The following is a 72,089-nucleotide window of genomic DNA, read 5'->3' as shown; positions in this document are numbered from 1 at the left end:
GAGTCCAGGTTTTCGAGGATAAGCAACGTTTTACTTGTCTAAGAACAAGCGCACATGAGCTGAAATGTACATATAAAAGTTCAGTACGAGTATATATGGTAAGTATAAGAATAAGCACACAAAAATCATGACACGTACACCAATGAGAAGAGAAGTAATACGAACTGGGTTGGAAACATTTTAGCACCTAAGCAAAGGCTTGTCTGTGGGAAGCACCGATCATTTCTCATCCACTCCCTGACGTACACCAATCAAATGAGAAGTAATACGAACTGGGTTGGAAACATTTTAGCACCTAAGCAAAGGCTTGTCTGTGGGAAGCACCGATCATTTCTCATGTGATCCACTCCCTGGAGAAGCCTTCGCCCAGTACCTATCCGGTAACTCCACAGACTGACTCCTCAACTATCAAATATTTGGCAACGAACCTGTCAGACTAATCCAGCCCCGCTCGAGTTTGAATAGACTCGATCCGTTTTCCTACAACAGAATTGTGTAACTTGCCCCTATATACCACCTCTCGCCAGATCAACCTCTTTAAGGTATCTTTCGGTTCTTTGGAGCATCTAGAAATATCTAACTATCAGAATGTATGCTTGTCGATCTTGGGCCCACCGGGTACAGGGACGCTTGTTATGACGTCAGTTTGTGAAACCTTGTGGCTTTATTGTGGTACACCGATTAGCATTTGTGTGTAGTCCAACTCTGGTGAAAGATCTTCGAATGGTATGATACTTTACTTCTCATTTCAGATTTTTATCATTTTTGCACATCCGTAATCGACCAGTCCAGATCAAGAAATCACGGCAGTAGATCCACTTCAGGACGGGCGGGTGGTGGAAATCTTGACCATGTCTGATTGGCACTCACTTCTCCCTCCTGCCAATACCCGATATGGCCTATTGTGCATGTCCCTCTCGATTGCCTTCTTCAAAAGCCTTGACCAAGCTCTCCAGGGCTACTCTCCTCCGCCGGAAGTCGCCCGTAAAGGTCCAGATAGTGTGTGGAAATGGCGTAATATGATGGTTTCTTGGGTCCACGCGCTCCTCGTTGGTACATGGGATATTTTATGGTAACCCTGTGAAATCACGTGACCATCTGTTGCAGCTTTTACTACTATCCTTCTTTGATGAACGATTTGGTGGAGCACGTAGTTCCATTCACCTATTACATGGTAGCAATTTCCACTGGTAAGCTGGTGTTCGTCTCCCACTGATACGAATCTCACAGGTTATTTCCTGTTCGATTTTTGGGATATGTATAAACAACGGAAGGTTTTCAAGCTCTTGGAGTTATCGTTACATCATTTTGCGGTAAGTCGTTTTCCCGTTTCAGTTCATAAATACTGTCAGGGGGTTTGCTCGAGATGATAGCCCAGTGGTTAAGGCGCGAACCCACTAACTGGAAGATATGTCGTTCAAAATTAACCCCTGTCTGGGCTTGGGCAGCGTGGAAGTATCTCAGCCCTCGTACTTCCTTTGAGGGTTCTGCAGCTGAATGATTTCATTTACTATGTAATCAAAACACCGTTCTGCCTATTCTGTTCGATAGACGAGAACTGTACTCCGACTGGGTCCGACTCGTTTGCGTTGTTTGCCTTCCGGAATGCGAAATCTGTGCACGGCACCAATTAATTTTGAGCCATTTATCATCTACTACCTTTTTGTTGACCCGACTCGCTTGGCTTTCTGAATTCATGACAGATAATGAGTAAAGATCGATGTTCCTGTAATGAGAGCTAAAAATATGATTGGAGCACCTTGTTCCGATCTTCTGGAGGGAAGCAACTGTTTCTTGCCTTACTAACGCCTACTTTGTGCGAATATAGGATACTTGTGGGGATTCCCATCCAAGTTCGATTCCGCTGGTCGATTGCTGTTGGGCTAGGCCCCACACATTCGAATACAAACTCTCAGACTGTTCATTTGTGTTTCAAGAATCGGTCAGCTCCGGCTGACTCAGGTAGAATTCCGGCATCTAGCTATCCGTTGGTGGTTGGAATTTGGGTGTCCAGTCCTTTTCAACGATTCGCTGATCCCGGCTAACTGCGATCGTCTTTCTTGTGGCTGAAATTATGCGTTCAAACGCCCTCGACATATTTTCTCTACCCTACGAGATTACCTGGAAAACTTCTAGTGTTCGGATTCTGTGGTATTTTACTCAAACTCTCGCACTGTTGTGAGCTGCCCGTGGTTGCGTGTTTATCCACGCGCACTCTCTGTGCAATGTTTCACAGACCGTTGGGTATGGACAACATATTGCTACAAACTCTGGCATACCGATGCTAACCACGTAAAGAAGGTTATTGGCGTAACTTGTCCAAGTAACGGTGAAATGAAATATTGTGAAATCGCATCGACGGACAACCTGCGCTTAAAAACTGTTTTACGAGCATTGTTTCCCCATTGTATTCCCTTCCAATGCTTTTGGATTATTTTCACCGGGTAAAGAGAGTCCCGGATCCCGGTTAGCCTAAAGTTACGACCTGTTTGTCACATTCCTATTGTGGCAACTGGTCAGCAAATTACCAATGGGAGTGCGCCCGAGAGCTCTTAATTCTAGCTTGTTTTTTTCGCAAGACACGTGAATTTATTCCCTTCCAATGCTTTTGGATTATTTTCACCGGGTAAAGAGAGTCCCGGATCCCGGTTAGCCTAAAGTTACGACCTGTTTGTCACATTCCTATTGTGGCAACTGGTCAGCAAATTACCAATGGGAGTGCGCCCGAGAGCTCTTAATTCTAGCTTGTTTTTTTCGCAAGATCACGTGAATTGACCGCAGGCTTTGAGGTGCTGCACATCTGGGACAGTGGTCACTTCTTTTCGCCAACCGTGCCAGTAACCTTAAACTACACCAACCTTGTTTGCGGAACAGAAGAATCCAGTGGTTGTCACGTTGACAAATTGAGCCCACTACACCTTTTACATTGGTTAAGTCATGTGCTTCGCTTGTTCTCACCCTTTGTAAAGTAGCATCTCTCTCCTCTGAACTTTCGTCCTCCCAAATGACGAGGGGTTCAGGATCACACCGATCATCAGCAAAGTAGTTCTTGTCGGAACCGAGATTTATCCCTTTTAACCTTGGCGTTCTTTTTTGGAGCGGGAAGCTAACTGTGAGATTGTTCAGGGCCTCGTGTGTTTTTTTAACAGTGAACATTATTTTGGGAGAGCAGTCTTCGCAACACATGTATGTGGTGTTATACTGGCGACTGTTGAAGTTGCAATCGTGAATTTTACTCTGAAAACTCCAACTCACGGAACATCCGTTTCACCATTAAATCGTTCAGCTGCAGCGCCCTTTCGGTGCCTAGCTGCCATGCCACACGAAGGAGGCCCGAGGGCTGGGATACTGCCAGGTCGCCCAGTCCTAGACAAGGGAAGTCGAGAGGCAGATGGTTTCACCATTGCGGTAATCCACATCTCATACGTCCTGAAACCCGGCTGTTTAGAGCCGGTTGCGATGTGTGGTTGGTAAGCGAGATGACTCAATTTTTAGAGCGCGAATTTACTGACCGCAAGGTTCTTGGTTCGAACCCGGCCTATGCATCTTGACTTCTGTTTAGGCTTGAATAACCTGGCAATATCGGGTGGCATGGCAACTAGCCACCGAAAGGGCGTCGCGGCTGAATGATTTTTTCCCAGCAGTTAATTTCTACCGGGGCCTATCCGATGAACCCCAAGGGGGACAAACTCGGTCGTGGGCTGTCCCGGGATTTTCAGCAACTTGATGAGTAGTATATTATGTCTGTACAAAGTATTGCGATATATTGAATATCGTACCAACTGAAACCTGATGCGGCTTTTGTGCGGCACCTTCAGATCGAGAATATCACAAGCAAGATTCAGCTGATATTCAGTTGAGTTTCCGTTAAAACTAACTTGGTGTGCGAATTTCGTACAACTTGGGTTCAAATAGAACATAAGGTTGACAGTAACTTGAGGATTGCACCTAACTGATGGTCTCCAAGGTGGACGAAAGCGGTCGAAGAGCTTTCAGTTAGTGGAAAACATTGGAGATGATTGGCGTGATTTGTCCGATTCACGACTTTGGAACTTCCATATCCCCGTCCATTCCATTCCAAACAACAATACCTCGATACAAAGCACACGGACAGATGCAGTCCACTTTCTCACGTCACAGGACCATTCATCGGTGCACAAGTCCTCGTGTAACCCGTCCAGAAGATGTCTTTGCTGTGCATTTTGTAAAATCTGAACACAGCCTCGTTTAATTCGGGTTGGTAAAAAAGTCATCACTAGTGAACCAACCAAAGGATGGTTCGAGACGCTCAGTGGCTAGGGCGCCAACTTACTGACCGGAAGGTCCATGGTTCGAATCCAACTTTGACACCTTCTTTGCAGGTTTGGGCAACTTGGAAGTACCTTAGTCCTCATGCTTTCTTCGGATGGCATGGCAGCATGGTGTTTTAGCTAAACAATTATTTTCTCAACCAAAGGATGAGAATGAATAGTCGGTGGGTTAGCGCTTGTCCAGAAACAGCAATTAGGGAGAATGGAACTGAAGAAAACAGCACATCCCGTCCAGCCTGTGAAAAAATAAACGTTTCGGAAATGCGATGGATCTTATCCAGTCCCGAGTTAGTTTGCTTTTCGCTGGAATTATTGCGTATAGGTCTGGCGAACAAACGTTTCTCATGTCTGGTTCTGGGTTCGAACTTCAGGCTCGTTCACTTTCGATGACGGGGAGGATGAATGTTATCGTTTTTTATCGCTATATTTGATCCCCAGAACCAACCAGCCCGTAGTAATTGAATCCTTCAACCCTTCCTAATGCAGGTTCTCAGTGCCTTCATCTACAACCTCCTCACGGTGAGGTTCATCGGTTACACCGTGGTTGCCCTGCTGGCCGAGGTGAACAGCATATTCCTACACACTCGAAAACTGATGCAAATGCACCGAGTTTCGTTCACCAACCCTATGTACCGACTTAACGCCGTGCTAAACCTGATCACATTCGCGGGCTGTCGTGGTTACTGTCTGTTCCGAATCACCTACGGGATGTACATGGAGCCACATCGCATGTCTCCGTTCTACCTGGTTCTCTTGTGTTTCAGTATGGGCATCATGAATATACTCAACCCGATCCTGTTCTGGATTCTGTTCCGCAACGATTTCCTACGACCTCCGCCACCGCCCGCCGAGCGCCATGCTGACAAAACCAGCTCAAATGGGAAGCCAGCTCTTGTGAACAGTTGCCCTCCTTTGTGTTTTGGTCCACTAAGTTCAAAAATCAATGACAACGAGCTCATTCTGTCATGACCCGATCTGATCACCTATCTGTTTTTCTTCAACTTCACAGGACTCTGCAGTAACCAGTTGCTCCATGGCATAACTATGGATTCTCTCTCTCTCTGGTGACGATGATCGATGACCTCTTTATCCTTATTTTTCTCCTTTTTCCTGCCTATGATGTACAGATGCTGGTGACGAATTTCCCGATGACTGTCTCTCACTCACTCCATCGTGTTTTAAAAGTGCTTTCTTCCTCTATGCGCAGATTTTCTTCTGGTATCAACAACGCCTTATTTATACACACACCGATTTGATTTTGACGATAACGGTCTTGTGATAAACACACTGCGTCCTACTCTTTCTCTTCCCGTCGTGTAATGTGCCAGTACTCGTTTCTTTTGGTCTTCCTGGCTCGGTTTCTAGGCACAACACAGTATAGCTTGACCTCACGGTTTCACTTTCCAACCGCTAACCAGTTCCCCTATAGTCCTCCGCATTTCCCCCTGTATTGATCATGTATCAACTATGCTTCATCATGACATGTGTGCTTTTTCTCATGTTTCACAAATATGCCAGCAATCTCCCTCCTTTATCCCCCTAACCATAGGGCGTATCTTCTCTTTGTCTATCCACTCGCTGCGGTTTTGGTGCTTTCGTGATGCTTTACTTGCCACGGTCGTTATTTTTCTTGTTCTCGCCACTTTTTTGTACAGCTTGATGGATAAACAAGACGGTCCAGTAACTCACAGCTGATTTCTTTTTCGTCTGCGTTTAACTTCAAGTATAGTGGTCTTTGGAGGGGGTAGATGACTTAAGTGGTTAGAACTCGAACTTATTGACCGGAAGGTGCGTGATTCGAACCCGACCCTGCCTCTCGACTTCCCCTGTCTAGGCTTGGGCGGTATCCCAGCCCTCATGCTTCCTTTGGGTGGCATGTCAACTAGCAACGGAAAGGGTGTTACAGCTGAACGATTTGTTTTATTTATTTATAGCGGTCTTGGGTAATTTGCTAGACCAGCATTGTGTCCTGCAAATGGGTATCTGGACAATTTGGACGTTCGACCCAAGTCATACTGACAGGCGTTAACTTTGAAGTCATTAGGCAGTGTGAAATTCAAGTGCATACATACAACGTTAGACTGTGTCCACAGCTGTTCGGTTGGTGGGAGACGAGAGGTTGCGAGCTCGCTCAGGCTGTTTATCTTTTCGTGCGCAACCTTTTCGCTTTAGTTGTAAGATCTCATCTCACGGCTTCCCGGGAATGTCACGTTGACTGTAACAATGAGGTTTTGATATGGAATAGTCTTTTTTGAGTTCATTAACAGCAACACCAGGTTAGGACACAACCATGTCAGTCTATCTGAATAGGCAGGAAGAAATGGGACAGTGAGGTGGAACTAGGGCTTGTTTACCTCAAAACCCGAGTTGCCTGCACCTTGAACACAGCCAGATAGAAACTTCCAGCATGAGCGCCACTGGCGTAGATTATCTGCCATGTCATTCAGTGTCTCCAATCAAGCACAGGGAAGGTCACGTGGACCCTATCCTCAACAGGTCTTTGAGTGATTCCAAACGGCTCCACGTTGTTATGACTTTTCTGACCAGTACTATGTGTTCCCCCGATCTGTTGACCGCATTCTTTCCCAATCAAGACGAGTCAGTGGACCGTCTGATGAGCTACCCGTTATCATTGGAAGTGTACCAGTCCAATACTGCTGTGTTCACTGAACTGCATGACTGGATTGAAATTTGATACCAACCGAAGGGAGTATACATTTCATTCGGTGACGAAACGTTTGCAATCAAGCTGCCCAGTTTAGGGAACAGAACGACAGTTTGGGGGATTAGGAGTCTTCTTTGCCGGCGACAGTCATGGTGAAAACTCCAGACTTGGTGAAATTAGCCTGAACTTCTGGTGTCGCAGTTTCCACATTTGCATTGTCAAACTGTCCGAGTTACACGTCTGGTTAGGTATGAATCGACATTATGACCCATTTGGAAGTGGACTCATTAAAATGTGCCACAACGCAATCATGCAGTATTCGCCCGCAGTCACTCCTTACAATGCTTGCGTGATGTCTTGGACCTACCAGTTACATTCGTCGGCAGATTGATCCATCCACGCTTATCAATGGTGTGGAATTGCCTAACCGAACCTATGCAGCGGTCGTTTCCCTCTCTCAGTCATCCTAGCCTTTGGTGACGAGAGTCTGCTCTGGGACAGGTTTCTCAAGCAACGCCCCTAACCGCCACGAAATACCTGGTGAAGATAGTCTTTCGTTACGTTGAATAACATGATCTTGACCCTTTCATCATATCGACTCAGACTGCTTATCCAACTCCAATTGGATTCTGCGTAACACACACCTTCAAGGTACCACACTTGTTTGTGCTTCCCGGACATTGATCACTATGAAAGAATTTAAGCAACCAACCTTTTCTTGTGTCAGATTTGCGTAGCGAAACTTGAAGATGGTCTCCAGTGGCTATTTACGACCTTAGATGAACATGATCTACACACATACCTTCAAAAAATTCGTGAAACATCAGAACGAGAGATTCAGCTGGGTGTCAGGTGAGTCTCTCGCAAAACCAAATTTGTTTGCAAATGAGCCTATTTCGCTTTCTACGTACAATTTGGGTTCAAGTAGGACATAAGTTTGACGGAATCTCGGGGACCGCACCTACCTGATGAGCCCAAGGAAGGGCGAAACCGGTCGTGGGCTGTCGAAGAATTATCAACAAACTTATGACTAGTGTATTGCGTCTATCTTGTGACTTCATTATTTTCCAACGATACCATAATCTTTTCATCGGTTACCTTTGTCATGCTCCATCAGGTGAGCAGATTCGCGTAACGTTGTTTTTAACGGCGTGTTTCTGTAGGAAGCTGCTCTTTTACAGTTGGATTTTCAGCCACACAATTGGGCTATCCTCGATCGATTCAGCTCTAAACTGCTTTGAGGTGTCCTCATCGATTAACGCAACAACTCGACCACGCTCCAGGTCCGAGAGATCCAGCTGGTGTTCAGGTTATTGTCCCTTAAAGACTAAATTGATATGCCAATGAATGTATTTAGCTGATTTCGTGTAATTTGGTTTGAGGGAGAACATGAGGTTGAGCGACCGAGCCTACCTGATCAGCCCCAAGAAGCAGGAAACCGTTCGTGGGCTCTCGAATGGTCTTCAGCAACCTTCTGAGTAGTGTGCTGCGTTCAGAGGTTGTTTCTGTTACTGGGCAGTAGGATAGGGATTTTCCAATCCTTTTGAGGCTTATTATTTAGCCCACCATTGTGTGTGGGGGGAGGCTTACTTCCCGTATCGGGATCACTGTTCTTGTAATTTTTTGCATAGTTTAGTGCAAGGAAACATTGCGACCATAGACGGTTTCACTAAACGGTAAAGTCGGATTACCAGTCTGAGATGTAATGTCCATGTGTGTTACGATTGCGTACAACTGGATCGGTTTGGATCAAGCCACATTTCCAAGTTAGGTCGAGAATGACTCTGTTCACGGACGATCGTTTGCCGGCTGTTACCTTTATGTGTCCACGCACAACAGTGGCGCCCTCAGTGACGCTCGTGCATCCAAGCTATTGCCTTCAAAGCATAACTCCCCTCCCAATCTTCTGTATTTACGCATCAATTCTACTAGCTACAGCTTCCAACGCGCAGCCATCTACCACATCTCCCCAAATCATGGGTGAACAAAACTGTGGCAGCTATGACCACTGTACCACAAGCACCCGGTTCTAACAGCTGATAATGATGATGATGATGATGGCAGCAGTAAACATTCTCCCCTTAACATGACTTTTGTCAGAAAGTGGAGGGTAGCATTAGGGATCCCTGTTGAGGTTCCCTATACGAATATTTGAACCACACTTAGGTTTGGCGATCTCGGATGTTGAAAGGAAGAATCGGGTCCAAATGTCCACGGAAATTACGACAGAACAAGTCAGGGTAAACCCCACAGACGGGGCACGAACACGCATGGGTGTCTTGCTGGATGGTAATGCAACTCTGTATCGGTTCCTTGGCTTTCTGCTCCGCCCACTATGGTATATTAAAAGGCACGGTAGCTCCACATAGCTCCTTATGGAAACGAAGGAAAATTATTACAACCGTTTATAGGGTAATCACAGTGTTCCACAAGGTCGTGCTAGAATCTCCGTGATGGGACGAGAAGCGTCGCGTTGATCCGGATTGGTTGGCATTCTGACCAATCAGGGCATGCCTTCGTTTGGTCCGTGTCCTGCACGTGTCCTGCAGCTGGCCCCCGGACAGCTGCGCGCATACTAGTAATGTCAAACTAGGTAGCCTCTGCGGTAAGGTGAACTTCGGGTATGGATGGGCAAAGAAAGTGGCGATCAAAAGTGCCTGGACGGAGTATGCAAATAAGTGAGAGAATCATCGTTACCTTTACTGGTCATCCACCTCCCATAGGGGTTTACTAAGGCCCAAAGCGTTTCAACCCTTTGTTACGTTTTAAGATCATTGAAAATGGAAAATTTGCCGTGTTTTCCTTAATTTCACATTGGTTTCCTCGTTAAATTGGTCTACCTCTTTGCAATTGGCTAAGTAAGTCTATCAATAAAGGAGTGAGCTTCGAGTCGGACGTACTGCTTACCTTACCTAGGGGCGGCCTTTGTTCAACGGATTCGGTTCAACCGTGTCACAAACGATATATTAGGTAACTTTCAGTTGCCTCTCCAGTCAAAATCAACTTAGTTTGCAAGTTAGTATGTGCCACGGGATCCTTTCGATACTGGATGTGACGCATTCGGTCTCTCCGGTTCACCCTTCTGACGCTCAATATTGGCGATTCCATGAGCGAAACTTGTGCGTACAAGTTGACGTTTTCCTCTTTGGAAATCCGTCAGGAAGTTTAAAACATTCGTTTCGCTTCATTGAAATATTCGCTTTGGTTTCATCTTTCCCCTCCAATGCTCTGGAAACATACAACAGGCGATCATATGTAGTCCGCGTGGTTAAAAGCAGGTTTTAGGTTCGTTTGTGCATGTGGGTACTTGGTGTGCAAACACGTCAGCTCAGCTTTTCACGTGGCCCGCGAGACTGTGTCATAAAGCATCCTGCAGCTGGAAAGCTGCGTCACCACTAACCTAAATTTCTGTTAGATCGAACGCAAATTTGCTGCGCGGATCCTGACGAAATGCCTCCTTTTTCCTATGTGGGAATTCTTTGGACTGTCCCCAAGTGAGAGGTGTCCGTTCATAGGAAGTATAAATGGATCAGCTCTGACAACTAAATTGCTTATGCCCTACGATCAAGTAGAGCTCGCCCCGGTGCCTAGCTCCCATGCCACCCGAAGGAAGCATGACGGTTGAGATACTGCCAGGTTGCCCAAGCCTAGACACGAGCACTCGAGAAATCGGGGTTTGGATTCGAACCACGATTCTTCCCGTTAGTTACTGACCGGATGGCCCATGGTTCGAACCCGACCTCTGCCTCTCGACTTCCCCTGTCTAGGCTTGGGCAACCTGGCAGTATCGTAGCCCTCGTGCTACCTTCGGATAGCTTCCTTCCTGTTAATGAAGTCACGCCCCAAAGACGAGCTAACTCGAGTCCGCCTAAAATGAAATGGCAACTGGTCATCTGCTCTATACTACTTTGATAGATTTGAACTATTTCACTCAGACGGTTCGAGTGTGATATGAGGGTTTTCTCGTCAAACTACCCGTGTACAGCATGAATCCTTTCTTGATCATGTGGGTTTGCGAAAGGTTAACCCACAATGGGCAATGTTTACGAATTGCTGCGTTTCGTAGTTTTTTTGTAGACGCTGCCTTATTCCAAAACGTCCAAATTTTCCGCTTGACATATCATACAGTTTAGCAGTTTGCCTAAATTTTGTCTGCGTTTCTCGAATCCGATTTCGATTTGATACTGCACTACTGTTCCTGCACGGATGCCCAAAATTGTTTACGCGAAATACAACAAGACCGACCCCACCTCAGAAATTATTCAGGCAATGATTCTTTTCTAATCTTAATTACGAGACTGTCCGTCTACTCACCACCCATTATATACGTCACGTGGTCCCGTATTCTGGAGCAATCCCCTTTTACGCAAATGAAAGTTACGAAAATATTACTCGAAGTGAGACGTCCGTAGTATGAATGAATGAAAAACCACAACTAAGTACGGACTCGACACCCCAACTGCTGTTTTTGGAAAGATTGTCTGCCGACTGACTAACCGAGGACACTCGCTTGCCGCCAGTTTCATAGACATCTGACATTTACTCAACCATGAGCCTAACAAAATGGCCAATCTGCAGTACGGAAACCAACTGTAATATCTGATATTTTCATTTAAAATTTTGGTCTGTCAGTGAAGATAATAATGCTGAAAGGCCAGTAAGCATTGTTTCATCCTTGGTGGGAATCGTCAGCAGTTCGCGAGTTAATCACACTGTTGATCATCCTTTCTCTCTCTCTCACCACTTGCCGAAAACCTCTGAGTTTCGCCAGATTAGCACTGTTGCCGATTTCCAGTAAGTGCTTCTCGGTTTTTCAGCATAGATTGGCTTCGCTGGAGAGATAGCTAGAGCGTGAATTTACTGACCGCAAGGTCCGACCTCTGCCTCTCGACTTTCCTTGTCTTGGCTTGGGCAACCTGGCAGTATCCCAGCCCTCGTGTTTCCTTCGGGTGGCATGTCAGCTAGGTACCGGAAGGGTTTTGCAGCCGAGCGATACTGGCAGGATCGCGTCTGCATGGAAAATGACCAAAGCTCCTCACACAATCATCTGATACGTACGATCTTCACTTTTTAGTTTGAACACGAGGCCACCTGTTCTCACAAACTCTCCGCCATCCCATTTTATAATTTACATAGTTCGGTGAGAATCCTCAACATCCCTATGCAGATGAATCATTTCGTGCCATTTCAGACAAACATCCCCTCTCTCCCAAAGACCCACCATCATCTCTCATGGAAATGGAAGCATGAATGACCCTAATTTTGTATATCTTTGTAATGTACTACTCATAAGGTTGCTGAAAATCCGTCGACAGCCCACGACCGGTTTCGCCTGAGAACATCACAAACAAGGGATTGAGCTGGGTTCCAGGCGAGTCTTTCGAAAAAACCAAATTAGTTTGCAAATGAGTGTATATTCGCTGACCCTAATTTTGGTTTTTTCAAGATCTTTTGAACTTTGCTAGTGTCATCATAACCCTCAAGCAAGACTTCCCAATACTGATCAGAACAATAGTTCATCCTCAAAATGATTAGTTAGTAGGCTGTCGTTTTCGACAGTTGAGAAGCTACTCACCCCACCATCCGGTGGCCCGGATTCTCGTTTTTGGTCTCAAGGTTTCAATGCAGTGATGCGAAAAGGTTAGAACACTGCTGCCATTAGTCGAGGTAGACAACCGATTCTGTATATCGCATGGTGCGATATGACAAAAATGGATTTGATCGCCGCCTCATTTCGTGATGGACTTAAACGGCACGAAAACAGCTATTTTTAGTAACCCCTGTAAAGAGATGCACGAGTGTACAACGACGCTGGTGATTGGCCTAATAGATCAACCCAGAGGGTTGATAAAACTGTCTTTCTGTAGACAATACAAGACCAAAACCACCGTAGATCAGCTGAGAATATTTTGTTTACAATTGGTTTGCTTTTCGAGAAATACACTCATTTGCAAATCAATTTGGTTTTCACGAGAGACTCAACTGAATCTCTCGTTCATGATATTCTACAACGGAATGTGCTGCACACAGGCCACCTCATGTTTCAGTTCGCACGATATTCGAGATACCGCAGTATATTTTCATAAAGGAAGCTACTCACAAGGAAACTCTTTGACAGCCCACGAGCGGTTTCGCCCTTCTGTTTCAGACTCATCAGGTAGGCGCAGTCCCTGAATTTCCGTCAACCTTATGTTCTACTTGATTGATTGCTATTCAACGTTAGTGAATCGGCAAACGTTTGGGATAAGTGGACAAAAAACAACTGCTTTGCTTTTTCAGAACTGGGAGTAGACCATCCATAAGGTTGCTGAAAGCTCTTCTACGACTCCTCTTTTTTGGCTCATCATGTAGGCGCATTCCCCGAGTTTCCGTCAACGTTCCAGTTGGAACCCAAATTTTACGGAATTCTTGGGATACACTCATTCGCACGCCAAGTTGGTCCTAACGGGGGACGGAACTGAATCCCAGCTGAATCGTTCACAATGGTCCTCTTTAAATGTTGTATGGGCTGCGAAAATCACTGAGTCAATGTTAGTTAAAAGAAGAGGGATATACATCACCCGCTAGTGTGAGGACGAACTGGAATCGATTAGGAGCGCTTCGACTCGCATGTGGGTATTTAGTCCAAGAATTGAGAACAGGCGTCGCCGGGTATCAAAACCATGCACACTACACTCTCTTCTCAGAAGAAACACGAATCGAGAGTCCTCACTCCGGTAAGCTAATAGAATAGAGATTTTGCCAAATACGATGTGCCAACCCAAAAGGAATAGAACTGTTTCAAAGCCACGGTTAGGTCACACCCGAATTGTACACACAGGCAAGAGTTCTAAATAACGTTGGGTCCGTCATCTATCAAAAAACAAGTATGTCGTTGTTTCTTTTTTTCCACTTCACCTATTGTTCTCCGTGGCGCACATTCTGGAATATCGATTGTTAGTATAGTACGCGTTCTGCAGAGTAATGTGCAATCGAGTCTGTAGGTTTCATGGTGTTTTTTATGAGAGTGGCCGAATACCGTCGGCGATACTCACTAGGTGGTGTGGCTTATTAGAACAGTAGGTTAAATTGAATCCGCGGGTTTCAAAAAGTGGTGCTCTTCGGGGAAAGTATGGCAGGTCAAGAAACCAGAACACTTCATCCAAAGTCCAGCGAAGGCAGCAGGCAGATTCAACAAGCAAATGGATATTGCCTCGAGAGACTGTAGTCAGAACTGGACTCAGTTAGCCAGAGTTAGATCGACTAGCTGATGTGTACAACAGAAGAACATGACTGTGAGTTATATGGTCGTTGTTCTGTTCACTGAGCAGAACAATTTGGTTGCGAACGTTTGGTCACGAACCCAGGTGATTTCATCGGTGCATCGTCGGACTGCACACCTAAGCACTATCACCTGAGCTATTATCATTCCTCCGAATGCACAGGTATGATTATAAGGTTGAAAGGATTAAAATAGCGGAGGAGATGCACGAATTTGAAAGAGATATGAATGTTAGCCATGTGTCTACATATTGGTAGCCCGGGTGGGTCGACTGGCTTTTGATCAAGTGGTAGTTGGTTGGCCTAGCTTGGCACTTAGCTTGAAAACGTTTCGTCAGTTCGTAGTTGAGTAAGTGATTCGTCCGGTTCTACTTGCGCTTATGTCGTTTCTAAGGTGTAGTTAAGACCTGCAACGTGATTGGTTGTTTAGGGAACTGTCCGGCGCCTAATTTGATTGGTCATTTCGGGATTGGCGTTGGGTTGTGTTTTGTTTACTTCACATCTGACAGTCCGTTGAGCAGCTCCATTTCAGAACCCACGTTCATTTATCCCGATGAATACAATGTGGTTTTCTTATACACTCCGTTCTAGCAAAGAAACAGTCAGAATGAAGGAGCAAAACTACTGAACTGGAGCCACTCACAGAACCAACCGGATACCAAATAGTCGAACCACAAAGCGACACAAACTACCAATCAACTGAAGTGCCAGACTAGTTCCAAACAACCAACCACGTCGCTGTTATCAGCTGATCTGCAGAAATTACATGAACCTAGGGAGGAGTCGGGGAGTGACTGACCCCACCGCGCCCTGACGGTGTCTCCTCGCATGCTTTCACAACACAGATAGGGCAATCCTTTCGGGGAGAATGGACCATAGAAAAAAGGAATTCATTGCTTCTCTTGGAGTTGTTCCTTCTTGACAAGGATGAGAAAGAATGACCTTTCTGAACGAACACGTTGTTTTCGATTTGGTAACAGAAGTAGAATGCAGAGGTTATTAGGGAGTGATTAGAAGCTCCGTAGGTCACTGATGACGCTACTTTGTGCGAAGTAGTGTTTCTCCGAGTTTTCGTCACAAATACTGTCTGTTTTACCCAAAACGGTTGCTCCGAGTGACTACCAAAACCTCCAGTCATGCACAGTAAAGTTGGAGATGGGTTTCTATATGGTCCAGTTACAGTAAAAACAGGAACTCCTGAGAGAAAACACGGTACAATTTGGCAACATATGATCCGCTTACAAAGATACAAACAATGCAGGTTCAGGCATGTGGGGCAGTCACTTGTTCACCGGAACGGCCTCAAGGTCAAACAGGCAAAGTTGGTTAAGTAAACAAAAATCGGTTCACATGCACACACCAAACAGGCAAGTGGGCACAAGTTTAGAATAGGGGCGGAAAAAAACGCGAAGAGTTTGCAACGAAGAATGCCACCCTCTCGATATCACGACTAGCACAATAATACGATGATTAATCCCCTTTCAGTGTACTTTGTTACATAAGAGGTCAAGATGTGTACGGCAAACTCGGGATTCGGATGGCTGTTTCGTTACGATGAACATTTGTCTACCGATTAAATTGTTGGTGCTGGAGGCAGACTTAGCTGGAATTCACGTGAACATGTTTTCAGTATACATTAGCCGAACATGTTGCACGGAGGCCACCTCTTGTTTCCCCTGGAAAGACGTTCAAGATGTAAGCATGCGCGTTCAATGCTGTTCATAAGCTTGATTGAAACTCCGGCCAGTTCAGTAAACCAAAATGGTACATTAAGGAGACTTTGTGCAATACATTCGGTTGGAGGCGGAAGAAAGTAGTCATTTGAGTCTCCAGTCAAAAACAACTCATTTGAAAGTGCTTGTATTCCGCCCATTGGGTCCAGTTTGGGTTCAACTTGGGGATGGCAACTTGGGGACTGCGTCTACCTGATGAGCCCCAAGAAGGCCGAAACCGGTCGTTGGCTGTCGAAGAGGGATCTTTTCTAGATAAGCCCCCGCCAATAAACTAACCCTCGTCACCCAAAAAAGATGTCAAACTTTTACTTTTAGTTTTCATTAAAGAGGGTGAAATTGGGATATGTGATTAATAATTTGCATGAAAAGGTCCGTTTTTCGGTACCTTTGCCTCCAAACCAACTCACACAAGTAGCTGTCCACTAAAGATCGGTGTGTGCCGGATTGGCGTTTATTCGGCATCTTGTAGACGTGCCAAAGAGATTCGATGGTTTGTGTGTGATCTCCAGTCGTTGGATTCACAAAGTTTTCGGAATGATTAGCCGTTTCATTCATGCCAATCATCGTTTCAATTCCTTGGTATGATACCCACATATCGGAGATGATGATTGAGCCGGGAGCGATGCAGGCCTGGATTGTGTCCATCAAAGTGGCCGCAATTCGATCTGGCACTGTATACATCAACACCTCTTTAGTTTCCCGGAAGATACCTCCGAAAATCCACTGCTGGGGAAGGACTCGCCCTGCGTGGTTTTTACGGCGAGATATTAGCGTTTCATCGATCTCGACATGTAGACCTGGAGTCTGTAAAAACCGCCAGGCGCAAACTTCGCGAAGAAAGTTCTTCTAGTCAACAGCGGACGTGTGGCTAATAGATAATTCCTCTGATCAGAATTCGATTTTTGCCAAATTTTTGGACGAGAAATAAATGAATAGAAACACTGTCCTAAACTCCACCCTAGACCACTCCAGCCAAGTTCCCTTTCGAAGACCGATGTCTTGCCGACACTGGCATTACATCTTCAACTGTCAGAAACAGTTGAAAGTGTCATTTGGTGGCCATTGTTGCATAAGCGTTGCTGATTGATCACTCCGTGGCTTGCACAAAATGACTCCAGATGCAGATGAGGAATTGTTTTCACCAAAAATAGGTCGAGATTGCGTGTGTGCACTAAATTAGAGCCGACAAAAAGTGGCGGGGCTTAACTTTTCGCACATACACTTTTTGCGTTATTGGCGGGGTTTATCTGGAAAAGATCGTCGAAGAGTTTTGACCACCTTGTGAGTAGTTAGTCTTCTTTATGAAACTACACTGCGACATCTCGAATATTGTCCTCATGCAGCAAATTCAGCTCAAGAAGACTACCATAAACGAGACGGATTGCAGCTAAGTTTTCCCTCAACACCATGTTAATTTCCAAATAAAAGTTTACCGCAAAACACAAACGATTTGATTTTCAACCGCGACAGGTGGTTGATGGGGAATTGAGGACTGAACGTAACTAACGAGCCCGAAGAACTGCAAAAGCGGTAGTGGGTAGTGTTCAGAGCTTTAATGGACCTTATGTTAGGATTGAAAAACCCACTGTGATTTAGCGGTTCGATTGAATATTTCAGTTCTGTGGGAATGTAACACCAGTGACTTGCTAAATACAAGTCACGGAAACACTGCTTTTCTACCCTACCCCGGAGAGACAAGCCTCCAAGCAGCCACTTTAATTAGTCTTTGAAGAGTACCCTGAAGGTGAATCCGTCATAAGAACATACTCTTGAATTGTCAGAAGCCTGATTCGTTAATCTGTGGTATCTGCTGCTGACCCGCTCCAGTGCCTGAAAAAAAAAAGACTCACAGAAGGAAACTCAACAGCTATATTCCGAACAAGCGAGTGTGAGAGCAAAAGTTACAACGGCCCCACGCTATTTAAAGGGGACTTTCTGTCTGTCTGATAGGCTTCAGTGAACACCCATCAACATTGATGGTGCCTCTATGAAATGCCTGAACGCTGATCACGGTCGGTCGTGCCTCTGTGGCGTGCATGAGGACTCATTGGCTTTTGCTGAATCGATTGAATGATTGACTGGCCTGGATGCTTGCCGGCGTTCCTGTTGACTTTTTGGTGGAGCAGTAGGTTCCGGGCGTTCTGAGGTTACTTTCAGGAATCTTACCTTCCTGATACAATAACTACGCCATAGTAGGATTACCAGTTATCCGAATTTCAGACCTGATTCTTTCGCAGCTTGTCTGCTGTAGGTGACATGCATGAGGCGTGGTTGAAGGCCACGTGGTTGTTGGTTCGCCGAGCTTGGCAATCTGTCTGCGAAAAATTTGGCCACCAGTCTTGGGGACATCATCCGTGCCCAGCTGAGCTACCAATATCTCGTACGTTCTTTGCTATCACCGATTATTAGGGTACAGGCTCATTCAGTCGGTTGTACTCGTTTACACAGCATACTAGGGTAGCTGAAAACGCAGTAAGAAGGGACAAAAACGGACACAGCGGCCAGAATAAAATAGCCGATCACCAGAAAGTCAGATTCTATTGTAATTAACCGTTTGACCAATGTGTGACTGCAGTATAATATACTCAGCTCATTTACCACTGGGTCAGCACCGGAGAGAGGAGGGTGTGTCAACATTGATGTAGGCCACGTGTAAGTTTTGACTCTATTTAGGCAGGCTTCTTTGGATTCGGTTTGAGGAACAAGAGCAGGTGGCATGGATATCTCGTTGAATCAGTCTTAAATCGGCGTCCCGAAGGCCGCATGTACCAGACTACAACAAGGACTGCATTGTTGGATAGTCTTTAATCATAGCTTTTGAGGACAGATGATGAGAGGCCTCTTCAGGCTTTTGACTATCAGTGTTTCAGAAGTGTTGCTGACGTTGGATGGCCCCAAAGGATTCACGACGTGGTAATCGGTTGTGCAGCAGGTATCTTGGTGGTGAAAAACACTCAGAGATATCAACTGCGGTTATCCGGCCATACCAAAACATCGTCTACCGAGACGAATGTGCCTCCTTCATAATGGCGTAACATGCAAGCTGGGCAAATTAGGACTGGAAAAGAGGGTGTGAAGAGTTCAGATGTTGTTGGATGCGTCCCCGCCCATTAATGATGAAGTCTCCCTGCGGTTAACTGGCGAAATCGTGGCGAGTGGTCGATTTCAGTGACGTTCATTCTGTCAGCTACTTTCCAAGCTGTCTGACTGAGGTGTGGGCACTACAAAGTGCTCGTGATAGGCGAGTGCCACGTACTGCACCCAAAAAATGCCCACTCTTTTCTTTTCACTTTAAGGCTTTCACTATAATTAGACAAACTTTGTGGTTGTATGGCACTGAGGCAACAGAGTCAACACTGATGTTGCTCCCTTTGATGACTACAGCTTCAGGTGCTAAGATGTGAAGAGTTGGTGCACCGTTTGGAATGAACAAGTGATAGAGGCGTGCGTCACAACTTTCACGGCTTTCAAGATTTCACACGTTTTGCAAGCACCTGCGTCATCTATCGTTCCTTCAGTTTGGTGAACAAACTGATGTGCACCATAAGGTGTGCTAAGTAGTTGATGTTACACGCCAGCATCTCAAGACTGATGTGTATGAAATGGTGTGCTTCAGTAAAATCACGGTGAGAAGTGGACTTGGGAATCGATGTACTTTCTGACATCTCTCTGCCGGTTGTTGGTGGGCAATCTTCTCGAACATGAACAGACAAATAGAGTGAGGGTTTGGGGGGAGCTCTGTTCCAAAAAAACAAACGTAACAAACTGTCAGTTCCTTTGGTCTTATTTACGAAGACTTAGTATTTAGTCACTTCTGGTGATCTTTTCTCAAACTGTATACGTTGAAATGTCGCATTAGTATTTCCGTGAGCACTTCTGGCGAACTCTAAACTCAATTGCAGAAATTACTGACCGGAGGGTCCGTGTACCGAACCCACCCGCGGCATATCGACTGTCCAGGCTTGTGCAACCTGGCAGTATCTCGGCCCTCATATTTCCTTCGGGTGGCATGGCAACCAGGCACCAAAAAGATGTTACATCTGAACAATGATTACCCCTACTGCTTAGAAATCGTTCATTCACCGTTGTCTTCCATAACTAACTCTGGTTCATTGGTCCAGTCCTAAGTGTTCAATGTTCCTCGATAAATACACTCATTTGCAAATCAATTTGGTTTCCACGAGAGATTCAACTGAATATCTCATTTGTGATATTCTACAACTGAATATGCTGCACACAGGCCACCTCGTGTTTCAGTTAGCACGATATTCGAGATATCGTAGTATATTTTCATAAAGGAAACTACTCACAAGGTTGCCGAAAAGTAGAACATACGGAATTCGATCTGGCACTGTATACATCAACACCTCTTTAGTTTCCCGGACGATACCTCCGAAAATCCACTGCTGGGGAAGGACTCGCCCTGCGTGGTTTTTACGGCGAGATATTAGCGTTTCATCGATCTCGACATGTAGACCTGGAGTCTGTAAAAACCGCCAGGCGCAAACTTCGCGAAGAAAGTTCTTCTAGTCAACAGCGGACGTGTGGCTAATAGATAATTCCTCTGATCAGAATTCGATTTTTGCCAAATTTTTGGACGAGAAATAAATGAATAGAAACACTGTCCTAAACTCCACCCTAGACCACTCCAGCCAAGTTCCCTTTCGAAGACCGATGTCTTGCCGACACTGGCATTACATCTTCAACTGTCAGAAACAGTTGAAAGTGTCATTTGGTGGCCATTGTTGCATAAGCGTTGCTGATTGATCACTCCGTGGCTTGCACAAAATGACTCCAGATGCAGATGAGGAATTGTTTTCACCAAAAATAGGTCGAGATTGCGTGTGTGCACTAAATTAGAGCCGACAAAAAGTGGCGGGGCTTAACTTTTCGCACATACACTTTTTGCGTTACGGGGGGGGTTTATCTGGAAAAGATCGTCGAAGAGTTTTGACCACCTTGTGAGTAGTTAGTCTTCTTTATGAAACTACACTGCGATCGAATATTGGTTATTGGCGGGGTTTATCTGGAAAAGATCGTCGAAGAGTTTTGACCACCTTGTGAGTAGTTAGTCTTCTTTATGAAACTACACTGCGACATCTCGAATATTGTCCTCATGCAGCAAATTCAGCTCAAGAAGACTACCATAAACGAGACGGATTGCAGCTAAGTTTTCCCTCAACACCATGTTAATTTCCAAATAAAAGTTTACCGCAAAACACAAACGATTTGATTTTCAACCGCGACAGGTGGTTGATGGGGAATTGAGGACTGAACGTAACTAACGAGCCCGAAGAACTGCAAAAGCGGTAGTGGGTAGTGTTCAGAGCTTTAATGGACCTTATGTTAGGATTGAAAAACCCACTGTGATTTAGCGGTTCGATTGAATATTTCAGTTTTGTGGGAATGTAACACCAGTGACTTGCTAAATACAAGTCACGGAAACACTGCTTTTCTACCCTACCCCGGAGAGACAAGCCTCCAAGCAGCCACTTTAATTAGTCTTTGAAGAGTACCCTGAAGGTGAATCCGTCATAAGAACATACTCTTGAATTGTCAGAAGCCTGATTCGTTAATCTGTGGTATCTGCGCTGACCCGCCTCCAGTGCCTGAAAAAAAAAAGACTCACAGAAGGAAACTCAACAGCTATATTCCGAACAAGCGAGTGTGAGAGCAAAAGTTACAACGGCCCCACGCTATTTAAAGGGGACTTTCTGTCTGTCTGATAGGCTTCAGTGAACACCCATCAACATTGATGGTGCCTCTATGAAATGCCTGAACGCTGATCACGGTCGGTCGTGCCTCTGTGGCGTGCATGAGGACTCATTGGCTTTTGCTGAATCGATTGAATGATTGACTGGCCTGGATGCTTGCCGGCGTTCCTGTTGACTTTTTGGTGGAGCAGTAGGTTCCGGGCGTTCTGAGGTTACTTTCAGGAATCTTACCTTCCTGATACAATAACTACGCCATAGTAGGATTACCAGTTATCCGAATTTCAGACCTGATTCTTTCGCAGCTTGTCTGCTGTAGGTGACATGCATGAGGCGTGGTTGAAGGCCACGTGGTTGTTGGTTCGCCGAGCTTGGCAATCTGTCTGCGAAAAATTTGGCCACCAGTCTTGGGGACATCATCCGTGCCCAGCTGAGCTACCAATATCTCGTACGTTCTTTGCTATCACCGATTATTAGGGTACAGGCTCATTCAGTCGGTTGTACTCGTTTACACAGCATACTAGGGTAGCTGAAAACGCAGTAAGAAGGGACAAAAACGGACACAGCGGCCAGAATAAAATAGCCGATCACCAGAAAGTCAGATTCTATTGTAATTAACCGTTTGACCAATGTGTGACTGCAGTATAATATACTCAGCTCATTTACCACTGGGTCAGCACCGGAGAGAGGAGGGTGTGTCAACATTGATGTAGGCCACGTGTAAGTTTTGACTCTATTTAGGCAGGCTTCTTTGGATTCGGTTTGAGGAACAAGAGCAGGTGGCATGGATATCTCGTTGAATCAGTCTTAAATCGGCGTCCCGAAGGCCGCATGTACCAGACTACAACAAGGACTGCATTGTTGGATAGTCTTTAATCATAGCTTTTGAGGACAGATGATGAGAGGCCTCTTCAGGCTTTTGACTATCAGTGTTTCAGAAGTGTTGCTGACGTTGGATGGCCCCAAAGGATTCACGACGTGGTAATCGGTTGTGCAGCAGGTATCTTGGTGGTGAAAAACACTCAGAGATATCAACTGCGGTTATCCGGCCATACCAAAACATCGTCTACCGAGACGAATGTGCCTCCTTCATAATGGCGTAACATGCAAGCTGGGCAAATTAGGACTGGAAAAGAGGGTGTGAAGAGTTCAGATGTTGTTGGATGCGTCCCCGCCCATTAATGATGAAGTCTCCCTGCGGTTAACTGGCGAAATCGTGGCGAGTGGTCGATTTCAGTGACGTTCATTCTGTCAGCTACTTTCCAAGCTGTCTGACTGAGGTGTGGGCACTACAAAGTGCTCGTGATAGGCGAGTGCCACGTACTGCACCCAAAAAATGCCCACTCTTTTCTTTTCACTTTAAGGCTTTCACTATAATTAGACAAACTTTGTGGTTGTATGGCACTGAGGCAACAGAGTCAACACTGATGTTGCTCCCTTTGATGACTACAGCTTCAGGTGCTAAGATGTGAAGAGTTGGTGCACCGTTTGGAATGAACAAGTGATAGAGGCGTGCGTCACAACTTTCACGACTTTCAAGATTTCACACGTCTTGCAAGCACCTGCGTCATCTATCGTTCCTTCAGTTTGGTGAACAAACTGATGTGCACCATAAGGTGTGCTAAGTAGTTGATGTTACACGCCAGCATCTCAAGACTGATGTGTATGAAATGGTGTGCTTCAGTAAAATCACGGTGAGAAGTGGACTTGGGAATCGATGTACTTTCTGACATCTCTCTGCCGGTTGTTGGTGGGCAATCTTCTCGAACATGAACAGACAAATAGAGTGAGGGTTTGGGGGGAGCTCTGTTTCAAAAAACCAAACGTAACAAACTGTCAGTTCCTTTGGTCATATTTACGAAGACTTAGTATTTAGTCACTTCTGGTGATCTTTTCTCAAACTGTATACGTTGAAATGTCGCATTAGTATTTCCGTGAGCACTTCTGGCGAACTCTAAACTCAATTGCAGAAATTACTGACCGGAGGGTCCGTGTACCGAACCCACCCGCGGCATATCGACTGTCCAGGCTTGTGCAACCTGGCAGTATCTCGGCCCTCATATTTCCTTCGGGTGGCATGGCAACCAGGCACCAAAAAGATGTTACATCTGAACAATGATTACCCCTACTGCTTAGAAATCGTTCATTCACCGTTGTCTTCCATAACTAACTCTGGTTCATTGGTCCAGTCCTAAGTGTTCAATGTTCCTCGATAAATACACTCATTTGCAAATCAATTTGGTTTCCACGAGAGATTCAACTGAATATCTCATTTGTGATATTCTACAACTGAATATGCTGCACACAGGCCACCTCGTGTTTCAGTTAGCACGATATTCGAGATATCGTAGTATATTTTCATAAAGGAAACTACTCACAAGGTTGCCGAAAAGTAGAACATACGGTTGACGGGAACTCGGAGACAGCGCCTACCTGATGAGCTCCAAGAAGGGCGAAACCGGTCGTGGGCTGTCAAAGAGTTTTCGGCAACCTTGTGAGTAGTTTCCTTTATGTTCAATGTTCTGTTCGAATTTCGTTATTTATCGGCGAATTGGTCCTGTGTTATCGTCAACTTTGTCACTTGATCGTGTTAACGTCCAACGTGCGCGCGAATGTGTGTATAGCATTAACGTCTATTTTTCATGAGTTTATTTATTCAATTGGTGTGACTGCTTGACAAATGAGGTCAGTGCACTGATTGCGCGCCATTTGAGGAGTCAGAATGACACATACTCGGTCTCAGAAGTACACAATGTGACGGAGAGACGTTAGCCCCACTGGTGGGGAGAAGAGACGTTCTCAAGCCCTTGTCGACTGGTGTCTCGGAGCTGCAGGGAGCTGACCAAAAGGAATTGAATATCTGAGGCCTTAATGGTTTGGTTGTGTCCAGGAAATTTATGCTCAAGCCCTTGTCGACTGGTGTCTCGGAGACATGGCTTAAATCAGCTAGCATCAGTAAGCTGACCAAAAAGAATTGAATTTCTGAGGGCTTGCTGGTTTGGTTGTGTCCAGGAAATGTATAACTCATGACCGGCATTTGAGTTTCATTCAACTACAATGAGATAATGCAGATCGACTGCCACGTCTTGGCTTCGTTACCCTCGCCATCACTCTGAAAAAAGAAGCTTGAATCTCATCCCAGTAGTTTGTTTTACACACTGAGAACCAGTCAGAAGCAACCTATTTGAGGTTATTCTTGTTGATGATGGAATTTTAATCCCTTCGGTTGAAGTAGTGAAAGCAAGAAGGCTTTTGACGCGGAGTTATTTATTAGAAAATGTCAACTGAACATTCACAGACTATTGGACTGGGGAGCAAAACTCTCATATGCATCTTGTTTACAAAACTGAATATCCATCTTCTCCTTGAACGCGTCTTCCTGAACTTTTCTGGATATTCATTGACTGTTACTCAATTGCGGGCAAACGCTACAGAGCAACTTGACAAATTCCGTAATAGATCTCACTTTTCAAGAGACGCAAAGTGGATTTACGAGAGAACGTACTACTCGTATGTCCCCATCAGTAGTATCACCGTTACAGTAGTAGTCGTGCAGGGTATCCAGCAAAACAAGTTAAGGCGTGGCTCGAATGTTCATTTCGCATGCCAAGCTAACGACGAGATCCTTGGTTGCATGAATAATTTAGCGACACTTGAACAGCTTCTGGACGTAGGTCTGTTCGTGGCAGCTTTTATGTGGGTCGCTTCCCCCTCTATCTCAAGGTTGGTCGGTGAAAAAGGGCACCAACTTACTAATGGGATCGTCCGTGGTTTGAAGCCAATTCCTATTGCCCGGACTTCGGTAACATGGCAGTATCTCAGCCTTCGCTCTTAATTCGAGTGGTATGGTAGCTAGGCACCGAAAGGGTGTTTCAGTTGAGCACTTGTTATTTTTCATTAGATCACGGTTCGTAGCTGTCCATTTGGCAATCTGATGAGGACCACATCCAAGAATACCATTTTTCATAATCTTTTTTGTTGTAAATTTGATGTCATTGAAAAAGTCGCTCGGTATTTTTGTGTTTATATCGCCAAATTTTTGAACTGCGACCTCGGTAATCAATCCTGATATTGGCGATCCCATTGATTTTCCCTGCATTTGTACGTTGAAATCTTTCGTCGAGTTCAAATGATGTGGTCAGGCAGAGTGTGAGCGGCTTGGTGATGCATGCCTTCTCTTTGGGGATGCATTAAGAACCACCGGACCGTCAACAACAGTTGCCTTTGAGGAACTGACTTCCGCGGATAGAAAAAGTGCACTTACATCTCATGGTACTGTAAACTGTCCTTATTCGAGTCAACTTGTCCAAAAGTTGCTATGCGCTGATACTTGAGGATGGTTTTTCGTCCTTGTCAACGGTTCTGCCGGAAGCTTGCTTCCAGTGGGTCATACAATGGGCCTTCTAGTATTGTGCACCTTCGAGAATCTTTATAAGCGGGTACTATGCAAATAGTGAGCTGTTATTCTCTAGTTTTCCTCTCTTTGCAAGTTCTGGAATCTTCCGGGGTTTCCGTTGACTTTGTTCGGAGGCCTTACTCTAGACAGCAACTTATGGTGGCGTCGTCGAGTATGTAGTCCGATTTTGTAATGAGTGTTGGGCCTTCTTTTTCATCTGGCAGAAAGAGGGTGATCTGGCAGGAGCGTCAAGTATTCAGTTGCGTGTAATGGTTAAAAAGACGGAGTTGTTATGAACATCCGTGATCGTTAGTCCAACCATTCTTTTGTCGTTTCGTACAAGTTCCAAGCTTGTGCACGGGTTAGTGGTGATCTGTAGGTAACGCTGTTTGAGAAAGGGCATCTGCGCTCGGATGTGTCAATCGCGTGTTGGTCAGTAGTCAGCTAACGCATCTAGGCTACCGATAACACAGCCACCAGTTCCGGCTGCTGTTATGCAATAGGATTGCTCCTCTGTTCTGTCTTCAAGTGTCATGGCTAGAATTTTCTTGAAGGAGCACTGCTCGCAAGGTTGCTAACAGAGGTCAAATGTGACTTTTCAGCAAACTCCCCAAGAGGAATCTGACCGCACGGATACCAGGAACTTAGAGTGTATCCCGTTTGAACTGGTGCAAGCTATTATCTTGGCAGTCCCCGTTCGTTTGGGAAAAAAACAACTGGGACAGTGGAACCACTCTGGGTTGGTCGAAAGCTATTGCTGAAGTTTTCTGGTTCAGGAAGGATTCCTCTTTCCCGAACACCAACGGAACCGTTGCCCTCTAGACGACTACCCCCTTATTAGTAACCTGGGGGCGAGATGGACCAAGTGGTTAGAGCGCGAATTTACTGACCGGAAGGTCCGTGGTTCGAACCCGACCTCTGCCTCTCGACTTCCCCTGTCTAGACTTGAGCAATCTGACAGTATGCCAGCCTTCGTGCTTCCTTCGGGTGGCATGGCAGTTAGGGACCAGAAGGGTGTTACAGCTGAATGATTTTTAGTAACTTACTGAAATATATTACTATTAGCAGCTACTAGACAAGGTCGTATGTTCAAACTTTTCGGAGATTCTGGCTCGTTCTTCTGGTCCGGAGTGGAATATAAACAAATAAACAATCTTAGACTTTGCCTACCTGAGGAGCCCCAAACGGGGTGAAACCGGAAAGGGGCTGTCAACAGAAACCTCATATAAGTAGTGTGCTACATCAGAAGTAAAAAAATAACTCCTTTCAGACATGTCTGTGTGGTCAGTGAGCGTCTAAGAAATGTATGCATTGCTTGTGTTGATGCCATTGAAACCCTTCTGATTCGACGTTCCAGCGATCAGTCCATTACTTCTGTCCCCGGTAGATAACCGACTGGATGATCTAAGTGAACACAGACGGGATCTTACCACGAATCGTATACTCACCTTCAAACTCTGACCGAGTGATGTTTAGATAACCAAATGACTATCTAATTGAATATCGTTCTTACAAACTACATCCTGATTACCACACTGCGATGAAAAGAAACGTGATCAGACGAGCCAATCATTTGCTACGATATCAACTCACAAAGGGACTGCACAGACTTTTCAGCCTGTGGTAGTCTGAAAATCACGAGAACTCGTAAGCTAATCGCTAGTATATACCAACTGGTGGCTAAGTTTACAGCTTTCAGTTTTCACTGGGACCGCCTTTAACTGGTTTCATTTTATCTTTGTAACGTACTACTCATAAGGTTGCTGAAAATCCGCCGACAGCCCACGACCGGTTTTGCCCTTTTTGGGGCTCATCAGGTAGGCACAGTCCCCGGGTTTCCGTCAACCTTATGTTCTAATTGAAACAAATTGCACGAAATTAGCGAATATACACTAGTTTGCAAACTAATGTGGTTTTTCGAGAGACTCACCTGGAACCCAGCTGAATCTCTCGTTTTTGATGTTCTCAGGTTTCATTTTAGTTGTATGACGATGGCCATTCTGAAGGAAAGATGTATTTATGCATTTCCTGTAATTGTGCTGATTCCCGTGTTCCTTAGAGCCTTTTTACCGAGATTTTCCCTTAAATTCACGCTACTCTAGCTCGGTCACATTTATTCGGCTTCCGTTCGAGGAATGGAAATCCGATATCAGTAGCTTTCTCCCACGGAAATAGTTTTAAGCATGAAATTAACGCCACATGACCTCATTACACAACTCGCAGACGACACTCATCGATTTGTATCGAATTCATTTTTGAAATTGAAGCACACGCGTGAGCCGGATTTCTGAGATTGTGAACTCCTTAATAGCGCTACAACTTCTCTAGCGTTACTGGAAGTCTGGAGTTGAAATGTGGGGAAAAACGGAATCATTGTGAGGGCACTAGCAATCCGCAAACTCACCGCAAAGATTTTTAGGAAGGATGATAGTTTTTGACAAATACTCCAATTTGCGTACGAAGTTAATTTTGACAGGAGATCCAGTTGAATCCAGCTGAAGTTCATGTCGGCGATCGTAGTTCGGATTCAGTTGGGTCTCCTGTCAAAACCGAAGGCATTTGTCGAAATCTGCCCGATTTGGGTTCAAGTAGAACATAAGGTTGATGGAACCTCGGGGACTGCACCTACCTGATGAGCCCGAAGAAGGGCGAAACCGGTCGTGGGCTGTCGAAGAGTTTTCAGCAACCTTTTGAGTAGTTTCCTTGATGAAAACACCTGGTTTAGTTTTACTGCGTCATGACTATAAAATATTGACTGACAACAAGTTCTTACTCAAAATGGAACCGCAGTGTGAATACTCTCTTTGCGTTTGGAATCATGTAGGAATGAAAGTGTACTCCTATTTCAACTACAGCACCAACCCTGTCCTCTTTTGTTAAGCTCTGTGTACTCGCAGTCTGCGTCAGCTGACCTAGTGATCACATGACAAGAGGTCGATGTCATGCGCCCAGTGTGACTAGGATAGCTGCAAGGACATCCGTGGCGTGATGTTTATACCGTGAAACTGCGCAGACCCACCAGCGTGACTTGTGGATGGCGTGATAAATCTGTTACAGGTCAACAGTATTGAAAACAACGCTACTCAACGGGTATTCACAACTAATCAATTTCAGCGCAGAGTACCGTAATGGCCACCCACCTTTCATCAGTTCCTCCGCCTACGTGCAAAATGATACATCTGGATTTTCGAAGTTAAATAGCGGAGCAATTGTGATTTGAAACGCGCAACAGTCTTAACAGATCGTGTTATGCATGCTTAGAAAGTGTGGAGGCCGGCGTAATAGGGTTACCGCATCGATCTACCTAATGACTGAATCTGATTTGAGCACGATGCTCATGCGTTTGGCCAGCAATACTTCGGGGTCATAAAAGTGGTGTTCTTGATATTAACAGTTTTTAGTAGATCATGATCTCATGATCTACAAACTGCCCAGCGCAGACCGGGCCCGTGCTTCCCAAGCACGATCCGCTTGTCTAAGCAGTCAGACAAGACCGATGCACTGAATTCCGGAAATCCCCCCTATCACGTGACCAAACACAAGTTTTAGGAAAATAACCGTGATCCTAGTCAAAGTACATTGAACTTTTATTTATTACAGCCGGAAAATAAAGCGTGTAGGAAAAACGGTGGTTCAGAAATCAAAGAAAATGAAACGAAATGCTCATAATGAATATATATACCTATATATTATAACTGTATTATTGGAAATAAACTAGAGATATCCGTGGAATTCAAGGAAATGGAACCGCTGTGGGGTGCTTCTCGGCTTTTCAGGACGGATTACCTTCAATTAAGGGACGAAATCTCCATTAGAAAATACAAATCTCTTGTGATGAGTATGTTTTCCCGTAAAAAAATTTGAACTTTTGGATAGCTAGTGGTTGGATGCGCATTACTGTTGCTAATCACTGTGATACATCCAGATTCCTAATGCGGGAAGCTGATTGGAATTGACAGTTATGCGAGCTAGGCGAAAAGTCTACCTTTCCTTTTCTAAATACTGGGTTTCTTCAAAGAAAAAACGATCACAGACGCCTTCTGTAACAAAGTAAAAGTTGTCACGTGCAGTCTTCCAGCACTGCTCCGTGCATTGCTTCTGATAACTGTAAGGTCTGCTTTCGAGAATTACACTCCTTTGCAAATCACTTTGGTTTTCACGAGAGACTCAACTGAATCTCTCGTTTATGTCGTTCTATAACTGAATGTGCTGCACACAGGCCACCTCATGTTTCAGTTGGCATGATATTCATAAAGGACACTACTCACAAGTTTGCTGAAAATCCATCGACAACCCACGACCGGTTTCGCCCTTCTTGGGGCTCATCAGGTAAGCTCAGTCCCCGAGTTCCCGCCAACCTTATGTTCTACTTGAACCCAAATTGGACGAAATTAGTGAAATACAATCATTTGCGAATGAATTCGATTTTGCACGAGGCATGAAGACATGAACTTTCCAGAATTACACTCCTTTACAAATCAATTTGGTTTTCACGAGAGACTCAACTGAATCTCTCGTTTGTGATATTCTACAACTGAATGTGCTGCACACAGGCCGCCTCATGATTCAGTTGGCACGATATTCGAGATATCGAAGTATATTTTCATAAAGGAAACTACTCACATAGCTGCTGAAAACTCCTCGACAGCCCGCGACCGGTTTCACCCTTCTTGAGGCTCACAAAAGTGCTTTTTTTTCTGACCCGGGCCGTTTGATCGCAATCACTTCATTACCATCGGTCTGTTGTTAGGGGGTGGCGTGGAGCACAGTGACAACCGGCTACGACCGCCTGAGCTACCAACATCCACTATTCAAACCTTTCACGCGTTCATGGTCGGACAAGGACCACGAATTAAGATTGCTTCTTTACACGTGTACTCACTCTCTTATTTTGGGCTCTGACTGGCAGCTTTGAATTTGGCGTCTACGTTCACTTCAGGTTTTTTGGGCAACACTGCCAGGGTGGCTTACTCACACTGACTGCAGTCTTCGTCATTCCAGTCACCTCGACCCCAAACTTTACCGTCCCCAAAGTATATTGTACTTTTATTCAAGAGCACGGACGGCACAAGATTGATTCCGCTCCAGACCTGCAGACGATAGGACGGAACCTCCATAGCTGTACAGAGGTTGTCTATCTCTGTCACAGGTACACACTGAGAATTTAGTCAAGTGAGATCTCCCATAGTCTCAACCGCCGGCCACGTGAACTCTGGGTTGCAGAAACATGAACAGATGTGGATGAGATGCACTCGTGCTGACGGGGGCCTCAACTGGGCTGCTGTTTTACGATATTTTCAGCTGAATGTCTAAATAGCTGTCTTATATTTTCGGGACACAGCAGTAGTCTCCTCGACAATCCGGTAACACTTGGCTACACCGTCATGGTCAGGCCGGCTGATAACCTGCCACAGGCCTCTGTAAGTTCGCCCTGGAGATTACATAGGGGCCATGCCACATCACAGTGGGATCCGTGCAAATCATCTGTGTGCAGGCATGCTGCGGAAAAATTACACACTTGCGAACTGACTTCCTGCCGATTGACGTCGATGTGGGCTGCATGAGAATTCTGTGAGCCCAGCCCCTAGGAATACCTACTCAATAATCAACAATGAAACCTGTGATATCGTGTGGCAACCCAAAACGATGCGTCGACTCATGTGGTCTGAATCACCCCCCACTCCACGGGCTGCGATCATGACTTCGGTTTTTAGCCTTGTGAGCTGTGTAGGCTCCACATCATAAATGATATTTGAAAATAGTTCCGCTCGCTCATTCTTCCTATCCTAAAATTCCTGCCAATCCAATAAGGCGTGATTAATCAGGTCACTCACAAGAACTGTCGTCTTTTGCAAGAGTCTCATCGTTCACAAAACAGTCGTCTTCTCTGAGTAGACTGTCTTTAGAAGTGATTAGTACTCACTAGAGTCTACTCTGAGGCGGATCTTTGAAGCAGTTTATCAGTAGGTTTTTCCATCTGAAAAGACTAAAGAAGGGGACTGACCAGGTATGCTCCCTTCTCTCGCTCGAAGTAGTTCTCCCACAGATGGAGTCACTAAGTTAGTGGCTTCGCTTGATTGTGTCCCTCAGAAAATTCACCCTTCGGAAAGTTTTGCGTTTGAATTTTCCAGAAAGGTAAAGTTAATTTTAATTGCACCAATCAGAAATGTTCTCTCTTGAGAGGTAAGTTCTTATTTGTTAGTGTTTTTTCCCACAGAAGGTTTGTTGTGTCGGCTGAATGTGCTTCATCTTGGAAGCTCAAGAAGAAATCTCTTCGGAATTTCCAACGTCGCCAGAATTCCTATGTGTAACATAATCATCATCATCATCACCATCATCATCAAAATCAGCTGTGAAAACTGCGTGCTTCTGTACAGATTCATTCGCCGATGACTTAGATAGCTACGTCCTGGACGTGGTAGCTGATGCAATCGATTGCGTAAATACAGCTGCGTCAGTGTATTTTTCATTGGGGAGATCGTCCAAAAAAGTACATGTTCGTTTGTTCAGGTTGACTACCGCACACAATTGGGTTTCCAAATCATTCCAGATACAGTGAGTCAAACAATCAATCAATTTATTAGCTGTAAACCATGTGTCATAGGTACATTGGTTCCAGCTGCTACAGTTTCGATCACCGGAAAACGGGAGTAGGGGACGTACAGCCAAGCCTTGGAGACGAAGGCATGTTCCGTTTGTGCGGAAATAGGGTAAACACGCATTGAAGGCGATAGCTTTGATGCATGAGCGCCGCTGACTGCGCGACTAGGCCATTTCCGCTAATATCATTAACCACTGGTGACTTGAGTCCCGAGGTCCCCATCCAGAGAGGCAGCAGTTGCCCACCCGACTGAGTTTACTGTTTGGTGTTTTCGTACATTGTTGCCAGGTCATACACTGTCCCCCCTCCCCCGGTCGCATCCACTCAGCACATGACTGGATGAAAAGAGGTCTGCGAGGCAGACGGTCTTCTGGCATGCAGAGTGCATGTCCCATCCAGCGCGACCTATGAAGGGTGAGTAATTTGTATATCGCAGGAGAGTTCCTTTTCCCTAAGACCATCTGGCGTACCTCAGCATTGCTCATTCAATGTTCCCACCAGACCTGACCATTGCTTCGGAGACATCGATGATCAAACACTGACATCTTCCGCATGTCATCTGCGCGTAGGGGCCACGTCTCTTATCCGTAAAGCAATATGGATCGTACTACCTCGGTGATTGACAGACTGACGCCACGTCGGTGCCATAGGTGTCGGAAGTTGGCAAAAGTTGCCTTGGCCTTTCCCAATCGAGAAATAATCTCGTTGCCAGCCAGTGCACCGGGACTTATACAGCTGTCCAGGTAAACAAATTTATCTACCACGTCGACTGGCTCACCTGCAACCATGAGGTATCGGTTTGATCCCGCCCAGTCTTTACTTTGCAGGTGTGAGGCACATGTCAAGCCGTGTGGAAGAGTGAATGCTCTTTATTGTCTTCCCCTCGGGGTCTTTGTGAACTTCTGAAACCGCCAACCATATTTGATCGATCTTTCTACAACCCATTTCTGGAAATGTACGTTTAAAATCACGTTTACGGACCACTAACCACCAAGTCGTGTGAGTGGCGCACACCGAAATTTTAAAACATCAGTAGGCTAGTTTCGAATCCTTCCTTTATCCGAAGGGAAACTGGCCTTTTGCCGGCACGTGGGGTTTTTTTTAGTGGGGGTTCGGAGATGGTAGGCTGAACCATTGCCAAGCCCAACCCCTATAGACCCTATCAGAGTAGTCCCAGTTGAAAAGGTGATGATCTTCAGGGGGGTGGAACTTTATTAGGAACGATAATGATAACTGTTTGGCGGAATAGAGATATTTCACAATCCATTTGACATGATGTAACCAGTTTCCCAATTTTGTCACATTCAAAACTACAGAGTCGGTCAGTGAGGTTTGTCTTGTTGGAACTGTTCCTATCAAACCTTCGAGTTCCCTCTACATGGTTCGTTTTTTTTATGCGGGGCGAACGTTGAGATGACACAGAGTTCCTGCAATGCAATTTGCACCCGCGTATACTGGGTCTTGATTTGACTGGCTTACAACGTCATTCCACTATGCAAGGCCATCAGACGACCTTGGAAGTTACACTTTTATTCGTAATGTTTTGGAATATTGGTAGCTCGGGTGTATTGGTTGGTAATTGATCAGGTGGCTGTTGATCTGTTCGCCGAGCTTGGCAATTGNTCCTCGAATGGTGACGAAACGTTTGCAAATCAATTGCCAAGCTCGGCGAACAGATCAACAGCCACCTGATCAATTACCAACACTTTTATTCGTCACACAGACCCTTACCTGCTCAGTTTTTGTGTGCATGCTCAAGGCGTAAAGTGCGTAGGCTTGATGACCGTGTCTGTTAGTTAACTAACTACGCCATGTGCGTGCTCTTTATCATAACTCAGTAATTCTCGCTTAGGCAGAGCACACATTCTGTACAACCGTAGTCAGAGAATCTCACCTTCCAGTACATAATAAATGATCGATTTGGTTTTGAACGGAAAATCGATGAGTTTGTAAGGAGCAGTTAACTAGGTCCAATACATGCGGACGTTTTAGGAATGCTTACAAGATCAGTTTAGACTAATATTTTTTTCAATGTTCATTTGAAAGACTGCGTTGGCAGTGCTTTATATTATTTTTTGTTATTTCAAGACTGCCCACGCAAATTCACACGTGCCTTGTAAAGATGAGTCGTTAAACAGTGTGTTCTCTCTTGTCACATTTGTGAGTGGGCGCAAAGATGGATTCCCAAAACGCTCGACCAGTTGGAAGTTCACGTGGAATGGCTAACAGCCTAATTCCCATATGAGCGTGGGCTGGTTAAGACGCTGCCTACAGCAAAAGACGCGTTTGTAGCTCATACCGCGCAAAACAATGAGGAATGTTTCCGGAAGAGGCTCTAGTCTCTGATGATGACCTCGAATGCGTCGTTGAAATCCGTAGAACCGCAGTGATGGGGGCGCAGAAGAAAGGTCTCCATTGATTTCCGCAGCTTTAGGGTAGCAGGTTGCCAACAAAACCAAGCAAAATGTACACCCAGTACTACGCAAATTAGGCTTATCCAGGCCTCCAAGAAGACCTCTGTGAATTGCTCAGCTTATGCTTAATTGTTTGTTTTGAATTCAACGGGGAACAGCATGAACAAATACAAGGAGCACCAATGGGGTGGGCAATTTCTGGACTTATCGCGGAAAATGCAGTGTACTCCCTGGGTGTAAATCCCAGAATATGGATCCGCCACATGTACGATACTTTTTTCGTCATCAAACAATGTGAACTACAATCAACAACGTTTCGGATGCCATCTAGTTCACCATGAGATAGAAAACTGACGGAAAGCTGGCATTCGTGGAAATTCTTTTCACGAGATTGCCAAGCGGACTGGTTGCTCAGCTGGCACTTAACCAAATTCGAACGGTTATTTTCTGGTGGTGTTGCCTTCTAACTTTTAGCAGGATCTGCATCCGACCCTATCCCTACACCGTGACTCATTCAAACACCTAATGACCTGGTGTTGATGGGAGACTCATCTGAATTACATCTAAGTCTTGGGTTTCTCATATCTAAGTGAAATTCAGCTGAGTCTCCCATCAACAACAAAACATCATAAGCGAGAGATTCAGCTGGGTTCCAGGTGAGTCCTTAGAAAAACCAAATTAGCTTGCAACTGAATGTATCTCGCGAATTTCGTGCAATTTGGTTTCAAGTAGAACATGGGGTTCATGGAAACTCGAGGACTGCGCCTACCTGATGAGCCCGAAGAAGGGTGAAACCGCCCGTGGGTTGTCAGGGAGTTTTCAGCAACCTTATGAGTAGTGCATTACAAAAATAATACCAACTCACAAACTAACTGCTGATCAAAACACACGTACAGTCTGATGTTCAGTTTGGAAACAAGCTTGGTAACTCAGGGGGGTCGCTCAAGTGGCTAGAGCGAACCGGACGGTCCGTAGTTCGAACCCGACCTCTGCTTCTCGACTACCCCTGCCTAGGCTTGGGAAACCTGGAAGTATATAAGCCCTCGTGCTTCCTTCTGGTAGCATGGCAGTTAGGTACCGAAAAGATGCTACAGTTGGATTATTTATTATTCGATTTTTGATAATTCAGGAACTAAGCCTAAGCCCCAAGCAAATTAAACAAGCGGTGAGCTGTCCAGAGTCTTCATAGAACTTCTGAATACTGCCGCAACCGAGAAACATGGTTTCTACGACCCTATTTGAAGTAACTCATACAACCCATAGTTTTGTACCACACAAGCCGGTAAAAGCTATCGATTTCCGTCAATAGCGGAGGGCAAGCACGAAGTGAACTCCGTCAGTCTGATTGGCTGCGGAGAATCGGCGATTTATGCGTTCAGAGGTTCAGAAAGACACATCTTCAGGACTGCGTAAAATTGTCCTGATATTGAGATGCCATATCTTGAGAAATACTGTGTTGGCAGCGGTTTTTCGCGCCATCAAGCGCCGTACAGTGAGGAATGGTTAAGTAGAAATCGACTCACTGTGTTTTCTAGACGCAACCACTGACAACCGTTCTTCTTCGTGCTGTCTGTGAGAGAAATGAGTGGACACTGCCGAAGCCTTACAGTATGGGAATCTGTTTTTTTTTTCAACTATTTTCCCGGCACTAATTTCACTCCGATTTCAAAGTACCTCAACCTTGTTAATCGTGAAGAAAGCCCTACAGACTGTCACTAACAACTAACTTCATATGCTACAAAATAAAACAGTCAGAGGGGCATCCGCTCGTGACCGAACGGTTAAATGTTCAAACTACAAACAGAGAGATCGCAGGTTTGAAACTCCCGACGGGAGTTCCGTGAGATGCGCACTGTTGATGATTCCCGATGAGGACGAAGCGGCAGTTCAGTGCTTCCCATCTTTTTAGCATCAACGACAGGACGTAATCTCTATTTGAAAAACTAGCATACTTTTCAGTTTTGGTAATACCACGCTTATCTCCATCTCCACGCCCTGATCATATGCCAGGTCAGATTGTTCTCATTCCATCCCACTCCAATTGGCCCAATACATCCACAGAAAACATAGAGGAAGGAATAATCCTAGAACATTCTCGTTGTATGTGTTGTACGAATGAGGTCCAGCGGACTGTACACCTCGCTTAAGTTGGTTATTGGGGGAAAAACAACTTTAAGTGGAACTGCTCTGTGAAACACGAACGCGTGATCAAAACACTTCACACAGATTCACGTTGGTTACGAAATTTCCTTTGTGATTGGCATGACAACGAAAAACAAACACTCAGTCGAAGTCACGGCAACAGAAAAGGTCAGATATCGGGCCAGAGAACGAGCAACCTAGTACAGGTGTTGACCAGCCCAAACACTGATTCTTCCACCGTCTACAATTTCACTAGTTCAATGAACATATTTCTTGAGACCGATCACTCGGTGTTCTACCTTGTTTCAAGCGATCATCCAGTCAGACAGTGCCCCAAGTTGTTCGGGTCTTGTGGATAACGCGTTGAGTTTCAATCGAAAAATCATTGAACGATTACCCAATTACATACAGTACTGAAATCTCCAATAAGACTTCAATATAGAACACTTCCCAACCGCATCCAGTCACTTGAGACCTTGCACGAAAACGATACCCTGAAATCGAAACCGTTCAGCTATAGCACCCTTTCAATGCCTAACTGCAACGCCACCAGAAGGGGAACGAGTGTTGGAATACAGCCAGGTTACCCGAGCTTAGACAGGTGAAGTCGAGAGGAAGAGGTCGGGTTCGAATCATGGACAATCCGGGCAGTAAATTCGCGCTCTAACCACTGAGCCATCTCTCCCCAAACCGTCCAGCTCTAACACCCTTCCGGTGCCTTGCTGATGTGTCACCCACAGGAAACCCGAGGGCTGGGATACTAGGCCGTGGAAATCGAGAGGCAGAGGTCGGGTTCGAATCACGGACCTTCCGATCGATAACTCCGCTCTCTAACCACTGAGCTACTTCACCCGCAAAAGGATGCCATTTGAAAGCCGGCTCGCAAACTTCCAATAATGACCACCTCAGAATTCCCTGAGAAGCTATGTCCTTTCGCAGTAAAGACCAGCGTACGGAATCCCTCTGAGGTCCTAGCGCGTCAAATAGGTATGGGCACAGCGCACTGACAACGTCTCCTCGACTAAGAACTTCGAAGCTAACGGGCATTTGTCAGCCACTGGTAAACACATTTACGGTCACAGATTCGTTTAAATGTGGTCGAATTTTCCAAACGTCGTTTTTCAACTTCACCTACGGTTGAATCTAAAATGACTATATGGTAATTCCCCTATTCATTTGCTTGCTCCGCCTATGTACTTCTGAGGAGCCCATTAGCTGCACAATGTTCTTAACTGCAAACACTTCACGAGTGGAGTACAACTTTTTTGCGCCAAAATGTTGTATTTTGTTGTTCAAACCAAAATGCACTTTCATATTTTCGCGGCTCACCAAATTTCATTGCCCACTGGAGCAATCATAACTCCGGCGGAAATGTCTGATGCAATAATTTCCCAGCATCGCTGAGCCCCTGGGATGCCTAAATAGGGCTCCAAAGTTTGGACTGGTACTCTCAACTTAGTTGCCTGATTGCCTTGGTCCATCAGGGACACGTTGTAGCTTTCGAAAATTCAATTCCGTTATGCGAATACTGAGCGCCTACTTGTGACTCCAGTTGTTTTGCTTATCCGTATCGACCACTCACCTTGTCGCAGAGGCCGTCCTGTCCGACACTTGTGTAACTGACATGTGTGTGCGTGTGTGTGAATGTGCGCTGCTGAGCTACTTACCCATGGGCCGTACTAACCCTTTGTAAATAGTGCCGTAGAATTTCGAACCCAACTCTTCCTTTTGATACTCGGGATTGTCCAACCTACGCGTCACTCGAAGTTCCGTATCGGGAACCTCAACAAAAGCTTCCCACAAGAAAAGTAGGGAACAGTTTTGGGTGGCCGGTCGGGATTCTAGCACAACGTCCGGGGCAATAAAATCAGATTTTTGTGATCCACAAAAACCGCGAGTGAGCTGTACAAAATTGCGGGTGAGATGCTGTCGAGAACGAATGATTTGAATACTGAAAGGGAACATGTGAATGGGCTAATTGTCTGATAAAAAATGAAGCATCCTGCTTTAAAATACATACACTGTGTGTGATCAGGACTGACGAAGGTTAGCTCAACTCTCCAGTTGCATTGAAAGAATCCCACTGGAACGAAGAGGACGCTATGGGACTCATCGCGATCTTGGAACACCTGGTGGCATCCAAACTGGAGCACATGGTCGGTGACCGGCCCTAGCATAGAAGTTGACGAACAGGCCCTGTCAAAAGTGATATCCTTGCCACATTTCATTCTAATGCTTGAGGCATCCGGGTGTAAAGAGCCTGGCAAAAATATGAAAAACGTGATAAGAGATCTATCGGAGGCGTATTTGTGACTACTGTTCAGTCGCCAGTGTGAACTATGAGACTGATTGTTTCAGTTGTAAGAAGTCAGATGAAATACTGGCACTCTTAAACTCTATGGTACCATTGAGAACAGGTTTGAGTGTGCTGTGCAGGACCCTCAAAATTTCATGTGCCAATGATTCGTCTTCTTGGTTTTGTGATCAAACCAAGATATATCGCCAAATGGGCCAAGTGAAGATTTTATCTACTAAGCATTCGATTCTGTAGAACTTTGGGGAAGACTGAAGTTCACAAAAGAAGGCTTCCCAAGAAGGAGATTCTGCTACGGTGGACTGGTGACTACAAGTGGATCTTGAGGAACGCGACCGAAAGGTGGAATTATGAAACAGAATGTTTCGAACCCGTGACCTCCCTGCCAGTAGTTTGAAAACGTAACCGCTCGGTAGTGTGATTACCTTACATTTAGATAGGATATAGCACCGCTCGCCCTTCAATCACGGGATCCACATCCCATGTGTTAGCTGATTGGCTCTTCCAGTGACGGATTCCCGAACGGAAGTTTCACTCATCTTGTGAAACTATTCTTCCTCTGAGGCATGTATAGATTGATAGTAGTATGAGAATATTTGATACTTTTCAATCGGGATTTTGTCCTCTCAGTAAATAAACTTTGATGAAAATAACTTTTTTGAAAACTGGCCTTTTGTAACGGTAGGAATGAGTAAAAGACACGAATACTACCCGTAAGGTTACTAAAGACAGTTGGACAATCCTCGTATAAGCCCCCGTAAGGTACGCACAATCCCCGATTTGTGATCAGCCGTACGTTCTACTTGAATAACGAACTGTACAGACACCCCGTTGTTGCCAAGGTAAAGACAGATGTCTCTTAACGCTTACCACTCAAGTGTAATCACAGATGTGGGACGGAACTCGAGAGTCCGTTTATGCTGTGCAACTGAAAATGTAGTTATTTGATACCAAAATGTGCGCTAACAAGCATCTGAGCCTTTGACGGACCCTACTACTTGTGCTTAACCTGATACTCAATTTGAAAGATTAGACGTTTACAACCTTTGACGTGAGACAACAGTCAGCTACTGGAAACTTAGAGTTTTTCTCACAAGGCAGACTTTGACCACAGTTTCATCACCTTACACAATTTTTCTGCAACTTGAACTCTACCATCCATCCCGTCGATACTGGTCACGCTGGGAGAGGATCAGGAGTGCGTGCATCAGCGTGATATTGACTCAGAAGTACCAGCTATTTATCTATCTATCTATCTATCTATCTATCTATCTATCTATCTATCTATCTATCTATCTATCTATCTATCTATCTATCTATCTATCTATCTATCTATCTATCTATCTATCTATCTATCTATCTATCTATCTATCTATCTATCTATCTATCTATCTATCTATCTATCTATCTATCTATCTATCTATCTATCTATCTATCTATCTATCTATCTATCTATCTATCTATCTATCTATCTATCTATCTATCTATCTATCTATCTATCTATCTATCTATCTATCTATCTATCTATCTATCTATCTATCTATCTATCTACCTATCTGTCTATCTCCTAATGCGCACTTTACTTTGGCAGTCTTCCGCTTTTCTTTATCATTAGCGTGCTCTTAAACTGTAATTCTGTTTTATACCTGGATGAATATGCAAGTTAGATGGCCTTGTGACACAGCGACGATGCAGTGGATACAAATCGCGTGAGTCATTTCAAGTCAAAATCCATGCCCAATTCACAGTCAGATGTGTCCATTCAACGAATGGAAACAAGTGTATCAATACAACAATTTTGCTTGCCACGGTTTCGTACACACCCAACATGTATGTACTTGTATCTCTCCAGAAACACAGGATGGTGTGGTAAAATAAGCATGGCAGCCAAATTTTCTACTGTCGAGACAAATCCAATTGACCATGTGTTGTGAAGACCAGTTTAGTGTCCCCATTTCAGAAATTGCTCCTGATATTATACTGGGGAAGCTGCGACGTCTCGTGTACATAGGGTGTCAGTTGATGAGAGCTTGCGCGTTGTATCCGATGCTGGCTGGAGACTAGTGCCCAGTAGCTTAGGGAGACAAGCGGGCTTTATGGATTCTTCAACTTCCGATAGCCATCGCCGGGATCATGGTCCTAGCGGGACATCGAGGCAGATGTATGGACGAAGGTGTCAGTATGCCGTTTCGTTATAGGTAAGCTGACTGTTTAATAGTTTAGTCTGGTTTGGTGTTCGTTTATCAGATAGCATGAAAAATCACACACTGCCCTGCATAAAGTGGCTGAACTTGTCGGATTAATTGCGCATAGCTTCAAAGCTGGCCTTGGCTAGCGGGCGACTGCAAACCACTAGTTTATACCAGCGCGTGATGATCGAGGTTTTTGGTTTTCTCTACCATTTCAATCGACCTTTCGTTCCGTAATTGATGCCAATCTATGCTGAAATCGCAACCTCCTGGCTAGTAGCAGAACACTAGAAAGCTTGTCTACGAGCGGCTGATCAGAACGTGGACAGGATATGGCGCCATCCGTCCTTCAGTCACGTGATCCACATCACGTGGCCACATGTATTGACTGGCTCCTCGAGTGGCGACTTCTCAGATAAAGGTCACACACAGCTTGTGGATGGTTCCCACTCCCAAAGTGACATTTTTCACCTGTATAACATTTTATTCAGCACACCGTGAAGAAATGATGGTTAGATGTGGGCAATATAAAACCCACTATTAAGCCGACTTCGTCACGCAGTGATTGTGATCCTTTTGGGCGAGGAGGGAGTCCAAAATATCTATTTAAAAAAGTGATCGTTTGGAAAGTTTAGGGAACTGTCATTTTAAATCATGCGTTTTTGGATGAATTCTTAAACGGCGTCTGACAACGTCATAATTAAGAAGGACAGTCTAAAGAAGGGTCATTTCAGAGGAGAATACACTATGTGAGAATTCTGGAGTTGACGGACATTGAGTGGACTAGCTAAGAACCGCAAGTTGCAATTATACCCTCTTTGGCAGGAGAAGTGTTATTGGACCTTCTGCTCTTCAGAAGCAGCCTCATAATTTCCCGCCCGCAAACGTACTTAGACCCTCTCATACTTATATGCTCTAATCGTTTTTGCAAACAAATAAATAAATCCTAATACGACTGAGTTATTCATTGCTACCAGTCGAACGAAAGCAATGAAGCATTAGAACCGCATACGGATCCCGTATATGCTCTAATCGTTTTTGCAAACAAATCCTAATAAGACTGAGTTATTCATTGCTACCAGTCGAACGAAAGCAATGAAGCATTAGAACCGCATACGGATCCCGCTTTACCGCTCGCCGTCAGGTGCTGCTACGGGCGCACAAGATTGGCAAAAAGTCGGGACGCTTGCCGGTCCAGCATCAAGCTGAGATCTAATTGGTCGAAAGTCCCGACCCAACAGCCAATCATGGCCCAGTATTGGCCGAATGCAGGTTGCTGATGCCGCATCCAGAAGGCGTCAGAATATCCAGAAGTTTGTCGCCACCATAAATATATACATATATATAATATGATGCGCTGTACAAGTGTTCTTGACTTTGTTTTGGGAGTTAATATACCTTGTGCACCTTTGGTGGTTGTTTTGACGTGAACGCTAAATTGAGGGATCGAACCGAGAACTAAGCTGAGGAAAATACCTTTACTACAGTTGGCGATGGAGGGTCTTTATCTTCACCATAAGTGTAGCAATACATACTTCCCAGATGTTGGCATAATTGTTTAATTAACTAAGCTTCCACTTAAAATACCTGGTGCGAGCACGGTAACTAGTTTCGTGTCCCATAGGCGTGACTCGTCCCGATAATTAGGACAGTTACTGGGTCGTCGTTCGAGATACCAGGAAAACTAGTTATTTCGCTCAGCTTTGAGCATTGTCAACTATTCGAACGTGAAAATTCGGAGGTCCAGAGTGCCGTGTTGAGTGCTGGTAACACGTTCGCTCCGCATGTCAGATGTCCAGTGTTCAAACTCCTACCCGACCACTCACTGCTGATGAAATCAAATAAGAGCCAAATTTGAATCCCTTGCTTCGTTACTCCTTCTTTGCTATCAACCCATCAGTATATTTGCACACCGGGATAGAAACAGTGGTGTAGACAAAAATTTTACAAATGCAACAACTAGCTCCAGCTAACCGAGCAACATTTATTGTCCAGGGTGCTTATCCTGCAATCTGTGTTCAGCTCACGCTTTCCTAACGGACATGCTCTGTTTGTTCTGTATCCAAGTAAACTTTATTCGATTGGACTACGTTGAACCTTACACAAAATAACAAAATTTACCCTAGTGCTGAGATAATTATTTTGTTTGCTTCGTTTACTCGTTTCCGAAAGTTCGTCTATTTGTCCAGAAGTTGGTTGCGTGTTTTTGACCAACTTTAAAAGTCGTGTCCAAATTTTCGTTCTGCGCGTTGAGCAGTCCTGTCGTTTCTGTATTTGTCTCTCGTGAATCTGGTCGATTTTAGCACGCGCGCACACTTCACGGACGACGTAATAATGTTTCTCTGCTAGCACTGGATCGATTTCATCTGAAACTAGTCACAACTCATTCACAAAGTGTCGTGCACGCGTTAGCTGCGATGGGAGATCGATAGCTTATTGATCGCCGGTGTTGTATTCCAGAGACCATGATTCAAAAGTGGAACAGTTGAGCGAGTAGTTTTATTGATGGCTTTAAAGGTGAATAATTGAATGACCGAACAAAATGTTGGCTGCAGGACACAAGTGACATGTGAACCACTTGCGAATACAGGACGCGTGCTGAACGTTTTGTTTTTCGATGAGTCAGCTGATCTCCTTATCGATCAGTTAACCAGGCCAAAGGCATTAACCCACAGCTACACGTTAATCCGCGCGTTCGTTCAACCGCAGTTGAATGCACGAACCTGACATCCTGGTATAAACGGGTGAAGCTACCAGGACAAACAATAGGGTCGTCCGATAACTCAAACTGACGTGTGATATAGCGAATCACTCATTCGGATGTGATCGTCATCGTCAGGAGTGACACGATTTTTCAGGAAAACCCTAAACCTAACCGTGGTATGCACATCGCGTCAAGCCTTCCAACAGACACTATTTATGAAGTTCAATTGCTTAGAAAACATAATCCCACTGAATTAGCGAATATACACTCATTTCCAAACTATTTGATTTTTTCGAGAGACTCACCTGAAACCCAGCTGAATCTCTCGTTAATGATGTTCTCAGGCAACTGAATGTGCTGCACACAGGCCGCCTCATGTTCCAGTCGCTACGATATGCGAGATATCGCGATACATTTATATCTTCGTAATGTACTACACATAGGGTTGCTGAAAACTCTTCGACAGCCCACGGCCGGTTTCGCAATTCTTGGGGCTCATCAGATAGGCGCAGTAGAACAAGTAGAACATAAGGTTGACGGAAACTCGGGGACTGCACCTACCTGATGAGGCCGAAGAATGGCGAAACCGGTCGTGGGCTGTCGACGGATTTTCAGCAACCTTATGAGTAGTGCATTACAAAGATAATCCCATTAAGATTATTTCTGAGAGCGCAAATGGCATGCGAGTCTTACTGACATTCATAACCTCCTACCCTACTGTTGGCGAGGGGGCAACAGAACTATTTCAACAATTTAGTTGACCAAAGACATCACCTTCGTTTGAACAGTGCTTCTTCTGTTCTGATTCAATCATACTGGTGAGTCCACCCCAAAGCACCCAAGCTTCAATCTGATTAAGGCCCATCAGCCTCGTCGGGGTCTGACATCTGACATCTGACACGTGAGGCAATCGTGTTACCAGTGCTCTTCCAGAGCACGCTGAACGCCTCTGAATTTTCACGTCTGAGTGAGCAACACGCTTGAGAGAAGTGGCTGATTTTCCCAACGCCTCGACGCCTCGTGCTGTCTAAATAACACCCACACTACATTTCAGCCACTGACAGAGTCCACGATTTCGATCATGGTGTTGCTGAACTTTCCTCGGTTGAAACTTCCCTGACCTCAACAGTCAAGGTAATACTAGCTCAAATGAAGGGACTTCCATCTGAGAAGTCGTCACTCGAGGAGCCAGTCAATATGTGACCACGTGATGTGGTCTCAGTGATTTAAGAATGAGTAACGCGATATCCTTTCTAAGTGAGAGCTACTCACACCTGTGTGCAGGTCCGCATAGCCCACTGGTTAATTGTTCAAACCGCTCGCAGAGAGGTTCCGGGTTGGAAACTCCAAAACAGAGTTGTCGTGAGTTTCGCATCGCTGATGATTCCAAATAAAACAGCTGTAAAGTGCATCTCGGCTTTTCACCTCGGCTTCACTTAACTAACAATAACACCACTACGGATTTTGAATCTCTTCACGCTAGCAACCATTCCAGAAAGATTCAAATATGCTGACACCGTCAAAAGTGAAAAATATAAAGTCTTCACTACTAAGGACGGTCAATTATTTTCAGGTAAAATATATATAGAATGAATGACGTAATTCACAACTCACAAGGTTGCTGAAAACTCTTTGTCAGCCCACGACCAGTTTCGCCTTTTTCGGGGCTCACCAGGTAGGCGCAGTCCCCGAGTTCCCATCAACTTTTATGATGTTGTTAGCAACATCATTAACGAGAGATTCAGCTGGCTTTCAGGTGTTTCCTCTCAAGATTAAATTAGTATCCAAATGGGTGTAGTTCGCTAATGATGTCACATGGTTTCAAAACAACGAAAGTCGGTGATGTTTTTACCCCGAACAACGTAAGTGAATTTCTTAAGTGCCCTTTCCTATGACTCTCCGTTTATGGTTTCTTGTGCACAGTAATTACGGCGAAGGTGTTCAGAGTTTACCACTGATTCACCTGCACCCGAAACTCGGACTCGAAACTCAAGTGACCCAACTACGTCGACAAAGTATTGAACACCTCACGCTTCGAACAGTGCTTTTTTCACGAACCGTTTGATGACTCATGCGAAGAAACTTGGAGAAGCAAGCATAAATGCATGCTGATTATTCGCAGCTTAGGCGCATGTGTGAGATATGAGCGACGTTTGATTACTTTTGTGCTTGATTGTTTTATCGACCGAACTGCTCAGCACTACCAACCCACATGAGTGATTTTCAGGGGGGCTGTTCAAACCCCGTTTTGCTTTCACCTCGTGCACTCATGACCTAGTTATCGGTCAAAGCAAACTGATGGAATTCTGTTTGGTCGTGGTTGGAAATATCTCACGGAATTCGAAAAAATGGGATAGAATGTTCGTTCCTAAACTTTCGAAATTTCGGTAACAAATAATCGTTCGACATGTCTAGCTGACACACCAGATTGGTCAAGCCTTAACCACTGAGCTACCTCGTTTCAGAACGTTATTTTCTCCCTTTTGAAGGCAAATTAAAGTGCGACTTTTTTTGTGGTTTGTCTGCTTATCTTTCAAGACTGACTGATGTGAGCTACTGCAGGTTTATCCCAGACAACAGCCTCATTTGGCAAATTTCGTACTTTTATTTGCCGACGATAAAGATGATTCTCCCGGAAGTTACACTACACGTGGAGGCGTCAAATGGTTCACATCAGTAGGTATTGGAAGACAAGTGGTAACAACATGCCCGGTTGACTGATTTGTATCCGCGTGCTAGACCCACTAACATGAAGTGTGGGGAGGGGCGGACGAACGTTTCTCACACGACGATGCCTAGTGTGCGGTTCCCGCGTGAGAATGCGACATACGAATGGGTAATCGGGAAACTGAGCGAAATGATCAGCCGAGATATGTCCGTGACTAATTAACGGTGCATGGTGGCTTGAGTGTGCAGAAAAGATCGACCCTGTTAGGACAATCCATTGGAATTCATCAGGTGAGTTTGATGGCTTTGGCCGCCCGATTATCATGTTTGTAGTCTACACTCTTAACTCACCTGTGGGAATGACATGTATGGCAGTGTTGGCTTCCCAGATTAGCCCAAATTCGCTGCGGATCTGACCATTTATTTGACGGTAACGATGCTAACAGCTCACCGACAAGCAACAGATTGCACGCTTGGGTTTTTGGTAGGTGATACACCTGATGGTGTTTGTCCTGCAAAAGCGATCTGTTACGTTCTCCGTACTAGACGAGTCTCATTAAGTGGACTGCACGTCCAGAGTTAACACCAGACATCCCACCTTATTCGTGAACTCATTTATGTGGCAACAGGGAATGTGGGATGACACGTATGGCCAGCTCAGTGAACTGAGTATGTGCAGGTAACGAAAAACAAGCTCCCACAATAAGTTCGCATGAATCTACGGTCACACGTCACAACCTCCAGGGCCATCAAGCCGACACACTTGCCAAGATGCCACGACAGTCAAATGGCACTCCGTTTACAATAAGGCCTGCGGTAGACGCTCCGACTCTATCCTAGTCCTTAAGATCTAGGCTCGCTCCACACTCTTGAAATTTGAAATTTGAAATTACGACATTGATTTTCCCGTTTGGTTATTCGTCCTCGCGATCAAAGGTTAGGAAAAACTGACGGAAAAGGTAAGCTCGCAGTTCACTTTGAATGACCATCGAAATACCAATGATTTCTCTCATACAAGATGTGCTCTTTGAGGGGCCCTTCAGAATTCAATCAATGACAAGACAAACGCACTGTCTTGCAGAAGGACCAATCAAAACCACCGTTTTTAAGGAAAGGTAGGGCTGCAATCCGTTGCCCAACTCTTCTTAGAAATTCAGCTTTCCCGAGGCAATTCACAGTTACTTGCCTCTCCTGATTGTAACCAGAAGTAACACGCATGAGTAAAAATAGTAAGCTTATTGTGATCACAAAGGTATACTACTCTTAAAGTCACTGAAATCTCTTCGATAGAGCAAAACTGGTTTTTCCTCCGTTGGTAGACGCAGTTCTGGAGTTTTTGTCAGCCTCGTGTCCTATTTGGACCCAAATTGAAGTATATTCACGAAATACGCAAAATTTGCACACCAATTTGATTTTAACAGGAGACCCGAATGAATCCCTCGTTTATGCTAGCTTTCCAACAAAGGTGCTTCACAATAGCCGTCTCATGTTTCAGTTGACACGACATTTGTGATATCACAGGATATTGTCCAGACGGAACACATTACTCACAAGTTTGCTGGAAATTCTACGACAGCCCACGACCAGTTTCACCCTTCTTGGAGGTTCTGTCCACTTCATGTTCTACTTGAACACCGAACTAGAATAAACTCGTTACATCGGTAGGAACAACAGGCGGGAATTCAGCTCTATCCTGTTGAAAACAAACTGGTGTGTGGATCAGTTTATTTTTCGTCGCTCATGCTCACCGTACAGGGTTGTGTGACGCTGAGGCCTCTGTTTAACTACCACTGGCTTCTACTGTTAGATTTTTCACTAGGAAAGAGTACCAAATTACGCAGACTTGACACAAAAAACAAGTGACGTCAATCACGTACACGTTATCTGGCGTCAATGATTCTCACAACTGTTTCAGTCAATCAGCTTTGCGACAGCTCAAGCAGCGAGATTCCGTTTCCTGGCTGAAATCACCTGTGAAGCATTCAAAAACTGCCGTCTCCTCCAAACCGTCTTGTTTCAGATTTCAGTATTATTTGATGAGCAATATTGGACCTCGACATGGTATCGCTTTAAGATTTTGTCAAAACCATTTTTCTCGTTGTGAGTTTTGTTTGGAGTCGCAGTTTTTTCATCATCGTTTCTTTCTACGTTTACTTTCAAGGAGCTCAAGAATTCAGTCCAAAAAAGGCGTGAGGGTGAATTCCGTCAGTCAATTTGGTTGAATTATTTGAGCTGCAGCTAGCTCATTGGTTAATCACTGGCAGAAGGGTTCGTGGTTCGAACCCAATCCCCCGGGTATCTCGACTGCTCCAGTCTAGATTTTGGAATCCTAGCAGTATCTCATCACTCGTGCTTATTTCAGCTGGGCTGACAGCTAGGCACCGAAAACGTACTACAACTGAAAGATTATTTTTAATCGAGTTGGGGTAACCTACATCCTTACTTGCTGTGACCTTGAATAGCTTTACTGAGTCCGTCATGAGGTAACTTATTCCTTTTTTCGAAAAAAGGTCCAAAATATCGACTTTGAACTCCCGTAATCAAACTATTGTGCATTATAATCCCCCGTTTGAGTCGGTGAACAAAGGGATTGTGTAGTGTCATCTGTCCTTCGACCTCCCCAATACGTTACTCACACTCGAAACTAAAGCAGAAGTGCATTACCGCTACTGGTAGAACAAAAAACCGGCGATCATTTTACTGACTATAGAGCAAACTCAATTTCTGGTTGTCTGTGGACGTCCCCCATTCTTGTTTGTCACTGTCACTCTTGAGTTACTCACCCTTCTTCAATTACCTTCATCTATCATCCAAGTTAACGTTGTGTCGAGCAGTTCATTCGCATTGTGAACTGGACCTTGTTTCATGATAACAAAGTTGTCCATAGCTTTGGATCGGTCGTATCTGGTAGTACCTCGCGATCTAACATTTGCATTATCACCTCAGCCTTAAATCATGCTATTGGAGATCCCATTACAGTCCCTTTCACCTGTTGATATGTTTTTCCATCAAAGCAAAGTGTGTATCTATGCATAAGTCCAACAGCCTGCATAGACTTCCGGGTTCCGTGATTCCTGTAGTGTTTGGATTATTCCGAAGCAGTTCTGCTATGGTCGCCTCATGTTTCAGTTGACACGATATTCGAGATATCGCAGTTGCGTCTTCAGTTGAGTCCCTCGTGAAAACCGAGTAGATTTGCAAATGAGTGTATTCCTCGGGAACAGTCCCATGTGGGTTCAAGTAGATCGTAAGGTCGACGGAAACTCGGGGACTGCACCTACCTGATGAGCCCGAAGAAGGGCGAAACCGGCCGTGGGCTGTCGACGGATTTTCAGCAACCTTGTGAGTAGTTTCTCTTATGAAAATAGCCTTATTAAACGTAGAACGTGATGCATGTTTGCGTTGACTCCCTACAGGGAGAACTAGATACCCTCGTGAAAATCTGTTGGAGTTTGCCTAGTTTCCAATCTAGAACTATAGCTACCATAGACCTATTCGTAATGCACTACTTATAACGTTGCTGAAAATTTTTCGACGTTCCGTTCTGGAGGGAATAAGTCTTGAGTATCACGAATGAAAATATCATTCTACATTGAATGTGTTCGCCAAATTTGTTCCGGAATCAATGCCGCTGGTAGACGAATATCTAAGTGTTCAACCTACTAGCCGAGAGCTTGTGGGTTCTCACTGGATTTTAGCGAGATGTGCACTGGTGATAATCCCTACTTAAGGATAAAACAGCTTTACAGTGCTTTTTGACTTTCCAACGTGGATTGATTTTACCGATTAGACAAAATTTCAATTGGAAAATAACCAAAAATTGACTGATGATCCTCAATATGGGGATGTCCTTTAACTTGATGATATTTCCCAACGAACTCGACTTCAGAGAAAAAACAACCGGTTAAATTCGATCCATTAGTTCTAAATTAATTAGTCGCTGAATTAATAACTCTGAAAAGAGAATTCCTCTCGGTTGTGTAAAGCTTAAACATGCACTGGCCTCGGGGAAGGAAGAAATTCGCTGAACCGACAAAATGATAATCAATAAGGCAAAAAAACAGGTGACAAAAATTCACGATTCTCCCGTTTTTATATAAACTGGGTCGATATTTTACCGTGTCATTGGCTCAACCAATCTCCTTTTCCAAGTGTTCTAGGAAAATCCTGGGAAGCCCACACATTCCCTCTTCATCCAGAGAACTTTTGAGTTTTCGAAAGGTTTTTCGAATTCGTTTGCAACACCTGTCACCCATCGTTGAAGGAATATTGGTTTCCCTTCTCCATCTATGATCTTGACAAAGATGTGCTAGCTAACCCACCAAAAAAGTAAGCAGTGTGTTCACTAAAGCGGCTCGGAGAACATCGACTGGAGTATCTCAATGGACGGTCTGTTCGCCGAGTTTGGCAGTTGAACAACAACACCAGTTTCAACACCAGTCGAGGTGACATCATCAGTGCGAGGTCAAAAAATGGGCGAGAGAACGCCACACCTCCAAAACAATCGATGGCACGGACAAAACATGTTTGATCTAGTCGTGTCGATGAGTCGGTAAACCTTCAACAAGTTTCACTCGAAAAGAGGACACCACTATGAAGCGAAAGGGTGAGAAGCAAGTTCTCAACAAGACTGAAAATCACTGCCGATGCCCCCTTGTTTTAACAGCTTTGTCACCCAGCGGCCCAGTGAACAGCAGAATCCTTTTGGAGTGTGACTTTACTGCTGACCGACATCCGTGTAATTCAGTCCTGATCGTCACACCGATAATAGGGAACTACTTGCGCACGTTTATCTTAGAAATGCTCCTTTTGAAAATCCAAAGGGACGCCATTTGTGTCACACGCTGCGCGTACTTTGGCACTTTTCACAATTTCAGACTGATTTTTGCAGAGTCATCAGAATCTCGAAGTTTTGAAAAATTCTTGTGAGGCCAGTGACACAAAAACCGTGTTTCTTAGTGCTCCTAAGGATTTGTGACTTCCTGGAATTTCGTGAGATGCGCACCGCTGACGATTCCGAATAAGGACGAAACATATCTGCAGTACTTTCCGCATGGACTGCCTTCAGTTACAGGACAAAAGTTCCATTGAAGAGTATTCCAGTAGTCTGCGGATATTCCTGATTAGAGTTCCATATCGTGTTTCCAAGTATGGTGGAGAATACGAAAAAACTACCCTTTAAGGAAGCTATAACACTTATTGCGCAATCAATCGAAATCTTGGTAGCTCAGGGTGTGCAAATGGCTGTTGATCTTTTCGCTAATCGTCGCCGGCGGAGCCGGATTCGTCAGAGCGTTCCAATCTGCGCACAACCAAACCAAACGTCAGAAGAACGGGTCTAATGGCAATAACGGCGACTGTATAACCTACAAGTCATGTGGAATGGGTCAGAGAGGTCGAACTACATCAGATGTAGCTGGATTTCAGTTCACCCGCGCTTGGTGGCCTAGATGGGCTTGTCTTGTGCCGTTGTCGCCCTTGAATCGACGAAACAAGTATGGATCATTTTTATTGGTTAAATGGATCGGATTTGATTGAAATCTACCGCAGACCACGATAAAGCGTTCCGAATAACCGTTGTTCGACGAGGACGTATGAACTATTGGAGAACTGAAGTTCCTGAACTTTCATTGCTCTCACGCAGGGATCTGTCGGTTTTTTAACACCAAGTATGTTACCTACATTCAGTCTCGTCTCGAAGCTTCCCCGCCATCGATTTGTCTGCCGGCGATATCCAGCTGCCTGAATATAAACAGCGGACGATTTAAAGGATCGCTGTATCGATTTAGAAGGTTGTGCAATGACATGAAGTGATCTCACTCGAAGATTGCTCTTCGGTGGCCCTGGACCGGCTTCCTCGAGATTGATTAAACGCAGTCCACGAGTGTCCGTTCAATCAGCCTCATTTTTTGTTTGAATTCAAAGTGTACGAAATTCATGAAATTTGTACATCAGTTGGTTCTCACTGGAGACTCAGCTGAATCCCTGATGGTCATCAACTTGATCAGCTGCACAAAGGCCATCTTGTATTACAGTAGGTGGAATATTCGGGATATTTCAATACGTTTTCTAGATATAGCGCAATGATGAATCCCACGCTCGGTTTCGACCAATCTAGGCCTCGTCGGGTAGGCACTATTCTCCAGTTCCCATCAAGCGACTCATCGATCTGAAAGGAAAAAGTATGATAGGCTGACGCCCGAACCAAGCTTCGAAGAGGCTCCCAAACTGTAGTGTGTTTCGCTTTAGGTGTCCTGTGCATTTCACCCAGTCCGGTGATAATCAGCGCTTACCTTTCTGTGTTGCTTTGCGACAATCGATTAGCTGCGCACCATCCCAAAACCGGTCCGGATGGGAAGCTTTTGGCATTGTCCGGCACACAGTGTACGACTATTCAAGGGTGTTTGTCCACGCGATGTTCACAAAAGGCATATTTTCCCCCACAAACTCGTTATCTATTCGCCGGCCTCAAAAACGAAAAACAAACTCAACTCATGCGGCAGGTGCTTGCTTTCCGTGGTTTAAGGCTTTCTAAGCTATTTCTAGCTTTTTCACGCCTTGGGCAGGGTACTCTGCGCCGAAGCATTCCAAATTTCCTCTAAGTCAGCGTATTGTGTAAAACCAGCGTCAAGGCTAGATGAAGGCACGGATGATTGATCGATTCTGTCGAAGCTGACTTGCAACGGCAAATTCTGCGCCGCTCTTTCTCTCTGTTGAACTGTCACGTTCAAGGCGGCAACCCTGGTTAAATGTACAAACTCGCATGCCCCAGGTTGTAAGTAGAACCACAATGTTTTCTGATCTACGTTTTTGTCTTGCATTCAGAACGAATAAGCACTAGTGTGTGCTAGCGTTTGAAACGCACCAATGGCTGGTAAACTGCTACAAACGATCAATGAACTTAGCCACACGTTTCAATTCACTTCTTTCAAAGTAGATAGAACAGAGAGAAAAGACTGTCGAAGAACCGTGATAAGTTGGAGCTATCCTGAATTTTCATGAAACCCATGAGGACGACAATAGGCAATGAGCGCGATTTGTGAAAGTTCATGCAAGTTAAAGTAAGATACGCATAACTACGAGCAGCCCGAGGAGTGGAGGGTGATTCAGACCACGTGAATCGACGCATCGCTTTGGGTTACCACACGATATCACAGGTTTCATTGTTGATTATTGAGCAGGTATTCCCAGGGACAGGACTCATAGGATTCACAAACAGCCCACACCGACGTCAATCAGTAGGAAGTCAGTTTGCAAGTGTACAGTTTCTCAAAGCATGCCTGTGTACAATAGAAAGCCGCGGATCGCAATACGCGGAAGCCCATGGTACACTTGAAGAGATGAAATCTGTGCGTGATCGTGTGCAGACCTGTCGCAAACCAGCCGTCAACCTAAAAATGATAGTATAGCAATGAAACCGGCACCAACTACCTTTTTATTACCGAGGTGTTGGAATTATTTGTCAATCCCTTTAGTTTTCAACTTAATACCACACCCCTCTGCATATGAGGTGTGTGAGTGCAACCGGAATATGTGTGTCTGTAGGCACCCCATGAAACTCGCGGTTTGTGAAAAAAACCTACGTGGGTTCTGGGTCGCACCTGTCAGGTTGGTTAGTGAGTAGGCGAGTGACCCAAGAGATCTGCCAAGAGATGGACAGCTGCATGGTTCGGACTACGTTGGGGGGGTGAGCTCAGTTCTTTTCCAATATTGCAAAGCGCGGTGTGTCAAAGTGTCCCACGCCTGAGGGGACCGCCATTTTCCATGTTGCTCTTTGGTCTGCCAGGATCTACCAAGACCCACAGTGTCTAAGTAGCGGAAGTTCGTCTCTCTCAAATTTCGGACTCGGTTCTCCATTCATTTCAAATGAATAATTAACGGAGCTGGTTTCACTACATTCAACTCCAACAGTGTTTTTTGTCGGCACACATTGGTTTCGGGGGGTTCGGTTCTTTAGTGTGATCCGAAGCTTTTACGCAGGCATGGCACGTGAAATAGGTCGAGAACCCAGGCATGCCGTCCGTATAACGTCCAGGTCTTTCTGGTAGTGAAGACGACACGGTGCGCTGCGATCTTGGTGTCTTTGCACAAATGATGGTTGATCCCGACGCGATTCTCTGGAGCGAGGCGCCGGTGACCCGAACGCCACAATCAGGTAATGTGATTCCATTTGGGAGTGCGGAAGTAAGGCACAGTCTTTAGCGAACTACACTCATTTACAAACAAATTTGGTTTTGCGAGAGACTCGCCCGGAACCCCGCTGAATCTCTCGGTTTTGATGTTTCCAGGCAACTGAATGTGCTGCACCAGGCCACCTCATGTTTCAGTCGCTACGATATTCGAGATATCGCGATACCTATATGTATTTTTGTAATGCACTACTCATAAGTTTGCTGAGGAGTCGTCAAGGGGTTTTGGGCAACCTTATGAGTAGTGCATAAGGCACAGTCTTCTTCAAACAGCAACAGCAGCCGGACAATGAACTTGCAGAACTGTGTTTTGTACAGGAACAGCTCTCAACATGAAAGTATAAACGTCTGAGCAGATGGTTTATCTTGAAAACGACTGGGCCAAAAACACCGCCCTACCTCAGTTCGGTGTCGAATAAGGGGTGGTTCCAAATAGTTCCGCATACCCATGCCCGGACTTCCAACCCGATGTGAATGGCTTTGATGAGGGTGACAGATCCATCTGGACAGCTAGGACGATCCACAGTACTTCTCCGATGACTTAGTAAAAGGCTTTGTTGAACCTCGTCCCTACGGTAATTGATTCCGTTCGGAACATCTATCATGAATTTCTCTTGAATTTGTCATCGTCATCGGACCCCTTGAAATCCACACTATTCTTCACTAAGATTGCCCTCTAAAATGTCACTGTTAAGCAGGAGACTGATTTCGTGTTAGTTGCTCATCATCTGTTGCTTTCTTATCCATTTATTGTTACATTCTTCAAGTCTTTTGGAGAGCCTTCTACACCCCAAATTCTGCATATCAGATGAATTTCGTTCGATAGTATCTGTTCCCACAGTATGAACAATTCTGCTGGCAAGCCATCCAACTCCGCTTCTCCCATATTTCGAAACTGGTTTATGACACCTGGCAGTCCTGAGGTGATACGCAAGTCAGCCAAGAAGGTTTTCACTATGTGTTGGGTCAAGTGGGCTGTATAACTTAGTTCGTCATCTTCCGGCCGCTTGAGTAGCAAGGAAAAGTGGCAGTTCCCCGTGAATTTGATTTGATTTGTTCCCACTTTGCGGCCTTGATAGTTTTACCAAACTTCGTTTGATGTACCGACATTCCTCAATTCGTTCTGACGTGTTTTGCTCTCGCACAAAATCCACATTCCAAGAACAGTCTTATGTATGAGCTTCATGTTTGCCAAAGGAACTCCTCGCATTCAGTTTTGACACCTATGCACAGCAGTGGCGGCTCACTTAGGTGTCGTTCATACAGGTATGAGCCAGTTTTATCCGTTATCGACCCAACGGATTTGAATCGTGCTGCTCCCAAGCGGAATTCTACAAATCGTGTGATGCACACATGACTGAAAAATGATCGAAGATAATGTATGAATTCAGTGCCAAGGTAGTTGTTAGCACTACCTCGTATATAGTTTTGTGAATAAAACGCTGGAATGCCCCGGGTTGAGGGCAAACACATTTCGGAAATACAGTAGTTTATGTTCTGTGTTTGTCAGGACTTTCCGGCGAGGAAAGCCACGGGCGCCCTGCCCCAGGCGGTTGCGGGATTCGCTGAATTTGTGCCCAAATCACATTTTCTTAAATTGTTTCCAATCAACAGATCGGGGACAGTCTGATAGGTGTTTTGTGGCCCTGATCTAACTTAGTCAAAACCTGTTTACCCCGGGATAATTGATAGCTCATCTCAGATGCCGGAATAACGGGATTCCAGTCTCGGTACCGATGAGGATATGCACTGTTCATCAGCTCTACTGGGTAAGGCTCGAAGGTATTGCGTCCTCTTTCTGCCTAAAGCACTAGGAATAATTGTGTCTTGATAAGCTAAGGGCTGTTTGAACAACACTGATGTGAATATCTTATGAACCACAGTTTTCCCAATGCCTTCTTAATACCGCGAATCCGAGTCTGGACAGCCGCTTGATAGCCTGATGCGCTTGGGCAAACCAGAGAGCTGACCTAGTGAACACTGACGCATACAGGCTTGTCATGTGCAGCCAAAAACAGGCTGTTTATAAAGCTCCCGTGGAAAGTTCTAGAGGGGCCACAAAAAGATACTAAAAAGGACAATTAAAGAACAACCAGTTAAGTCTGTTTCGTCGAAAACAGTTATTCCATTGGCCGTTGTGTAGTGTACTTACATTCGCAGTTGGCTGTCCTAATACCTCTCCTTCGAAAGACTGAACAACGGTGAGGTTAATAGAAATTCATCCAATCTCATAAATGTGTGCTCTGAATCTGAAGTACCTAAGAAGAGGGACATCTGATAAATCAAAAGTGCAGGTCAGTCATACGGAAACTTCACGAGCGATAAGTTTTCACCCTTGAAGCAAAAGCGGTTGCAGGTCGAAATGTCTAGCTAGATCGGTAGGCTAGTGAGGGGTACCACAAAATCGTAAATCAGTGTCCGTTTGACCAGTTTTTCAGGGTCCATCACACTGTAGCACTGACTTTGGCTTGCGTTCACACCAAAAGAAACCTCCAGAGAATGGTCACGACGAAACAGAGTAAGGAGCCTTTTCATGGGGCTGTCATTCTGGGTACAGGCGCGAGACTCTTAAGCGACCACCAGGAACCTGATTTCATTCCGGAGGGTCTCGCAATACACACGAATTTGATTGTGACAGGAGACTCAACTGAATCCAGATGAATCCTTTGCTCATAATGGCTCGGTTCAACGGAATGTGCTGCACCCAGGCGCCTCATGTTTCAGTTTATACGACATTCTGGATATTGCAATGGGTTGTTATTTAAACGCAACACACTACTCACAGGGTCACTGAAAAAGCCTCGATGCCTTTTCTGCAAGGGAATCAATACACATCAGAGGCTTCAATGAGTGAATTCACATAGTCCGGACCCATGTTATCATAAAGGCATCAGTCGTTCTGTTTAGTTACTGACATCAAACAGAGGCCCGAATGCTGCTTGAGAGTCCATCACAAAACTTGTTACCGCCCGGTGTCTAGTATATGCGCCTTAGCATGCACACCGGTGAACCCTCTTAAGTGGCTATTTTCAATCAGGATCCTCTCGGGAATTTTCCTCCCTGAAGCGGTATTTTGAGTAAGTATAATTACTAAAGTAGCACGGGGTCCTCACCAATCGGTCGTCGGCTCATGATACCCACACACCCCGGAGGTGTCTTACAAAGGAGTTGCCAAACACAAAGAAAACCTATCCACAGGAAGTCAGCTACCAAACGATGTGTGCAATCGACGAATATACTACTCACAAAAGTTGCTGAACACTCTTCTACAGACCACGACCAGCTTCGCCCAAATTGGGGCTCGTCAGGAACGCGCAGTCCCTGAGTTTCCGTCAACCTTATGTAATACCTGAACCAAATTGCACGAAATTAGCGAAATACACTCAGTTGCAAACTAATTTGGGTTTTCGGGAGACTCACCTGGAACCCAGCCGAATCTCTCGTTTACTACCTTTTTCAGCAACCTTGTGAGTAATGCATACGTATGTTCACTGGAGTTCGTTTAGGGGTGACTTTTCGTCATCAAACACTGGGAAGTTACTCAAGCGTACCGAAGCCGTACAAGCAGTTCAGTTTGGTTGTGATTCCAATATGGCTGCTGATGATATTTTTCTAAAAATGATTAGCCTTCTACTTAATCGTCCCTGTGTTATTATCAAACTCCGAACTTTTAAACTTTTAAAGATTGACCTCAAACTTTTACGGACATTAATCAGTGGGACCAAGGATCTTCCCCAACAGCGCCAGATTCAGGAACTACACTTTGTTTTTTCGAAGTAGCCAAACCCATGTTCGGTTGGGGTCGTCTTTTCCTATATACCTGTGTGTCAGCGTACACTACTGACGGAACATGCAAGTAGTCTGTTGCTCGGTATCTAGACTCCGTCAGTCCCAGATAATCCCGAAAAATTAAGTGAACTTTTTCATAAAGGAAAACACTCACAAGGTTGCTGAAAACTCCTCGACAACCCACGACTGGTTTTGTCCTTCTTCGGGCTCATTAGGTAGGCGCAGACCCCGAGTTTCGGTCAACCTTATGTTCTACTTGAACCCAAACTTTAGTTTACGAGTAGTTTCCGTTCGGGAAACTAGTATCAGTCATCTCGAATCCCGCAAAATCTGAAACATGAAGTAGACTTTGTGCATCAAATTCGGTTGAAGAATATCGTAGACCAGAGGTTGGATAGAGTTTCCCGTGAAAACCCAGTTGATATGCAAATGAGCGCACTTCGCACGCTCTGCTTGGGATTTTGGCTAACGAGAAACTGCTTCGTGTCGTACATCCTGTCAGTAGCAAGCTACACTGTCCAGGCTGCAAAAATCTTATTTCATTTCATCATAGGATATCCCCTATTCGAACTTGATGTATTCCGAGCATGGATTTCCAGGCTAGTTGCTGGGCACACTGGTTAACCTGATGGAGTTTGAGAGACCTGTTTTTATTAGTTTGTCCGCCTATTCTCAGCCTTCAGAGCTTCTTCCGGTAGACCTCTGGTTTCTTGGGGGTCTTTCTACAGAGAATGACCAAAAAACCGCTCACCCGTACTTTTTGTGGTGATAACATAGGATCTTTTCCATCTTACCTCACTTCTAACAACATAAACACAGCGCTCTTCTTATTCGGACGCTGCATTATCTCTGATGGTACAGTTTACACATCCGCACTCTTTTTAAAACAAAGGACTCAAAAGTTCCAGTTGCAATTTATTCACGTCACCTCATTTCATTTCACTGTTGCTCAATCAGCTAGACACGGGTGGAAGGGGGGCAAAAACTGCGAGCCATTCGTACTCAGACCGATACAAATATCAGTTGATGACTTAACGCCACGTAGACTGTACATTCCTCATGTGTTTTTCATTTATGTGTGCGTGTTTATTACGAAAATTGGATGAAAAACAGCTGAACGCGGACGCAGTCTCGTGCGACACCAGCTCTGCTAGCCAGTCACTTGAAACCAATGACCGAAGCTGGCGTCGCAAAACAACTTGTCCGTGGCAAGCCGAATGGTGGGGCTTTGAAGTCGGGGTCGAAATTCGGCTGTTGGGACAACCGTCAGATGATAATTAATGACCGACTTCGATTTTAGGGGGAAGAAGACCCGACACTCAACAGAGCGGCCTGGAGAACGGTACCACCACTATGTTTTCGGGTCGGTAGTTCCGCTCTTCGCGTTAGTGCTTATATAGTTTACAAAGAATAACTTTTAGCTATAACCAGATTGGCTATAGATAATCATTTCCTTTGAAGTCTGATTGGTCTGCTCGTCATCTATGTTGCGTTTTGGCCAACCTTCTGGTCATCTGATTGGTCGACGGTGTACCTTCAATTCTCGGTGGTTTACTATCCCCATCCCGACCGTTCCATTCCCAGTTTGCGGTTCGTTTTCATGGGCCTGGTTGGCTGCTTTGAATGTCTTCTTCCTGTGAAGCTCCATCAATCTGGACGTATTTTTTATTTAGCTCTATTGATCTCTTTTTGGACTCCTTGTTCGGCTCAGAGTTTGACGATTCCGGTTTCCTTTTGTCCTCTGATAGATTTGACAGACAGGGCTGAGTCCAACACGTTCCAAATGCTTGAAAAAGGAATGAACGGACTTCTACTTTGCCAAACATCCATATATCAACTCCGCCACCATAGTTCCATTATCTGTGTTGCAATATTTCCTTCTGTGTCCCTCGTATTACGCTTAGTCCTCCACCGTCCTTTGCTCAAATGAGCCACCTTGCATCATTGTGGGTACATTCTTTGGGGAATTTTATCTAAAGCGGTAGGAGAAACAGCAGCATTATATCTGCTCCAAACAGCAGTTCCCGAGCTTGGACAACCATGTCCGTTTATTGGAAAGCCGACCAATACAGATCTCGTGAAAGTGACAAAGGTAGGACGCATCAGTCTGTCCAAAACATCAGTCTGGGAGTAAACTCTGCAGATGAGTGATGTTTGCTACCGTTCGTCTTTCTGTTGGTGTGGATGTAACCGTGGCAACCGAGTGAGACATAGTTCAGAGTGACAGTACGTCAGCCTCGTGGAAAATGAAACAGATTACATTATAAAATGACCAACGTGTGAACTTCCCTCAGATAGGCACACATTTGTTCGAAAAATTTTCATGCCTTGCAGAAAAACTGAATATCTCAGTTTGGCATTAATCTAAAACTGCGTAGAGTGAATATCTCTCAGCTGTCAATCACCGTCGACAAGCTGCGTGAGGAAAAATTACAAACTATGCAACTTTGGGTTTTTAATGGTGCATTCTGGATGGTGATTAGGTTGTACGGATGGTCCGTGGTTCGTGGTCCGATCTCTGCCTCTCGACTTCCCCTGTCTAGGCTCGGGCAACCAGCCCTCGTGCTTCCTTCTGATGGCATGACAGTTAGGCACCGAAAGGGTGTTACAGCTGAACGATTTTTTGTACCGCTCGCGATGGTTTCGAATTACAAGGAATAAGAAACGTTTAAATCATAACTGTTTGCTACCCCCCCCCCCCGTGCACCGGTAAGGCACGCGGAAGTTTAGAAATTAGAATATCTTATCTAGCCAACCCTTTGTTCACACCTCGAGTTGAAGCTCCCTCTAGTGGGAACCGCATGTTGTGCGATGTGCAGTTTTTTTCAAGTTAGGAGCCTGAAGCCACAGAAAGCTTCTCTAAATGCGCAGCACAACAAACTGTACCACGTATTTTATCTATTTCACGCTGTCACTGCTTCCTGTTCGACTACTCAACTGTTCCCTCAACTCTCTACTCAGACACACGACCCAGTCGTACAACATCTTCAAGGACGCCGTCCCTATCGGTGTGGGCTGAAAGTTGCTCGGTCCTTTTGGCGGTCCCCTATCCTTCAGTAACTCTCCTCGACCTGCCCAGTCGACTTACTTTTAACTATGCTGACCCTTGATACATCATACCTCTTCATACTTATCCGCCTATTGATCACATGTGTTCACGTCAAACCAGCCAGTCTGCTTGATAGTTTAACCATCCTGGCTCATGTAGTCTCTTGCTAACCCTTACTACGAGTCAATCAACGGCAAGACTGGGGATGTTACAACTACAGTCGTATGGGAATACATCTTGAACTGTGGGCGAAATACGTTCAGGTACAAATTACGCCTGTGTTGACAAGGGAGTTTCAACTGAGGCACAACTGCTGCGCAGAGGCCGTCTCATTTTACAGTTGAGACGATTTTGTGATATCGCAGTATATTTTCTCGATAAAACACACTACTCATAAGGTTTCTGAAAACTCTTCGACAAACCACGATCTATTTTATCTCTTCTTGGGACAGTCTCCAAGTTCCCATCAGCCCATCATCAGCTTTACTTGAACCCAAATTGCACGTAACTCATAGACTACGCTAATTGGCTAATTAGCTTAATCTTCACTGAGTCCACTGTTCATGCTGTTCTCCGGCCGAGTCACTCGTTAGCATCGATCTAATTTGGAAATGACCGCATTCCATCAAATGCATACAGTTTGGTGTTCACGTAGAACAGTTTGCAGGGATCATTCATCATCATCATCATCATCATCATCATCATCATCACCATGGTGTACAAGGAAGGAAACAAGCAAGCAAGCAAATAAGGAAGTGAGCGAGTGAGTAGCGTTCATGGGATTCAAGGAAGGTGTCTACTTGATACGCCCCAAAAAGTACGAAACACGGCTCTTGGGCAGTTTTGTAGCCACCTTTTAAGTAGTATGTTCGGTCTAGCTAAGACACTCAGTTCCAACATTTTAGCCATAGACTGACTTTAAAGCCAGAATAACCAAAGTTGCTACCGAAGCGATGTGAAATCACGTGAGCTCCCAATAGATTTGTGACAAACTTGTCAAATACCAGACTCCAACTAGAGGTACCGTCGGCTGGCCTCGAGGAAACAAGCAACCAAGTTTAATTCGGGATCCTTCTGGTCAACAAGAGAAAAAGAAGTAACTGACAAAGTTTTCTGACCCCCCCCCACCAAAAAAACAACAGTCAGGTCACGAACTACTTCGAGGTGAGACACTAGCTCAATTTGCAAGTATCATCCCGAATAAATTCGATGGTTTTGTTATATCTGCTGATTCGTCAATCTGTGATATCTGCTGCTAACCCGCTCCAGTGCCTAATGTCGGAGAGAAAAGACTCACAGAAGGGAACACAACCGCCTTATACCGAACGAGCGAATGCGAGAGCAAAACTTACAACGGCCCACGCTACTTAAAGGGGACTTTCCGACATTGATCCAGGCTGTCTGATAGACGTTAGTGGACACCCATCAACATTGATCGTGCCTCTATGAAAAGCCTGAACTTCATGTATTGGGAAATATGTCCCCCATGGCCTCCAGATAGCTGGGTGCTTCAGGCTCTAAGTTACTGACCAGAAGCTCCTTGGTTCGAACCCATCCCCTGTTCTCGTCTAGGTTTGGGCAACCTGGCAGTATCTCAACTCTCGTATCTTCTTCGGGCAGCATGACCGCCATGCTCCGAGAGAATGTTACAGCCGAATGAGTACTTGTTCCACTCATATGAACACCATTCAACACCTGGCTTTACCCATTGCAGAATCAACCTGCCAGTGTCACGTGGCTTGTCAAATCGGTTGCTGGACAAATCAATAGGTAGGAGATAAAAGAAGATCCAAGTCTGTCTAGCTAGTGTGTTCGGAGATGCATGCAATTTATCAGGTGCGGCTGAAATTCATGCGAAACTTACGTGTCAGAGTAGATAAGGAGGACAAATGCAGTTATTGGGTTAACAAGGAGCGAAATCACACAAGTGATGCATCGTGTTTCACACAGATATCGAGATGAACTCACGAGAGGACTAATTTGCTGGTCGTCATTTTAGCCGATGATGTGATTTCCATTCCAAAACATGTATGAACAAACTGGGTGTTTTGTGGATTTTGTCACGCCTAATGATATCGGAATTCACGTCATCCTCGAGTAGGAATATTGAGCCATCGATTGCCATTCCATTCATAGAATGCGTAAATTAGACCAATACCTGAGAGTTGCACAAGTTTATGAGAAAGAGGGTGAGGACGCGGTCGTGCGCGACACGACAGCCTTTGATACCTGTTAATTTGTTCATGTGATCACTCAAACGGAATGACCATCGCACAAACAAATAAACAGAGAGCTACTGGAAAACACTTTATTTTATTTGACTTTTTAATAGAACACTGAAGGCACTGAGACTGATAGATTCCCATTGTCTCGTCAGCAGCAAGGCGAGATGGCTCAGTGGTTAGAGCGGTCCATGGTTCGAACCCAACCTCTGCCTCTAGACTTCCCCTGTTCAGAATTGGCAGTATCTCAGACCTCGTGCTTCCTTCGGGTGGCATGGCAGCTAGGCACCGAAAGGGCGCCACAGCTGAACGATTATTATCACTTTAGTAAGGTCAAAATCTTACAAAAATGGCTTTGCAACAACTCTGAAAACAGAGTTTGTTAAGTAATTCCTTATCCGAAAATTCTATTCTTCCCGTTTCGACAGAGTTTCTCGAAGAACTAGTGTTCTTGTGCATCAGGAAGGCTAGTTTCAAGTTCTTGATCTGGCCTCGTCAACGGGTCGATGGTGTGGCGATCGGTAGCCGACGTAACCCAGTTCTGACTAATTTTTCCAGATAAAAATGAAGAGAAGGGTCACGCAATGTACTTTGGAACTGACTTAGTATAAAAGCTCGGGTGATAGCCAGAGAGAAGGAACATATCCATCAGTCCATTCAGAGAATAAACGGTGTTCACTAAAACCTCTTCCTGACGTTTAGCACCACATCTTTTTCTTGTGGATTAAAGATCTGAGAGCTCATTTAAAGTGCTCAAAAGAAGCGTTACTCGTTCGAAATTTAGAAGTCCGTAAAATGCACCCACAGACGCCGTGGCCTACCAGTTTGGTGACCAACACTTTGGTGAGAGAAATGTCCCGGGGCCGATTTGACGGGATACCATGACAACGTGTGTCTGCACCGTCAACGGTTGTCGCCATGGCGCTTGGCGTATGCTTCCACCACAAGCCCGACCTTGATCGCACCAGTGTGTTCAAGGTTATATGCTAAAATCGCCGGAATTGTTTGGTTGCACAAATCATTTGATTGAGATACAGTCATCTCACTCACAACGGTGGGCAGGTGAACGAAGCAGACTGACATGGAGTTGCGCCATGAAATGAGTCATGCTCGTGATCCCAAATCAGCTGTTTTCGTGTCAAAGCTTGGATAGCGGAGCGGTACGCTCTTGGTAGGATGGATAAGTTCACAACCAGCTCTGCTTTAGAGATCATGTAGCCCCCTCCCATTGGTACACCACGGCAGGGGGCGTGATTTGCTTACCACGGCATAATGGAATACTCGATGACTATGCACCTGAACTCTTCATGAGCTTCTATTGTGATCTACCGATTTTTGAAAACACAAAGACTGGATCTTACCATGGTGTGGCGGTTTGTATGCCTTCATGCCATGATGATGATGATGATGATGATGATGATGTTGATGATGATGATGATGATGATGATGATGATGATGATGATGATTCGGATGAGGATGAGGATGAGGATGAAGGATCATGTTCATGATCATGATCACTATTATCGACTATTCTTAACGAGCATGCTCACAGACGTAAAAAGTAAGTACAAGTGATAGACTTGCAAAGGTTACACGGGAATAGTAGATATGACAAGGAAAGCTTCCCTTCGAAGTAATGCCACTAACAGTTCCGGTCAGATAAGATGAATCCCAAAGTACCTGAGAATGTGATGGTATGGAAACGCGTGTAAAGACCAACAATCGAAGAAAGGACAAACAACGTTAAATGCTCTTCAAGGCGTGGTAAGCCCTAGCACAATCAAGGCTCACATACCAGGCAAAAAGTGTCCGTCATAATGGGTCTGGTGTGAGATTCAGTGGCAAGAGTGTACACCTAACGCCATATACCGCGTATAAAAGTGTCGTAAGTAGGCAGAGAGCCCAAAAATGGCGTGCAAACACAAATCACGGGCTGTGATCTTAGGAAATTCCAGTTCAATGACAGCCTCAGTGGACTTAAGAAAGCGGATCCCTTGATAAGAAATGATCATCGGTTGGTGGACCAAAAAGTCGACATCACAACCGATTGCACGTAGGGCTGAGATTATGGCGAGGGAATATTCATCAGCACCATACTTCTGCTTCTTCTCATTCCACACAGTCGCTCTGCGCCCATCCGAGACTATGCTGACGTCTGTTACAGTTACTCGGCGCTCCCGAACAGCGATTAGGTCACATCCCCAAAGACGGTGTATCCAGACGACGGAGACGTGTTGCGAGTTCCTTTGCAAGCCGATTATGACCAGCACATCCAGCAACATTCGTGATCCAGCACGACGCAGAATATGCACCAAACTCTCCGGCTGACCACAGTTTTCACGACAAAAGATCTTCTGGCCACCGTGAGCACACGGGGGACTTGTAAGTCTCACCCTAAGTAGGTTTCATTGGAGCCGGATACCGCGCATGGATATCCGAGGAAGTATTCGTTCCAAAAATACAATCCATCGATTAGAAAGAGGCGAAGCGACCACCCCTCATGAATCACGATCATGAACGCTGTTGTTCAGACCAGTGCCTTAGGAAGCCTTAGGAAGGAATAAAACCTTCAAATATTAGATAACTTTCGACACTCAGGAAGGGGTCGGAACGCTCCGCTAGGTTCCGCTTGCATTACAAGCATTTGCTCTGATCTCAAACAGATTGTCCATACTTGACATAAAAATCCCAACCTTGAATCGTTGTTCTCAACAGGAGACTCAAACGAATTCCAGCTGACTCTCTATCTCTCTTTCGTGATATTCTTCAAGCTCCCGAATCTTAAGCTAACTGAAACATGAGGAGATTTTTCGGTTACAGAATATTGTGAACATGAGTTTCAGCTGGGTCTTTTGTTAAAGAACTTTTCAGATGAGTGTATTTTGGCAGTTCTATTGAATCGGGTGTTCAAGTACATAAACCTTATGAGTAGTGTGTTTCGTCTGTAATGCCATCTTTTGAATATTGGATTAACTAAAGCATGAGGCGGTCTGAAGCAAGATATTCAGCTGAAGAAAATCACAGAAAAGAGATGTTGCTAGTATTTCGCTGAGTCTTCCGAAAAAACAAATTCGAGTGCGAATGTGTCGAAATCCGTCCAATTTGGGTCAAACTAATTGATGGGGTTGAGGAAAACTCGGAGAATGCGCGTATCAGATGAGCCCCAAGAGAAATGAAACAAGCAGTGTTCAAGGCAACCTTAAAAATAATTTAATGACAGCGAAAAGCCTATTTTTTTCCACCTATGACATCATTTTAGTGAAATACACTCAGTTGCATAACCAGTTGAATTTGCCCACAGCTGAATCCTAAAATCACCATAGACGAGAGACTAAGCTGGGTTTCAGGTAAGCCTCGCACGAGAACAAATTTGTTTGAAAATGAGTGTAGTTCTGATAAGCTCCAAGAATGGCGAAACCGGTCGTGGGACGTCGAGTAGTGTATTACGTCTACACACCTTTCTTCTCTTACTTTCTCTCAGAATATTCAAGAAATTTCCATCAATTTTACGGCCTACTTGAATTTATGGCCCATGCTCAAACAGAATATTTAAACAGGCGGTATTGTTTTCCATTAGCCAACATTTATTTCTTTGGCAACTGCGAAAATAGAAAAACCGAAAAAATGGTCACTATCTTTAGTCAGTTTGGAAATTAAATTCTTTCACATAGAAAGTACTTTGTTTCTTATTCGATTTTAATGCCGGTGATGGACGAATTTCGCTCGGGAAAACCACCTTGGCGCGAACAAGGTGGACAATTTTTCTTTCCTATTAGCTTCCAAATGATTTTTGAGATCGGGACCAAAATGTCTGGCCTCTTTCATTTCGTAAACACTAACTTCCAACGGCGTTTTGACATCAATCAAACCTATCATGAACAACGCCCGTTCGACGTACGCCTGGAACTTTGTCATCGATTTCACGTTTTGTTGCATTTTCTGACGTCGTGAGCTACATGGCGTGGAAATTCTTGGGAGGTTATCGTCACATTTGACATTGACAGGTGCGTCCGCATGAAGCAGCTGCTCTGTACCACAAAACGATGTTTCAGGGAACATTAGTTCGCATAACAATTCCAAGAATTCTATCGGAAGTTACGTCGCTTGTCCACTTAGGGGAAGAGAAGCAACCGAGTCATGGAAAGTGATATCTTTCTTCCGCATTGCGGCTCCTGATGTAACGACAAGACACAATTGCCACTGTACGTGAAAGACACCCCCGAGGTAGACCAGTTGTGGCCGAGGCATCTATTGAACTCGGAGAGGTCACCACGTAACTCCAAATGAAAATGAAACTTTTTGAAGTGACTGTTTGCCAAGATCCTCTCTGAAAACACTAGGAAGTGGCTATCTTCGGTGTCTGATATGCAGCTGTGTACTGGTAACGGCTCCGGTACCAACAGTACCTAGTGATTATCCTGTGCCTTCCATGGAAGGCGCCTACCGTTTCCTCAAGACTCCCATAGGTTTTTTTTACAGCTTTCAACACAACTAATTTAATTTGTAATGCACTACTCATGAGGTTGCTGAAAATTCGTCGAGGCGGCCTGATGCAGCACATTCACTTGCCTGGAAACATCACAATCGAGAGATTCAGCTGGGTTCCAGGTGAGTCGCTCGAAAAACCAAATGAGTTTGCAAATGAGTGTATTTCGCAAATGACTAAGTTAACGATACGGGCCCGAAAGTATCGTTTCTCTTTGCGAATTGGTTGCCACGGTTCAAAAACCTTTTTCTAAGACAAGGATAAAAATGCTGCTTGAAAGCGCAAAACAGTCCGATAAAAGTAGTCAGTGGCGCGAGTCTTTGAGCAATGGACCTCTCTTTTGCAGCCGGCAATTCCTGCGCAGTTGTATCAAACTCTATCCGACATCGTCGGATATGCAAACTAAGCGGACATTTATAAGCCGCTTGAATAAATATCCCGTTATTCAGTGATCCAGAAAAACGGTGGTCTACCATTCGCTTAATCGCAGCGAAATCTTGTGTGAAATTCCCATTTGCGTCGGTTTGCGGCTCCACGGCGAACCTATTCACAAAGATTTAGTGAATCTGCATAAAACTGCCTCTGCTCAGGCCTGTCAGGAAGCTCAGACACAGTTTCAAACGCGCTACTTTCCTGCCGTCGGTTGACCATCGAGAGCTCATCTCACTCGACCATAACTTATGAAATCTCCTCTCACTACAATCAGTCTAGAAATGGCTCAGAGGAAGAGTGAGTTCACGGGATGAATGGAACTTCTGGGTGAGAAGTCGCCATTCGAGGAGCCAGTCAACAAACATGATGGGGTTACTGAGTGAGCCCTAACCACACTGCTGTTCAGCCGCTCGAACGACTAAATTTTTCGGGTTCAAACCTCTCTGAGTTTCATCAGATGCGCATTGTTGATGATTCCTAATAACGATGAAACGGTTGCGCCATGTTTCCCGGCTTATCAGCATAGCCTTAGTGACAGGATGAAAGCCCTGTGGAAAATTACCAGAGCTCCTCACATTAACACTAGTTCCCTCATGCTGAAAGGATGGTTTCTTGATATGTGGCGGTAGTGTTAAACATTGGGAATTATTCGTTCTTCAGTGTTTTGGAAAGCCCGCGAACGCGCAAAGAGGTGATGCCTATTCAATTGTTGGACTACTGAATGACCTTGTAAATATCTGAACCGCAAAAGTTTTACCCTTTTAATCCACAGCTGGTGCAAATCAATCAATCGATCAGCTATTTACGATCGAACGGTACATCCAAGTATTCACCGCAGGATCAGGAGGACCAAGCGCTTTAAAGACCCTCGGGGTGCGTCACACTAACGATAATGATACCCCAAATGTTTGAAAAAACTCCTTTTCGGAACGGGTTGGTTTCATTTTGGAATTTGCCAGCACACGTGCATCCAGAACATCTCATCTTGTCCTCACTGGCTTTGGGCAGACTGAAGAGGGATCGGTGAACTTATTGTGAACCCACTGGGACGCTATTCGTAGGCAATTGCCAGCTCCAACTCAGGGCCATGGGCTGCTTGAATCAAAGCCACAGAACATTTTTTTGGTTTACAAAGGGGTATAGCTTGTACACTGTTCATCATTGTACATTACATTGTAAATTTCACTGACCCGTCGTTAGCGTGTGACGTAGCCAGCGGGACCGATTTCGAGTTCACTTATTTTCAGACTATATACAAACTCTTCAAACAAAATCTACACTGCTCTCGCTCCAACGGGCTGGGCTGTCGACCGCTATGTTCGCGGTTAGCCTGGTGGTCACCGGCCCACCCAAGTCACACGGATTTCACTTTTCGGCATGATATCGACAGAAATTTTTTTTCTCGTTCGTCCATCGTTATTGCAACAGTTAGCCGATCATGATGATTCCAGTAACCGCTTGCTTTCGGTCACTCTTTGAAAGGCGCACACGATAGCTAACTTGCAACTGGCGTGTGGAGTTCATCCATACACCAGAATTGTAGAGAAAGATGCGTGCGTAGGTGAGTGCGTGTGTAGGGTCACGCATGCGCGCATGTGTGCGTGCGTGCCCGCGTGCGTCGGACATCCGTGCAACGCAGCCATTGGCTGTAGCGATAACTGGGCGAACGGCTCCGAACGGATTTCCGAAAAAGGCGCATGCGTTTAACTAACTTGATTTTCACGCAGGCGACGAAATTCTTAAAACGACCCTTAACGATGGCTTCTACACATGTTAGAGCTACTCCCGGGACGCCTTTGAATAAGGCAAGCTCAAAATGACTTCGACAAAACCTGAGGTGAAAAGCGTATAGCCTGTTCACATTGCAGGTAATTTCGAAAAGCACCAATCGCCAACGACCCTAGTTTCTCTTCTGTCTCTAATCCCATCCGAACCTGTAGTCTTTGGACTCAGTTGGAACTGCGTCTCTGATGTTCTCGCTTTCAGTGCTGATTGGAAGTCTATCTATCTATCTATCTGAACTGTGCTGTCCGAAATTCAGTAGTATGTTGTCTGTTTGAAACCACTGGAAGGCTAGCCAGTTCGGTGGGAATGAGGGGGCTTGAATCAGCTTATTAGACCAACCGAGTACCAATGGACTCTTGGACAGGAAAAGTTGAGTCAATATTTCGTCCTGTAAGTGAAGTCAGTCTGCGCAGAGAGGCCGAGAAACACTGTACAGCCGCTTCATCCTTATTGAGAATCATCAGTAGTGCGCACCTCACAGATTTCTAGGCAGATTCGAACCCTCGACCTTCTGAATGGCAGTTGAAGAGTAAACGGCGTTGCTGATGATTCCCGATAAGAATGAAACAGCTGTACAGTATTCCACTTGCTGTACGAAGTCTTGGGTGAAATTCCAAGAACGCGTTCTCTCGACTGGTACAATTTGTCCACTTTTGAGATGAGGTCTTATCCACCCAACCTGCAGGCGAAGAGGAACACCATCCAAGTACCTAATCTATTCCAAGGTTCACACAATCACCCCAGTTTCTCTCATCAGTCCTCTGGGTTATCAAGTCTAATCCAGACCAGATTTACCTTCAACTCAGTTTGACGTTGACTCATCGATTGTGCTTATCTGACGGCACAGTCTCAAAGGTTTCACAGCAATCCGTTCCCAGACATGTGAGACACACGTTATTCGGAGAGAAAGCCAGCAAGACACAGCTTGACACAGCCTTTTGTGGAAATAAAAAAGATCTACTATAACTGCACTTGAAGAGTTGTCAGGGAACGATCCACAAAGTCACGCTAGAATCTTCATGATGTGTGCA

General features: G+C 45.0%; 4 protein-coding genes across 4 annotated transcripts in view; 2 read left to right on the top strand and 2 right to left on the bottom strand.

The window, feature by feature from the left end:
- Window positions 1-908: 908 nt before the first annotated feature.
- On the top strand, window positions 909-5,991 carry T265_06054 (hypothetical protein; the record flags this gene model as incomplete). Its single annotated transcript, XM_009171224.1, has 4 exons — window positions 909-1,072; window positions 1,108-1,190; window positions 1,231-1,313; window positions 4,797-5,991. 4 exons carry the CDS (start codon window positions 909-911, stop codon window positions 5,277-5,279), a joined length of 813 nt encoding a protein of 270 aa, XP_009169488.1.
- A 32,900-nt stretch (window positions 5,992-38,891) lies between these two features.
- On the bottom strand, window positions 38,892-49,991 carry T265_06053 (hypothetical protein; the record flags this gene model as incomplete). The annotated part of the gene is made up of 5 exons (XM_009171223.1): window positions 38,892-39,183; window positions 42,890-43,193; window positions 44,911-45,058; window positions 45,885-45,949; window positions 49,904-49,991. The coding sequence occupies 5 exons, from the start codon at window positions 49,989-49,991 to the stop codon at window positions 38,892-38,894; spliced, it is 897 nt and encodes a 298-aa protein (XP_009169487.1).
- A 3,666-nt stretch (window positions 49,992-53,657) lies between these two features.
- On the bottom strand, window positions 53,658-53,927 carry T265_06052 (hypothetical protein; the record flags this gene model as incomplete). Its single annotated transcript, XM_009171222.1, has 1 exon — window positions 53,658-53,927. The coding sequence occupies one exon, from the start codon at window positions 53,925-53,927 to the stop codon at window positions 53,658-53,660; it is 270 nt and encodes an 89-aa protein (XP_009169486.1).
- Window positions 53,928-68,872: 14,945 nt separating this feature from the next.
- Window positions 68,873-72,089, top strand: part of T265_06051 (hypothetical protein) — a gene marked incomplete at both ends in the record, with an annotated part of 18,767 nt that continues 15,550 nt past the window's right edge. Inside the window, one exon of the mRNA XM_009171221.1 lies at window positions 68,873-68,963. Within this exon, the coding sequence (XP_009169485.1) occupies window positions 68,873-68,963 (91 nt within the window). The remainder of the gene's footprint in view (window positions 68,964-72,089) is intronic.

The sequence above is a fragment of the Opisthorchis viverrini genome (genome assembly GCF_000715545.1).
Source record: "Opisthorchis viverrini unplaced genomic scaffold opera_v5_123, whole genome shotgun sequence".
Lineage (NCBI taxonomy): Eukaryota > Metazoa > Platyhelminthes > Trematoda > Opisthorchiida > Opisthorchiidae > Opisthorchis > Opisthorchis viverrini.
This window is presented reverse-complemented; position numbering and strand designations above follow the sequence as displayed.